This window comes from Onychomys torridus, chromosome 17, assembly GCF_903995425.1.
Source record: "Onychomys torridus chromosome 17, mOncTor1.1, whole genome shotgun sequence".
Classification (NCBI taxonomy): Eukaryota; Metazoa; Chordata; class Mammalia; order Rodentia; family Cricetidae; genus Onychomys; species Onychomys torridus.
Genome location: NC_050459.1, coordinates 19,157,729 through 19,229,085, shown reverse-complemented (window position 1 = coordinate 19,229,085; position 71,357 = coordinate 19,157,729). Strand labels below are relative to the sequence as shown.

General features: G+C 45.7%; 2 protein-coding genes across 2 annotated transcripts in view; both read left to right on the top strand.

The window, feature by feature from the left end:
* Positions 1-3,374, top strand: part of Ido1 (indoleamine 2,3-dioxygenase 1) — a 12,142-nt gene extending 8,768 nt beyond the window's left edge. The window contains exons 7-10 of the mRNA XM_036166766.1: positions 1-67; positions 1,177-1,228; positions 1,617-1,765; positions 2,761-3,374. The exon at positions 1-67 is cut by the window's left edge and continues 51 nt beyond it. Coding sequence (XP_036022659.1) covers positions 1-67; positions 1,177-1,228; positions 1,617-1,765; positions 2,761-3,116 — 624 coding nt within the window. The 3' untranslated portion in view covers positions 3,117-3,374. The remainder of the gene's footprint in view (positions 68-1,176; positions 1,229-1,616; positions 1,766-2,760) is intronic.
* Positions 3,375-18,288: 14,914 nt separating this feature from the next.
* Ido2 (indoleamine 2,3-dioxygenase 2) lies at positions 18,289-65,585 on the top strand. Its single transcript, XM_036209302.1, has 10 exons — positions 18,289-18,387; positions 30,867-30,962; positions 35,568-35,687; positions 42,378-42,496; positions 43,973-43,987; positions 45,261-45,360; positions 46,547-46,664; positions 57,083-57,134; positions 63,872-64,020; positions 65,236-65,585. Exons 1-10 carry the CDS (start codon positions 18,289-18,291, stop codon positions 65,583-65,585), a joined length of 1,218 nt encoding a protein of 405 aa, XP_036065195.1.
* Positions 65,586-71,357: the final 5,772 nt, after the last annotated feature.

The following is a 71,357-nucleotide window of genomic DNA, read 5'->3' as shown; positions in this document are numbered from 1 at the left end:
GGAAAGGCATTGGGTGACATAGCCACCAGTCTGGGGGCTGCCAAGGAATATTTTAAGAGGATGCGTGGTAAGTGTTGTTGGCAGAACACATTCTGGGCTCACAGCCATCTGTGTCTGGTGTCTGAAGCAAAGAGGTGCTTAAAAAAGGAAGCGCAAGGTACCCGTTACTGAGTGTCTGTCTGTCCCTCTCCCCACAGCATCAAGCTTTTGTGCGGTAGATCTCAATAGTTCCTCCTTCCGGAAAGGAAATCTCAAGTCAAAGAGATAAGCTTACGACCCTGGTAGTAAACAAGGAACCCAGAATTCCAAGCGGGGTCTTTTTAACCACAGAGGAACTTCCTTGCCTGACACTAAAATCCACGAAGAAGCCTGTCCAAATGCAAAGGCAACTTAGGTGTTCGAAAACCTAGACTCTGGTCTGAATTAACTCTGCTTCTTCACAAATTCACGATGGGGTAACAGAGAAAAGAATTGTTCCAAAATCCAAGTAGAAAAAGCAGAGACTCTACAAAACCCAGGAAGTGTAAAAAGAGTCCTTTGGGAAGGAAATCTGCCTTCCTGGCTCCATTTAACAAGTGGGGTTTTGTTTGTGAGTTTGAAGCTGCTGCTGATTGCCTGTTGAGGGAGAAAACCTCTTCTAATCAAATGATAATAAGCTTTAGGAAGACCCGTGAATGAGGGCTACCTCGTGTCTGCGTGCATACTTGCGTGTGTGCGTGCGTGCGTGTGTGTGTATGTGTGAGTGTGAGTGTGTGTGTGTGTGTGTGTGTGTGTGTGTGTGTGTGTGTATGCACTGCTGGTGATGGTGCCCAGAGCTCACAGATAGATGCTAAGAAAACACACTACCACTGAGTTACCTGCCCAGGCCTGGTTGGTTTTGCAAGCATCGCATCCACTGTGTCAGGAAGCACATGGAGTGGTTCTGTGCAGTGCTGACAGATGGTGTCTTGTAGATGAGTTAGTCCCTCAGCAGACCCAATATGGGGTACAGGGGAGGCGATGAGTGGATTTTGCCAGGAGAGGAAAGAGAAAAGAGGTGCTTGACCACAGAGACTCTGTAGGTCTGCTTGATGTCTTTATTGTAATCTGAGTTGAAATCCAGATAGTCGTTCACAGTTTGTTGAATTCATTGTCTACCTCTGATGCTGCTTAGTAAATACTTTCATCTTTTCACAGACTTTGTGGATCCAGACCTGTTTTTCAATGTTCTGCGCATATATTTGTCTGGGTATGTAGTCTGAGGCTTGAGTGGGCTTTCTCAATTCATGTAAAGAACAGACTAGATCTTAATTGCTGATCTCTACTATTCTTTGGCTCGAAATAATAATTCCTATGCTCACATCCACACTGCCTAGAAAGCACAGGCTGTGTTCTCTGGTGACTGTTGGCCAGGGAATCCCTGGAACAGGGGTGGGAAAACGACTCAGAGAGAATGAACTGAGGTAGGGTGAGGCAAGATCCACTCAGAAAGCATGTCAAACTGTCTCAGAACTATGTTATTTATTATTTTCATGTATGAAAATGAGTGACAGAGAGTGTGTGGAAGACTTGCCTCTGGCATAAGATTTTCTATCTGACAATTCATTCAAATTGTATTTCCTCTCTTTTTGGCCTAGTTGGAAAGGCAACCCCAAGCTGGCAGAGGGTCTGCTCTATGAGGGGGTCTGGGATACTCCAAAAAAGTTTTCAGGAGGCAGTGCAGGCCAGAGCAGCATCTTTCAGTGCCTCGACATCCTTCTGGGAATAGAGCACAGCAGTGGTGAAGGTAGGCGGAAATGACAACATGTATTTCCTTTTCTACTAACAGGACCGAATCTCAATGCAGGTTAAGGATCCTCCCCAACAGCCTCTCTCCTGAGTGTATCTGGTGCATCAGGGACTCTCACCCCATTTCACAGATGAGCAAAAGCTCACACCCAGGTTCATCATTCTCTGCACTGAATATTGACACACAGCCATAGCCAGCGTTGTATGCACTGAAAATGAGACACATCTGTGAGCAGAAGCTGGGACGCAGGGACCTCAGGGACAGCAAAGGGCTGGCACTGCCCTGGTGTGCAACATCCTGGTGCCTGGCAGCCCAGAGGGAGGCTTGCACCTGAGGACTGCATTTATGAAATGCTTTCTAGGGACTTCAAGGGAAAGAGAGAAAAACCCTCCCATTTTTGTGTTTTCTTAAACTTAGTAAACATAGAAGACTTAAGGTACATGTTTAAAAAGATCGCTTAAACCCTCCGGTTGGGCGCCATGATTGGCTAAGGGCAGATGATACATTCCCTTCCTAGACCAACAGTCTCTCAGAAGGATCCAATATGACAGAAAAGCAAGCAAGCAAGATCCAGCTGTGACACTGCACACCTACACTCCCAGCACTCAGGATGCTGAAGCAGAAGTGTAGCTAAGTCAGAGCCATCCTCAGCCACATGCATAGTGAGATCCTGTCCAGTAGAGCCCAATAAAGCAAGGAGAGAGGAAGTCATGGAGAGGGAGAGTAGAGAAGAAGGGGAGCAAAAGAGGAAGGAGGGCAAAGCAAACAGAGGCCAAATATCTTATTAGGAGTGTGTTATGTATTCTGTCTTCAGGACTGATGGGAATCGTCAGTAATAGCTGTTGCTAGCAGCAAGTAGCAAGCAAGCTGTCTGGGTGGTCTTTCTTCAAATCCCCCCAGTGGCTGTAGATAGTGATCAGGCAGCCTGACTGGCTAGGCCCTCCTTTCTCTCCTCTCTCCCCACCCCCTTATCTGTCTTTATCTTGTTGCAGGCTCTCCTGCACAATTCCTCCAGGAAATGAGAGAGTACATGCCTCCAGCCCACCGCAACTTCCTGTGCTCCTTAGAGTCAGGTCCCTCAGTCCGTGAGTTTGTCATTTCAAGAGGCGATGAAGACCTGCGGAAAGCATATGATCAGTGTGTGAAAGGCCTGGTCTCTCTGAGAAAATTCCACCTTAACATCGTAAGGACATACATTTTGGATCCAGCAAAGAAGCAGCGCGGGGACACTTCCAAGTCAGAAGAATCCTCAAAGGAGGAAAACAGAGGGACCGGGGGTACTGATGTAATGAGTTTCTTGCAGAGTGTAAGGGATACAACTGAGAAAGCCCTTCTGAGTAGTGCTTAGTGTAGCAAGATTGCATTTGATCAGTGCACAGAGGTCTGCATACATCCTGTCATAGCTCGTTAAACTAGACCCACTGAGTAAGAGGATGGAATGATTTACCAAGAAGGCACTATATAGATTTCAAAATCTATCTGTGCATCCCCTGTAGGAGAATAACAAAGGTGAACTAATTAGTAATATTTAAAAATGATATAAGAAATATTATAAGTTATATTGATGATTGGAATATGACAATGAAACCACTAAATAAAAATTATTGCGAAGTTGAATAAATCGTGTGTCCTTTGTAGCTGTGCTTAAAATCCTTCCAAATGACTTTCACTTACCAGGGCTGAGTCTTACACTTGCAAGATGTTACTACTACTACTGCACTTTTCCATTGTTACCTTTTCATTGGTCTGTATTCTCATTATGCAGTAAGCTTAGGATGCCAGACGACGGTTTACCAGTCTTAACAAATATCTCTGGGATGAACAAATGTGGGAAGGCCTTTATCAGGGCTAAGACGAGATCGCTTTTGTGATGGTTTGAATGAGGCATGCCCTCCACCACCACCATAGGTTCACACCGAGCAAGCTGAACACTTGCTCCCTTTGGCAGCTTGGTTTGGGGTGGTTATGGCCTTTAGGGGGTGCATCCTTGCTGTCTGAAGTGGACTTTGAAGGCCTGCAGCCTTGTCTGCTCACAGATCACAATCTCTGTTGTCGTGTGGTTAAATATGTGACCGGGCAGCTTCCTGCTTCAGCTGCCTGCTGCAATGCCATCCCAGCTCTCATGGACACCGTATCTGGAAGCACAAGCCACAATGAACTGTTGCTTATTTGTTGTTGTTGTTCCCATAAATTGCTTCAGGTCATGGTATTTCATCACAGAAACAGAGAAGTTAGAAAAGTTACTAATACATCTTCATAATACTATTTCCCCTTAAAGACTGGGTTACCGGCATTCATACTCTGACATAATTTAATAATGGGATCCTTGATAAGCTAAGAGGACCTGAAATGGGGACACAGTGGCTTGTGCCTGTAATCCCAGCATCCGTGTGGCTGACACAGGAGGACCATGGAAGTTCAAGGCAAGACTGAACTACCTACTGAGTTCCAGGCCAGCCTGTATCAAAACCCACAAAAGTAAGTAAGTATATAAATACAAATTAAAAGCCACCTGAGCCAGATGTAATAGTGCACACCTGCAATCCCAGCATATAGGAGATACTGGAAGGTCAAGGCCAGATGAGCTACCCAGTGAGTGCCAGGCCAGCCTAGGCTACAGAGTGAGACCTTGTTTCGAAAACAAAACTCAAACTCAAACGAGCAAAGCCCAAGTTCTGAGTCAAGCTTTTCTTTTCAAGTTGACAAAGTCAGTGCTCGGAAGGATGAAATAAGCTACTCAGGGCCAACCAACCATGCCCAGTTTCTCAGCTACATTTGTTGTTTCTCTTTTGACTTGGAATGTGTTAGGAAAGCAACTTGCGGATGTGGGAAATGAAAGAATTTCGATGATCTGATGAAATCACAGGAGAGGCCATTGGGAAAGCAGAAACCAAGGATGTAACAGAAGATGGTGACAGTGCATAGTCCTTCCATAATACTGTCACTACTGAATGCTTCACATGGATCAATCCTCCACTCCTCACAATAAAAGGACATTTCCACTTGCCCTGTCCTTAGGGAAAATGACACTTAATACAGTCTAGTACTCCCAAGGCTACGGCAAAGCCAACATCCGAGTCTAGACTTTTCAGACCATTACATCGTAGTGCCCCACTGTGCTGAAAGATTTTCATGAAGAAACTCCGATCCTTTGGGCTTTTGCCAATACTAGGGCTTGCTATGTAGCTCCATGATTTTGTGCCTGCCCACCATATACAAAGCACTGGGATAGTCTCCAATATGCCCTACACAGTAATCAAGTATGGATGCTTAATTGTAAGAGTTCTGCAAAGTCCCCAACTCATATATGATCTTTTTAAAGTATATCCTAGTAACAGAACAGTAAAGGTTAGGAAATGAGGCCTATTTAAGTGCAGAACTATGGTCCAGCAGTTTCAAAATGGGAACTCCGAGGCAAGTTCCTGACCTTGCAAGGCTCCCTGTACTACCAGCAGCGGCACCTCTGCTGTCGGGATCACACCCAGGGAGTTCAGTCTACAGAATGCAGAGATCGGAGCCTGGGAACGTGGTGATGAACATCACACAAGAAGTCAAGGAATTTACATTTGGAAACCTGCAACGTAAGGAACCATTGCTGGTGTCTGCAGAATTTTAATGACCCTGTCAGTGGGATAGATAGGTAAACTGTAACAGCATAGAGAGTCCAACCTAAGGTGAAGCTACATCACCAATTAGAGCATCATTCTGTCTTGGAATTTGAAGAATGAAACATCCTCTAAAATGTAGCTTGACACTTCCTCTACCAGGTGACCTTAGTAGTCTTTTATATTAGGGAAGAACAGAGTCCTAGGAACTAGTATCTTATAATATCTTACAGATTGACTTATTTTCTGTGTTGTTGTGTTTGCCTGTCTAAGTTTTTGTGAATCACATGTACACAAGCGCCCATAGATGCAGAAGAGGGCATTGGATCCCCTGGGACTGATGTTCGGATGCCTGTGAGTGCTAGGAGGCTAACCTGGGTCCTATGCAATAACAATAAGCACTCTTAGCTACTTAGACATCTCTCCAGGCCCATTTTCCTACCCTTAATGTAAACATCAGGATTGCAATCTTTGTAGATGTATTTCCAAGAGGAATGTCATCCAATGCACTGCACTCCAGGTGGAACTCCTAACTGCATTTCCTGGAAAATACAAAGTGCACCTGGAATTGTATTTAATATTTGGTCCTCAGGCTGTAATGCTATAGCTGTTACTAGTTATGACATTACCACTTGATGATGAGCATATCAGTAAGCTGATATTGGCAGGTTATGACACCCTTAATATTCTTTTCTGAATACAGCAAAAACCCAACATGGATAGCAATCACTGGGTTATCAGAAGGACACATTATGAGATGCCATATCTTCATTTACTCTTTACAGGTCAAAATAAACTAAACTTTAAACCCAGAGTATCAGTGAGTTTACTTCATTGAAGGGAAATGTTGGGAAAGCTTCTAAAGAGAGCTCTTCACATGTCAAGGAACAGCAAGATGGCAGCTGTCCAGTACTAACCAAAAGATGGACAGAACATTCTCCTACTAAAGGAATGTCCACTGACCTGCAGCATCAGTAGGTACAGGTATGACAATTAACCAGAAAATTCTCTGGAGGAAATATGAACATGTGTGCAGATCTGTTCAGCTTGGAAGATCTAGCTCTCAACTTAGCTCTTTTACAGAGTACTGGAAATATAGTTGATGGAAAAAAATCACCTTGGTATTCATTTTGAGGTTTGATTTTATGATAGAATCAAAAGAGAAAATTTAATTCCAGTGATTAAAAAATGAGAGTGAAGCCAGGTGGTGGCAGCACAGGACTTTAATCCCAGCACTTGGGAGGCAGAGGCAGGAGGATCTCTGAATTTGAGGCCAGCCTGGTCTACAGAGTTCCAGGACAACCAGCCAGGGCCACACAGAGAAACTCTGTCTCAAAAATAACAAAAAAGTGAGAAATCTTTCACTTTGAAAGGAGAAGATCAAATTAGCAGCTTGGGTGAGGATGAAATATGTGTGTGGTTGTGCAGTTGCTGAGTGCCAGACTAAGATTTTGGTGATGGAAACAGAAGTTCGTACACTTGTCTTCTTGGTCATTGTATGAAAGATTGCTCCATCTCCACCATCATGGAGCAAGAGAAACGTGTAGAATGATCATGAGTGGTCGCCTGACCTTTTGTCATTCTGTAGAGTCTGGCTGCACAGTAGCTTTGGGACACACACCCCTTCAGCAATCCAGACGATTGTCATCCAAAATCAGCCCGACTGCTAACAACCAATTATGTTATTAAAAAAAAAAAATGGTGTTTGAACTCCACATTAAAGAGTAGATCTCAGTTGATCCTGAAGGGAGCATTTTTTTTTCTATCAAGTATAAATTCCACAAAAGGGTGAAATAATGAGATATAGGGAAAACCAGATCTTCCTAGTCCACACCAAACAATAGCTGCAGTATTTTTCTTTGATCCCTTTGGCATTTTCTAAGTCATACCTAGCATTCATTGATTTAATATCTGCATTTAGGCCGGTAGGCTCAATAGGTAGCCTTCTGTTGCCTTAAACTTTATCTAACATATCTTCCTATCTCAGGAATGTTTCCAGAAGGTAATTTTAACATCTGCACTTTAATTACAGAACCAAGCACAGGAAATCTCAGCCCTTGTAATACTCAGAAGGAAAAGAAGTGAGCGATAAACCTTTGCTCTTAAAGCCTCACTACAAAAGCATTGTACACACAGAGCTGTGATGAAAAGTTGTATAGGTTGAAAACATAATTATAGGCTATATTTGTGTTTTTATCCTGTTCCTACGCTTCAGTCACGTTGACTATTGGGTAATTTTTCGTGTCATTGTGACCAAAAAGCTCAAAAGAAACAATTAAACAGAGGGGCTTATTTCACCTCATGATGAAGAGGGCTTGGCGGCAGGAGTTTGAAGCACGTGGTTCTATCACTGAGCAGTTGGGGAGTAGAGAGATCAACACAGAACCAACCACTATGATCCCCCACATCAACTCTCCTAGTGTCCCACTACCTCCATTGAGGCCCCATCATCCAAAGCTTCTATAAGAGTAACACTTGGGGCTGGGCGGTGGTGGCCTTTAATCCCAGCACTTGGGAGGCAGAGGCAGGCAGATCTCTGTGAGTTCAAGGCCAGCCTGGGCTACCAAGTGAGTTCCAGGAAAAAAGTAATACTTGGGGATAGCGCGTATCTAAATTGTGATACTTGGCCTCAGACCTCATAGGTTCATCCTGTCTTGTAATGCAAAACCCATTCAGTTCAACTGCAAACACCCCCATAGTCTTAACAGTAGCAATACTGCTCAAAAGTCCAAATTCTCTTCAGATACTCAAAGAAATCTCTTACCTATGAGCCCCTGTAACATCAAAAACCAAGGTACACATAATGACACCCGGCAAACATTCCAATACCAAATCCTGGAGCTCCATAGATTGCATCTCTTGATTTTGTTCTGGAACTGAGGCTCCTATAAAACAAAATAGTCTGTTATAAAAAAAACAACAACCAAACAATTGCTATTATCTTAATTTCTTTCGTCTACATAATGTGTTTTGTACATCTAAAATCATTAGCAATGAGATGGCTTCCAACTCTGTGGTTCAAACATATACCAGATCTTTAAATTTTATTCATTAAAAACAGATAGGTTAGGTTAATTATATTAGAAGTCCTAATCAAGAAAAAGCTAGCACCTGGTCAAGGGCAGGTGAGTACTTAGAATTACTTTCCAGATCATGATCCAGCACAATGGCTTCAACGTCAGAAATACTTGCGGGTTTCCATGTTTGAAAAACATAAAGTATTTTCAATTCATCCTCCAAGCCCCTCCGTTCAGGCAAAAGAGGACCTCATTTTGTTTGTGCAATTTAAGGAAAGGCAGATGCCAGAATTGCATGTCTTTTGAAGAAAATATCCTTTGGAGAATATTATACTCTGGATCCTTCTCCAAGGGTGAGTGGGGCCTAGGGCTTGATCACATCCGTATAACCCCCTCCCACCTGCTCAAGAGCCATGCTGTGAAGTCATTTTGATTTATCCTGAAAACAAAGGGGGCAATCTTACCAGCAAAATGTCTTCATTACAGTAAAGTATTTGAATCAAATGATCAACTTCAAAATGTAAACAATAGGTAATTTAGATATAAGTGACTCCAGTAGTTAGAAATAAAAAGCTTACAAAGGATGATTAACAGCAGCCTCATAATACAACAGGGTGATGCAGTAGGTGCTGTACAAGGAATCCATTTAGGAAGACATGGGAAGATGGTACAATTGATTCAAGGCAGAGTCTGGGTGAGTAGAGTTATTAGGTGGTCACTGCAATGTGAGTGATGTCCCGTAGTAAATGGCAACCTTCCTGAAGCATGGCAGTAGATTGGAACCAGAGAAACACAAGAGTTATCCAGGCAGAAGTGTTGGGTCATATTATTTTAAGGTGTGTTGCTTTTGTTTATGTTGCATTTGTTTATCTCTGTGAAGCTGTGTCAAGCCTCCCAAAAGAGCCAACAACAGCAACAACACAGAAGGATTAGTATTCACACCAGGACTGATACTCTCCTGCATGTAGATCTGATGGAGAGGTGGCTTCCAGATCAGCTCCAGGTAATTAGTAGGCGCTGGCATGTGCAGGCTCTCATACTTCTCTTTAGGCTCTTTTGTCTTTATATTATTATTTTTCATTTTATTTATTAAGAGATTTTCTATTCATTTTACATACCAACCACAGATTCCCCTGTCCTCCTTCCTCCCACCCCGCAGCCCTCCCCTCCAACCCACCTCCCATTCCCACCTCCTCCAAGGCAAGGTCTCCCATGGGGAGTCAGTAGAGCCTGGTACACTCAGTTGCGGCAGGTCCAAGCTCCTCCTCCCTGACCAAGGCTGCACAAAGTGTCCCACCATAGACACTGGGCTCCAAAAAGCCAGCTCATGCACTAGGGATGGGTCCCATTCACACTGCCTGGGGGACCCCTAAACAGTTCAAGCTAAACAACTGTCCTGCCTATCCAGAGGCCTAGTCCAGGACCATGGGCTCCTCAGCTATTGGTCCACAGTTCATGCGTTTCCACTAGTTTGTTCTTTACATTCTTATACTTCAGAGCAAGAGAATGTAGGTTCATTACTGAGCCCCACCAATCACACCCTGGTTTCTGAGAGACGCCATCTACCAAGATCTGAAATGTGGGAGATTGAAATATGGGAGATGTCTTTGATGCGAAGGGGATGGGGGGGGTCACTTCAGCTTCGATGTGTCACTAAAAACCAAGCCTTCTGAGCCAGGACTTCAGCTAGTGGCTGTGTGTTTTATGTATTGCCCCTGCTTACTTACTTACTGGAAGACATTTAGTAAATGGTGCATGAGCTGAGATCTTTTCTGGAAACCTCTAGTGTGGTGGTTCTCAACCTTCCTAAGGCTGCAAACCTTTCACACGGTTCCTCATGTTGTGGTGACTCCCAACCATAAAATTATTTCATTGCTGCTTCATAACTGTAGTTTTGCTACTGTTGTGAATCATAATGTAAATATCTGATATGCAGGGTATCTGATATGTGACTCCAATGGGCCATAACCCACAGGTTGAAAACTACTACTCTAGAGACTCCCGAGGAAATGTCCATGCAGCAGATGGGAGGTACATGGGCCTGGAGCTAGGGCAGCATAATTGAAGCCCAGCACTGCTGGCTGCCAGGCTAAGGAGGACTGCAGAAGTCTCTGATGAGATCGGGGAGGGGAAAGTCAAGGTTGCACTGTGGAGCTCACAGAGGGTGCCTGAGGATGTGGTCGAGATCCGATGTGCTGTCCTGGTTTTATCTCTTACAGATAACATGGTATTTGTCTTTAATGTGACACATCTGAGCTGCAGTGTCTCTGAATTGGAAGTCTGATACTGTGACTAAGTCAGCTGCACTGGGAATTAAGTGGGTGCTCCGTGGGTGGCGCTGACCATAGGACTTGGCAGAAGAGAAACCAGAGGTTGTTAGATATTAGTTATTGTCAAGGTTAATAGAAAACTGGAGGAAAGGTCTACAGAGACCCATTGAACATGAGAACAAAGAAGCAATTAATAAGGTGGATGAGAACATTCAGTGCTGTTTGGGCCGTTGGTCTCAGGCCATATCAATTCAGAGTTCATCAAATTAGAAACTGAAAGTAAGTGTGTCTGGTGGTCAAGGTTAAACATAGGAATGATGCCCACAATATTCATTTATGAATGTGCTTTCTTCATTTTCTAAATATTCTTTAGTCCATTTCCCAAAGATCCAAATTTGTGCTCTACACAGAATGAAAGCCTTGTTGTGTATGGTACTACTATGATTCATAAGAATGCAGACTATGGAACCCAAGGAGGGATATTTCTACACATAACCAACTAACTTCTGAGAGGTAAACAAAAAAAGACACCAGGCAGTGCTTTTATATAGTTTGGCCCTGGGTTCCCTCCTGCTGGGGAAGTTTCTGGGGCTGGATCTAAAGTGTTTTGTTAAGGAAGGGGTACAAGTCAGTGACAATCATTTGTCTAGCCCATGTGAGGCCCTGGATTTGATCCGCAGCTCTACATAGTAAGGAAATCAAAATTACACGTAAATATGTGAATAAACAAAATAGCGTGTCAATAGACGAGTGCTCTGCATTCTAGGTCTTGGTTATAAAAATGGGAACTCCACAATGAGGATGAGAAATTGCTCAGCTGGAAAGCATTTCTTCAGTGCCAAACACAGGGCATGCTGCTAACTTCCAAAGCAAAGCTGGAGTAGGTGTGGGTTCAGTCCTGAAGAAGGCTGAAGGGAAAGCCCATGTAAACACATTAGTAATAATCAAATCAGGCAGAGCCTGACGGGCGGGATACACAGATAAGCTGCTTACAGAATGTTGATAGGAGAGAACCATGGAAGCATCTATGTTGGGATGCTTCTTAGGAGAGAAGCAGAATTCGGGTATGGCGACAGCCGGGAAGTGTCTCAACAATAGGGAAATGCTGTGGACAAACCGGCAAAGGAAACGAACCAAATTCTGGTTGTTACTGGGGCAGGGCATTGTTTTTTGATGGCTTGAGCACAGCTAGAAGTGGAGACCTTGGAAGCCATGTCCAGTAAGCGTGGGCTTTATTTCACTGAGTGAAATATTCACAGACCTCCAAAGGACGTGGGTCTTGGACCTCCGAGCGACGAAGTCAAGACTGGAGATCAGAAGCGGAGGGTAAAATTGGTGGTCCTGATGAGGGGGCCGTGCCTAATGATACCAAGGGATGGCCAAAGAGTGCCAAGAGCATCTGGGTGTTCAGACACGGTGTGCATGGCGTCAGGAAGTTGCAGCTGGTGTGGTGGGAAAGAAATCAGAAACACAGCCAGAGAGAGAATATGAGGGTAGTGATACTGGCTGCCTCACGCCACTGTTCCTCTCGAGATTTCTCATGTGCTCTGCACACTGTCTCTGGCGAAAATGTTGCTATTCCTGGAGATGTGAAAACAGAGGTTTGGAATTTTAATTTTCCCACCCAAAGACCACACAGACACCAGGACAGATCTCTCCCTGCCTGAGTTTACAGTGGGCAAGTCCTCAGCCAGGAATCTGGGGTGAGTGCTATTACCAGCTCCCCAGGCACCATGTAACGAATCATTTCGCTCCATAAATCTTGGGTTACCCGTATGACACTTTCTAATTTGGTCATCTATCCCATTCTGTCACTTTCAGTTCTTGTGTTTTATGATTAGATGGCTTTATAACGTTTAAGACAGTTCTGAAGAGGGCACAAGGGGAACTAGATGAAGACGACATGGCTAGAATTGTAAAATGATGGTGAATGGAAAATAAATTAAAAAAAAAAAAAAAAAAGGAAGGATGTGACCACTCCTGGGTACAGTGGAGAAGGTTTATCTCAGTTACGAGGAAGAACATAGCCAGAGGCAGGCACATCTGGGACAGTCCAGGGTGCACATGACCCAGAGCTGGGTGAGCCATATGAGGAGAGAGGATAGGAGACCCAGGAGAGTAAAGAGTAGACATAAAAGACCGGTAACTGAAATGGCTGGATTAGACAGGGAAGGGCAGCCCAGACTCTGGACTGGAGAAGTTTAGGGTAGGGAGTTGGGTATAACCGGGACAGAGGGGTGCTGGGAGAACGTGGCAGCCAGGTCTGTTTTTGTGCAGTCAGGCTGTTTGAGGCATACCACCTCCATGAGAGAAGCCTCCACGAGTTAACCCAGCACTGCGTATTGTTTTGTCCATATTTTAGAGAAAGGGAGGAAGAGAGCTATGTGTTGGTAGATTAGTTTCTGGATGAATTCATTGACAACCTTCCAATTTCAGTTCAGAGTCGACTGAGCCAGAGGCCAGGCCTCAGACATTCCCAGTGCAGATCTAGGACATGGAAATCACTATCCTGGGCTCTACTTCAAAGGGAATTCAGTACCAAAGCACCTATGACAGCCAGCCTGGCTCCCTGATCCAGGGAACGGAGCAGCAGTTTGGAAGCCGAGGCACCACAGGTGTAGCCATCTTGGCTCACGGACGCTGAGCAGGTGAGTCAAAGGACACACATGCTTCCGTTTACTGATCTGTGAAAACGAAGTGTCAGAACTGACTTCAGGAGTAAAAGCATCCATCTTTTTCTGTTTTTCTCTCTGTACGTAGGGTATGCATGTGTATGTGTTCATGCATGTCAGCCCATGTGTGGGTGCTCACGCGTGCACGTGGAGGCCCAAGTAATGTCAGGAATTACCCCTCACGGCTTTTTCCACTCTAGTCCCTGAGGTAGAGTCTCCCAGTCAAACCCACAGCTTGCCAATATGGCTGGTCTTCCCGGGCAGCTTGCTCTGGAGGTCCTCTGTCTCTTTGAATTCCAGGCAGGCCACCGCACACACCCCACATTTTTTTTTGTGGGTTTCTGGGGATCTAAACTCAGGTCCTCATGTGTGTGCAGCAAAGGCTCTAACCACTGGACAATCTTCTCAGCCCCATCGGTAATTTTCATTTAAAACTGTAATAGCTGGAGCGGTCAAAATGGCTCCATGAATGGAAATGTTGGTTACCAACCTCAAGGACCCAAGTTCAGTTCCCAGCACCCACGTTGTAGAAGTAAGCCAACTTTTTCAATTTGTCCACCTGTGACCTGTAACCAGCCTGCTGGAAATAAACATTTTCTTTTTCTTTTTCTTTCTTTCTTTTTTTTTTTTTTTTTTTTTAGCTGAGGATCGAACCCAGGGCCTTGCGGTTGCTAGGCAAGTGCTCTACCACTGAGCTAAATCCCCAACCCTGGAAATAAACATTTTCTGAAGGGACATTTGTGTCTGTCTCCTGGCTCTCCCCTCTCTCCTCACATGGCCCACCCAGCTCAGCCTGTAGGAATGCTGAAACCATGGATCCCGAGAAACTAGAAATCCCCCACCACCCCCAGGAATCTCATGCCCGGAGAAGGAAAATGCTAAAGCCTGGCCCATGGAGGGGACCTTCTCTCCCAGGAGTAGATTTTAAGCAGCGAGGACACTTAGAAGCCAAACTGAAGCCCAGACAACGATGGATCAAGGGTGGACGGGACCAAACCTTGACCAAGACTGCTTACATGTGCATTTCTCTAGCTTTCCATTTCACTTCTTGTCTCACCTCAGGACCCTAATAATAGTTTTGAGGGGAGTCACTGGAGCTCATTGTCCCTCTGCCCAGTGTGGCCACATTGAATGCATCTCCTTCTTTATGTTCTCTTACTATTAATTTGTTGTATAATGGGCCTCTTTAGTTTGAATATCCTGACCTGAGGGCAGAGATGGTGGCCACAGTTTGTGACCACAAGGCACGTGTTCTATGGCACACACACACACACACACACACACACACACACACACGTTAAAAAATTTAATTATATTAGTTATATGAGACAGCAGGTTTCATTAGGAGATGTAAAAATCACTGCTCTTAATGGTAGGCCTCTCAGGCAGGTGTTCTGCACTAAATTACAACTCAGCGCAATGGTGCATTCTGGAAAGTTAAGTAACATGAAGTTAGGTACAATTACTATATGCTAATTAAAAATGAAAATATGGTAAAATACAGTGTGTGCTGGCTGCTCTTGTGTCAACTTGACACAAACTAGAGCAATCTGAAAGGAGGGAGCTCAATTGAGAAAATGCCTCCTTAAGGTCTGGCTGTAGGGCATTTTTTAAATTAGTGATTGATGGGGGAGAGCCCAGCTCATGGTGGGTGGTGCCACCCCTCTGCTGGCAGCCCTGGGTTCTATAAGAAATCAGGCTGAGCAAGCCATGGGACACAAGCCAGTAAGCAGCTCCCCTCCATGACCTCTGCATCAGTTCCTGACTCCATGGGTCTGGCCCTGTTTGAGTTCCTGTCCTGACTTCCTTTGATGATGAACATGATATGGAAGAGTACGCCAAATAAACTCTTTCCTCCCCAACTTGCTTTTTGGTCATGGTGTTTTGTCGCAGCAATAGAAACCCTGAGACAAAAGGGCATTAAATCCAGTTATCTGTTCAGGCTATTTCAAACTCTCTGGTATAGTTAAGAACATATGGATCCCGGTTTGTTTTGTCCTCTTCTTGTGTTAGGGGTACCTGAAGAGAAAAACTCCCAGGAGGCCTGAGTAAGTTAAATAAGATGAATGAAGCAGCCCCTAATCATCAGTTAGTCCCAGCTTTTAAGGACAAAAAAAGAAAAAGAAAAAAAAAGTGACCGTCAGGTCCCAAAGAAACTCAGGACAAATGGCTAATTGTGGTGACTATTAGCAGATGCAAATATGCTAATTGTGGTACCTATCAGCATATACACATTTTCAAGTACCTGTTACAGGGTATCCTTGGCTCCTCTCACCCGACTCCGCCCCCCACCCTAAACCTCTCCAGCCCCGGGGCTTCCCTTCCCCCAGATTCTGATTCCTATAAAAACCTGCCATTTGGGCCAAGTGATTTTGGTCCTCGCGGTCCTACACTCCTGTCTTGGCCTTCTCTCCTCTTCCTCTCTTGATCCCCCACCCCCCTCTAATGGCCTGGTTTAATCTGGACCCTTCCGGATGCCTCTGGCCGTTCTCTCCCTCATATCTACAATAAAGCGTTCTTCTCAACCATCCCTTGGAGGGGGCCTGTTCTCATTTCCCATCTGCAGCAAGCAAGCATTGTTTTCAGACATGGGGAGATGACAGTGACATGGCAGGCCCTTAGCCTTCAGCACAGGGCCACATTCTATAGGAACCTGTGGCTGGTCCAGAGACCAGTTTACCAAAGGAAGTTAGGGCTGCTCTAAGAGAACAGAGGCCAGTGTTTACCCAAGACACCTTTAGTAGTTAAACTACTCTGAGGAGCACTTCCGTGAGATGGCAGAAGTATAACGCAGTAGCCTACCACACTTGTTGATTGTTTTTATTTCAGTTATTATTTTACATGCCTATTTGTTTTCTAATTAGAGAGAAAGAGAGGGTGTGATTTGGGTAGATGGGGAAGTGGGGAGGATTTGGGAGGAGTTAGGGGACAGGAAACCATAATCAGAATAGACTATATAAAAAAAAAAACTATAGAAAATTTTCTAGAATTTAAAAAAAAAAGAAGCAGAATTTAAAAACAAACATTTAAAAAATATATGACTCGTCTTTTAATGAGATCAAAGATGTGAAGAAGTACTCAGTGCCACCTGTGTGTACAAACTGAAGCAGGACCTGGGATCGCTCTCCCAAACCAACGCCTTCCTAAGGTGCCAGTGTGAGGATTCTGTGTTTGCACAACTCGGGGGTCTCAGCTGGCGCCTTGTTACGTCATCAGCGGGCGACGGCGCCCCAGCCCAAAGCCGGAAGTGCGCCCCACACTCTCTCTCTTGGTCTCTTGTCTTTCTCTCTCTGTGTCTGTTGTGCCCTCGGTCCCTCTCCACGCTCTCTCTTTCTCTGCATCTCTCTGTCCTACCCCCTCTTCTCTCTAATAAAGCCCAGTCTAACTCTGGTAACCGTGGCTTGTGACTCCCGCCGCCCACCCTCCCAGCACCGCGGTATCCGATCTAGCGCCAGCCACCAGCGCCGCTTACCCTTTGATCCAGTACACTGTTGGGATCCTCCTCCTGCCTCTGCCCTCCGCCAATGCGATTTCTCCTCTTCAAGGTTTACTCTGGAACAGGAGCAATGGTGTTCCCCTAACTGGTTATCCAATGTTTTCGGGTCCAAAGGAAACCCCAGTTCCCCAAACCCCCAAAGACAGTCCAAATATTCCCAAAATGAGTTCAACCTGGAGTATAGGAGGGTTTCCTGGAGGTTCGATACAAGCCAGCATTCCTCAGGAACTTGTGACACGGGTTCCCCTCTACCCAAAGGAGTCATTCCCCTTACCTCTGGCAGAAGGGGCGAATGGCTCCATTGATACATATCTGTGACTGCTGGCCTCCAGGCTCCCTCAAGATCACAAGGACCGGTTACAGATCTCAGAGTCCACACTGGCATCCTAGCCCCTCTCACCTCCTCCTCTACCCTAAGCCCCCTCCAGCTCACTGGCTTCCCACCCCGCAGCAGCTTGCTCGTCTTCCCTATAATGTGGCTGTTCTCACTATTCTCTGCTCCCGACATTCTCACTGTGCTCTTTCTCTATTCTCTGTCCGCTGCTGGTCTCCCCTCCCTCCCAGATGGCCCTGGCCATGTCCAGTCTGCTGACTACGGTCAGTCTACTTTTTCTCTCTGATCTGGAGTCTTTCAGAGGCCTCTGGATATTTTCTCTCTCTCATATCTACAAAACAAACGAACTCTAATGGAGCGGTCATGTTAGCGATTTTTTTTTTTTTTTTTTACTGTAACTCCCTTGCATACAACCCAAGTGGTCAGCCCTGAATTCTTAATTCATACAAGTAACCCTAAGCAGACTGAGAAGGTTCTATTTGTATATTTATGAATATATATATATATATGTAACAACAACAAAGAAAAGGAGGCCGCCAATGTGAGAGGAAGCAAGGGAGAGACGAGGGAGAAGTTGGAAGGAGGAAAGGAAAGGGGGAAATTATATTATTATATTTTAATTTCAATAAATGCGTACATTTTTAAAAAGAAATGTAGTACTTTCAAATAAATATAAGTAATGATAAAAAAAAGCCAATAAGACTGACTCCTTGTTTAGCAATTTTGGTAAGTGGTCAGAATTCCTCAGGAACCGGTGTTGGGTGTGGATCTGGGCATCCACAACTGAGAGTCAAGTTCATCTGGGCCCTTCCCAGAGTTCAGCTCGTTGTCCCTGGGTTTAAAAGAAACTTCCTCATATTTTATGAATAAGAAGGAAAAAGGGGGAAGCTCTTCGAGCCAGTTTGTTTGCTGATGTGTTTTAATTCCAGTCTTCACTGTTTACTTGGCTTTGTCTCAGAACAGATTAGTGGCCATCCTGGAATTCAACCTCTGGGCAAGGTTCTTCTCTGCTGCTGAAGCACCACACAACTGAACTCCCTCAAAGGCGACAGCTGGGAAGCTCCCTGAACCTGGGCACTTTTTCTACAGAGTCATTGTCTTCAGTACAGATACCTCAAGCAAAAATATGGAGCCTCAAAGGCCGAGTTTGAAGCCGGTGGCATCCTTGTCTTTGGGACGGTATCACATTTCTGAGGAGTATGGCTTTCTTCTTCAGAATCCTCTGGTAAGGATTGTCTTGTCCCAGCTGGCCCAAGTATCTTGATTATTTGAGTTTACTTTATGGGGGTTATTGTAAGGGTCAGGATAACACAAAGTCATCAGCCAGAGGAAGAGGCTGGAGATTCAGGAGACAGGAGAGGCAGCTGCTGCAGAGAACAGCACAAACATCAGCAATGTTCCTCTGCTGATCCCTTAAACATATGGTAGTGAGGCCCGAATAATCAGAAGCAGAACTTCTGTCAGAGAGAAGAGGCTCTCCAGAGACATGATATAAGGACAAGTAGGGCTCTGTACCAACAGCAAAGTGCTGCGGTCATGCATTCTACCACAAGGTGTAACACAGACTAACGGAACTGCCCCACTCCACCATAGATACACTCTGCTTTGGAGACAAGTTTGCCATGCATCCCAGCAGAGAAACCCCTAAGCAGACACAATGTGCTCTGAGTTGGTACAAATAAGTTTATCTTACTTGCTGGTGGCAGCAGAGACAATGGGGGACCTTCGGTGTTTTCGGAGCTGATCCAAAGATTAGATGGTATCGGGAATTTCTGAGATGAGGAAGGAACTCTGGAAAACAAGGAGTCCCAGCTCTCAAGGCTACTGCACCGGCTCCTATTTGCCAATTAAAGCCAGTCTGTATCAGGCCTGCTGGCATTAAACGTAGTTCTGAGCTTGGAAGATGTGTCCAGGCGAGGTGCTAGGGGCAAAGCCAATGAATGCTCTTGGCATCTTTTAAAAATTGATGGTAAATGCGCAGAAAGGCTGCTCAGTTAAAAGTCTAGGGATCTGATATGGCAACCATTGTAATTGCTAATCAGCACCAACATCCTGCCTCCACCTAGTTCCTCTCTTACTTATGATTAAAACTACCAGGAGCTCAAATGCCTATTGCTGTGAGACTTGCCTTTGCTCTGATTTGAAACAGTGTATCGCTATATAGCCCAGGCTGGCCACTTGCCTGGCTTCCTCAAGGCTGGGATCATCAATGAGCTTCTACACTTGATCTTTTAATGTTCTCTACAGAAAACTGTCAGCTGTGACATCTGTCCCGCATCTGCAAGCTGGCCGGGTGGAAGGGTATTCAGTAGAACAAGGGCCTGGACCTTTTGGCCAGATCTCACAGGCCAAATCAAGCCTTGCCTTCCTGCAGCTCTCTCTGGAACAGAGTTTAAAAAAAAAAAAAAAGCCGTCTGTATTCCGACACGATAGTTTTCAATTTCCGGTTCTTAGTTCCTCCAGGCTCCTTGTCACACAGATTACGCTAAACTAAAGCACCTGACATGACTTCCTGAGGCCCCAACAGGTTATTAAAAGTTGGATTTCTTTTTTGTTCTGGGAATTAATTTGAGAGTCCTCAGGGGATTTCCTGAGGGAGGGACTCTGAAGGCCATTTCCTAAAAAGGCTGTGCGCCACCAGCCACCATCTCTCTCTCTCTCTCTCTCTCTCTCTCTCTCTCTCTCTCTCTCTCTCTGTATTTGGAAAGCAGGAAGATCATAAGTTCCAGGCCAGTCTGGACTACATAGCTACACCCTATGACCCTGGCTCAAAACAGAAACAAAAGAAAAAGCTCAACCAACCAAAGGGCCACATAACATACTCCACTGTGTGTGCCTGGCTCCATTCTGGAATATTCCCATCCTTCCAAGTTCATGGGAGAGGAAGGACTAATGAGACATGCCTTTGGCATCACTAATCATGTGGCCTGGGTTTGGAAAGATAACACTGCCTTTGGGGAAACATCAGGTCAGAGGTTTCTATCTCTTTCCTCTTTATAAATATTGGGACCAGATAAGACGCACAATAGCAACATCAAGTTCTCCTTCCATTTGCTAGAAAGGATCTATGTTGTGGTTTGGAGGATGGAGACCCCTTAAAAGAAATCCCCTGACCTGCTCACACAGAAAATAAAAATTCCCCGTTCCACCCAGTCACACACTTATGAGCCAGCTCTTTCAGTATGATTCTGTGTTTCTGTTTTAATTTTCTTTCATTCGTGTGAGGGTTTTAAACACCTTTTCTGGTAAAGGAGGAGGAAGGAACTTTGATTAGAATCAGGCCCTGGCTGACCCAAAGGGCAAGACACTCAGTTCAGCCTCACTGGACAAATAGTGTCGCAACACATTGGTCGCTGGTTGGGAAAGAGTAGTGGGTGGGAGCCAGCCCACTCTCCAGGGCATAGCCAAGACCTGTGGTCTTTCAGGTGGTTGGTCCTTAGGTTCCTTACACTAAATCCTTATCAGAAAGTCTCTCTAAAGAAAACATAGTTGGCTAATGAATGAGAAGGTGTTCTGGCTTTGGGGCGGGAGACTGGCTACGTTTTACATATCCTATCTGGATATTTCTATAAATAAAGATTTCCAATTTCCAGGGTCTCTGTGGAAAATTGCTCCTCACATCTATAAAAATACCATAAGAATTCCTTGATAAGATATCTGTTCTCTGTGCTTGTCAGGGAGAACAGCAAAATACCTTTGCAGACTCACAAGGAAATCAGTTTGCAGGAGAGGAGTCACAGGAGGAGGTCGCCAGAGGCGGGGCTGCAGCAGAGCTGAGACCAGCAATGCCAGGCTCTGGAAACTGATTTAACAGCCTTCATGATCAACACAATGTGACCGCTATTTGAGACATTTCCTCACACAGCACTTAGGGCAGGGCTGGTTGGAGCAGTGGTTCCTGAGTGGTGTGTTGAAACCTTTAGGAGATATTTAAACAACCCAAATGCTGAGCCCCACCCTGTTTATTCAGACTCTAGGCTCCGGGGCTATAGCGCTGGACTGCTGACTAGGAGAACAAGGAGCTAGCCCAGCCAGCTAGGAAGGTGCCACGCCAACAAAACCTCCTCAAAGGGCTGGAAAGTAGTTTAAGGGCAAAGATAAAGGAAGGTAGATACATTGATAAGATAAGATGGCCACTGCATGGTTTTGTTAAGGGGACATTTTTTGTTGTTGTTGTACATAGGAGAGAGAGAGAGAGAACAGCCAGAGGCATTGGCAAGAGTCTAGAGCAAAGAGAGAAAGGAGTGAATGTGGTCAGCAGACTGGACACGGCCAGGGCTATCTGGGAGAGGGGGCCCAGCAGAGGCCAGAGGATAGGGACAGCACAGAGAAGCAGGAGTAGAGCAGAGCTGAAGTGGTGGTGGTGGTCGGGGGATAATGTAGCAAGAACAGCAGGGGCATAGGGAGAATGAGTAGCTGGGGGAGGGAGCTGAGGCAAGGGGAGGGGTGGGAAGGGCTAAGGCACTTTGAAATGTATTAACAGGTACTTGTCATACTGAAGGTGCCTGGTGCCACAGGTAGCCATATGTCCCTTCTGCCAGAGATAAGGGAAGGCTCCTTCAGGTAGAGGGGAACCAGTTACACAAGTTCCCGAGGAATGCTGGCTTTTATCTAAGTACCAGAAATCCTTCTGCAGTCCAGGTTGAGTCTATTTCTGGATATTTGGACTGCCTTTTGGTGTCTGGGGAATTGGAGTTGCCTTTGGACTTGAGAGTCAGAAGACACTGTACATGTACCACTGGGGTAGACTGAATGATGGGGCAGGAATGGTCATGAGGATGCCGTCCAGGAAAACAAACCTGTACCTTCTCCTTCAGAAGACATGCTAATTAGGCTCTTGGTTGAAGCATTGGGCCATGGCTGGTTAGAAGAAAGGGTAGAAAATTAGTTGCCACAGAAGGCTGTATGTTTCAGACAAGACAGAAAAGAAGAATTCTAACATTGCCCTGAAATGTGAGGTCATCATGGATGGCCTCTGGGGCACATCTGACTAGGCAGAATAGGTACTTGAAACACAGTGAATCCACTGTAGATATAGAGACAAGGAGGCCAGATTGCATAATGGTTAACATTGACCAAGATTGGAAAATGCATATGGAAATAAAGGAGAATATAATTATCACAGTATGGAGGGTTTTTTTAAGAATATTTTTTAAACTTTATTTTATGTGCATTGGTGTGAGAGTGTCTGATCCCCTGGAACTGGAATTACAGACAGTTGTGAGCTGCCATGTGGGTGCTGGGAATTGAACCCGGATCCTCTTAACCACTGGGCCATCTCTCCAGCCCCAAAGTATGGAGTTTTTGTGCCAGTATTAAGAAACTAAAAGGATTGTAGACAATGGGGAAACAAGAAGTCAGGCCTGAGTGGAAAAAAAAAAAGATTGAAAGAAAGAAAGGAAGGAAGGAAGGAAGAAAGAAAGAAAGAAAGAAAGAAAGAAAAGAAAGAAAGAAAGAAGGAAAGAAAGAAAGAAGGAAAGAAAAGAAAGAAAGGAGAAATAAAAAAGAAAAGGACATGACTACTCCTACGTATGGTAGAGGAGAAAGTTTACTGTAGATAAAGGGAGAACATAGGTAGAGGCAGAGACATCTAGGAGAGTCAGGAGTGAGTGGACACAATCCTGAGCCCTGTGAGGAGCGGGGGAGGAGGGAGGCGAAGAGCAAAGGAACCAGGTACAGTAGCCAGGAGGCCCAAAAGAGAGAATTGGTAAGCAAAATGGCTGAATTATATAGGGAAGGGTGTTTAGGAAAGGCAGCCCAGCCTCTGGCTGGAGAATTTAGGGTAGGGGGCGGGGCATGCCAGCCAGGAGGGCCCTTTAACAGGTAAGGACTGAGGGATGCTAGGGGAAGCTGGGAGCCAGGTCCTCTTTGATATGTTAAATAGGCACCTTGGCCATTTGTCCCAGGTTTGAAACCTAACAGTATTATGCTTTCTTATAGTATATAAAATACTATGATAACGAGATCACATGGTCCTAAGCCTGGAACCAACGTTTCTTCTTTTGCCAATTGAACTTACCGTCACTACAATACTGTTAGCCCTCCGCAAAGAGCCATTGGCAGTGAACTTGACTCTGTCTCCACCATCATTTCCCTGAACTGTTACCTCCCAGCCCATTTCATTTTCCCTACCCTTGCCTAGCTACAAGATACTCTGGGTACAAGCGGAGTGACTCACAGAGAGGGTGCTCTAGTCTGTTGTTTGGTTTCTGTGACAAAACACCAACCCAAAGCAGTTTTGGGAGCAATGGTTTATTTGGCTTCTGAGTCCCCATCGCAATAGATGATTGAGGGATGTCAGGTCTGGAACTCAAGCAGGTCTCTGGATGCAGGAACTGTTGTGGAACCTGAAAGGGTGCTACTCCTCGGCTTTCTCTAGTGTTCAGCTATCCTGTTATGCCTTCCAGGACCACCTGCCCAGGGGTTGGCACCGCCCCCAGTGGGGTGGACCGTCCTAGGTTCATCACTAACAATAAAATGCCCCACAGACTTGCCTACCCGGCCACTCTGATCAAATTGGCCCAAACTAACCAGCACAGATGGTGGGCATGGTAGCATGTATATTTAATCCCAGCACTCAGGAGACAGAGGCAGGTAGATCTTTGTGAGTTTAAGACCAGCCTGGTCTATATAGTGAGTTCCATGCCAGCCAGGGCTATATAGTAAAACCTTGCCTCAAAAAAATATAATAATAATAATAATAATAATAATAATAATAATAATAAAAAGAAAGAAATTAGGAAATTATAACACCATGCTTGTGGGTATAATGCTTTATAAGACATTTGGTTGTATGCTAGCCTGGCAAACATTATGCCAGTATCCTTTCTCTAAACAATAACACTCGTGAGCTCTTTGAATCAAGTTAACTGTCTTGGTTATTCAGTACTAATGATTTAAGTGTATTCTTGGCACACATTTTATATTGTACATAGAACTGTGTAAAGGTCTTTTTCTTTTTAAAAGTTTACTTTGAATGATAAATAAACATAAAATGGGACATTGATTGCTATAAAGAGAAATGTGAGCCTGTCATGGTATACAACTAAAATCCCAGCACTCTGGAGGGTAAGGCAAGAGGCCGTGTCTCCAAAACCAAAAATGAAAGAGAAGGAAAGGGTGAGAAGAGAGAGAGAGAGAGAATGGCCAAAGACTTCATTATCTCTGCTCACCCCACTTCCAGAAAAAGGAACGGAAGGAAGAAAAGGTCTGTTTTGTTTCACAGTTCAAGGGTACATACGTCTATCAGGAGGGAAATCATGGTGGCCTGAGCTTGAGGTATCTGGCCATGTTGCAGCCACAGGCAAGAAGCAGAGAGAGCTGAAAGCTAGCTCTTAGTTACCTCTCCCTTTTATAGTCTAGGACCCCAGCCTGTAGAGTGGTACCACCCACAGTTAAGGCAGGTCTTCACCCCAGTTCATCTAATCTAGATAACCTCTCACAAGCGTGCCGTGAAGCTTGTCTCCCCAGTGATTCCAGACCCCGTCAAATTGACAGTCAGTATTAACTGCTTGACTTTCTATGTTTCATAGATCATGGGGATCATGGAACAGAAGTCCCATAACACAAACACAGATGGATTAAAGATAAGCATCAGTAAGAAGATTCAAAACAATGTACAGAGATGGCTTTGGGAAGAGAGGGATTTTCTAAGCATGATGTTAGCTCAGGGAAATGAATGAAATATTGGTCTGTTTGACTCTCCCATTAGGAATACTGTTTAAAATACACACAACATCCAGTGACTGACTATGTAGCAGTGCACACTTGTAATCACCAGCTAGGAGGCTGAAGCAGGGGAATTCCCATGAATTTGAGGACCCTCTAAATGGGATACATATTAGGTTTCAGTCTAGCCCAGACTACACAGTGATATTTTGTTTCAAAACAAAAGAAAGAAAAAAATACAATTACTTAAATCTTGGGAAAAGAGTTTTAAACTTGCAGAAATCTAAAATTTAAAAATAAGAATAGTAACAAATTGATAATGATCTGTGTGCTGCATAGGTCATATAACATACTAGGAAAAACACAAATCACACAGAACCTTCCAAGTGTTGTTATTCTAAATGGGAGGGTAAGAACTGGATTCTTTTACTGTCTACTTTACAGAGTTTCTGCTTTTTAAAAACCTGGTTAGCAGTTTTGACCCAAAGACCTTATTCTTTACTTCCTTAGGAACTGGGAAGCCATTAACAAGACTGAACAGCAGCTGAGTAGCAAAGACTTATCTTTGACTAAGAATGGGAGCCGTGGGAGGTAAACCCACAAGCTAACTTCATGCTCTGTTAATGGTTACAGGCATAGGATCAAAGCGACTGGGGCTGGGGAGTTAGGCTAATACACAGGAGGCATTGTACTGAGACATAGTCAAGTATTTTCTGAGACTAGATGGAGATTTCCCAGGAATTCCATCATCATCTTTTCAATTCTTTTTAAAAAGTTTGCTTACTGTGTGTGTGTGTGTGTGTGTGTGTGTGTGTGTGTGAGAGAGAGAGAGAGAGAGAGAGAGAGAGAGAGAGAGAGAGAGAGAGAGAGAGAGAGAGAGAGAGAGAGAGAGAGAGAGAGACAGAGAGAGACAGAGAGAGAGAGAGAGACAGAGAGAGACAGAGAGAGACAGAGAGACAGAGATAGAGACAGAAACAGACAGAGAGACAGAAGCAGAGAGAGAGAGGAAGAAAGGGAAGGAGGAAGGAAGGAGACAGAAAGAGACAGACAGACAGACAGACAGACAGACACACACACACAGACACACACACACACACACACACACTAACTCAGAATGAATGCCGACACCACAGCGTGCTTCTGTCTCAGGAACTGGTTCTCTCCTTCCACCTTGTGGGATTCGGGATGAGCTCAGGTCATCAGTACTACCTGTGGGGACGTCTGTCTAGCCTTCTTTTCCTATCTTTTATGGCTCTTTCTGGTCACTCCCCTAGCAACTGTTAACTGTGGTGTTACTGAGGGTGTCATGGAGCATGCGATGTAGCATTTATTATAATGAAGTTAGAGATGTTTAGTAGTTACTCTGACCCTTTATCTGAGACCTAACTAGTCTTTTTTTTTGAGCTGAGGACCGAACCCAGGGCCTTGTGCTTGCTAGGCAAGTGCTCTACCACTGAGCTAAATCCCCAACCCTAGATCTAACTAGTCTTGATCAACCTACCTGAAGAGCCACCTGGTTTACGAAAGGAAAGTAAATTAGAGCTGGGCAGAAGTTCTCTGGGTCGGCTATAGTACTGATGCTTCTCTCCTGCCCTTTGTACTCAAAGTGTTCTTTTTCTTTTTTGTTTGTTTATTTGGGTTTTCAATTATTATTATTTATTATTATTTGTTGTTGTTGTTGTTGCACATGCTAGGCAGGTGCTTTTCAATGAGCTAACACTTCCCATCATGCCCAGCTTCATATAGCTGTTAGGTCTGAGTCAGGGGCTAACCAGACCACACTCTATGTCATCTTACAGGTAGTAGCAGGCTCCGTTGTGGGGAATTTGTAGGTGTCCGGCAAGCTTCCAGGGCCCCTCTGGACTTCAGAAAATGCCAAATCCCAGAGTCCCCAAAGCTCTCTCTCTTCCTCTCTCCACACCATTCACAGTTGCTTCTAGGCTCCCTGATGCTAGGCAGAGATAGATGTGAAGAAACAACCTGTCGGAATTTGTAAGACAAATTCCCTAGACAGCCAGACTTGAGAGGAATGACCGGCGTCTAAGAACTTAGAGACCTCAGACATCAGACAACAAAGGGCGAAGGCACATCCCTCAGGGGAAGAAAAAGATTAATCAGTTAATTAAATGCATGTGGCAGGTAGGGTATGAACTGACGTCAAGGAAGATGTCTGCCATCTAACGAGAATCTTGCCTGCTGCCCTTGTCGCTAATGCTGCAACATGAAATCTCGCAATGGAGAGTGACTAACACAAGTCTGTGCTTTCTTCTAGTGGAAAGGCTGGCGGGCAAAACGCATTTTAAATGAGTTGTGGTGCTGTATGAGAGGAATGTTTAAAAATCTCCTGGGTAAGAATTGGAGAGGCCAGGGAGCCTAGCAACACTCATGGCTGAGGTATGGTCCCCTTTAAACAGGTTGTAAAATCCCTTTCAAGCCCTTCTTCCCCATCGGGATTACTTGCCAGGCTTGGTCCCTGACAGTGGTTGCAAACGCAGGCTGAGTCAGCATTAGCTGGTGGGTGACTGACTGCAGGGCGCCCACAGAGTGTTGGCTTCAGTATGTCTGGGGTGAGGGCCAAGCGGCTGCGGGTTGATCAGTTCCCAAGGGATCCAGGCACTGTGGCCACTGACCACACTTGGACAGCTCTGTGGTTGTGTTGATTTGTTGAGTTTTATAGGAGTCCAAACACCAGACGTTGGAAATGAAGAAGGGCAACATTCCTCTGGGATCTAATGGGAAAAATTAGACTCTACTCTAGAGTTTCAATATTAAGAAATAAACGATTTAAGATGCCATAAGCTAGGAAGGCAGAATCCAGTCAGGCTTAATTTAACTCTAAGTGGGGGATTCCTTCTTTAGGTACCAAAGAAGAAAAGGTATGGGTGGTGATTAGTGACAGCTTTTCTTCCATCCTGCCCACTCAGGGGGGCTTCTGAGTCTTCGTGACTTCACATGTGTGGTTTTGTCTTTCAAAGTAAACAGGAGATATGCTAGTCTGCCATTTCAGTTGCTATGTCCAAATCTGTTCTGAAATGTACGAATTACACCAATGAGCTGAAATAAGTTGCCAGTTCACAGATAAACCAGCATAAATCTATCTATCTTTCAATCTCTCTATCACTATCTATCATCTATCACTTATCATCTACCTACCCTCTATCTGCTACCATCTGTCATCTGTCTGTCTATCTATCTATCTATCTATCTATCTATCTATCTATCTATCTATCATTGACCTATATCTATCATCTATCTACAATCTATCTATGTCTGTCTATCTATCTATCTATCTATCTATCTATCTATCTATCTATCTATCATCTATCTACATCTATCTACTATCTATCTATCTATCTATCTATCGTCCATCTATCTATTTATCTATCTATCTCTCTGTCAACATCTCTATCTCTATCATCTATTTATCTCTATCACCTCTCTTCTATCTCTCTGCCATCTACTCCTGCCCCTCCCTCCAGTGCTAAGGATGAGAGTCAAGGCTCACAGTACCAGGCAAGTGCTCTACCTTCTCTTGCTGCCAAATGTCTATCAGTTTCAACTCAGCTCTCTTCAGTTCTGCACCTGTAGCTGTCTTCGTGCAGACGATGACACCATCAATGATTCCCGTCCAGGACAAAGGCTGGGTGGAGTTGGGTAGGGGGTGAGTGGAGCAACATAGACTCTGCCTCCCAGAAGTAGGCAGGGCCGTGAGACCTATGACTGAGTCTGATGCAGATCTTCCCCAGCAGCACCGCCATCTGTCTGGAGCTACGGCCACCCTTCCTGATGCAGCTTGATTCAAGGCTTCCAGTTTGCAAATACTTCAGCGTCAAAGAAAGGAAAGAAAAGACTAATTGAAGTCCAAACATTTCAGAGTTTGTGGCAAGGTGTTGGAAATACTGGGGTTGTGGGTTAAGCAGGAGTTGTGAGCCCAGAATCCTGGGAGATGCTGATGTTCATGAGAAAAGCCTCCCCTTCTCCCCCACCAACACACAAGTGATATGTGGCTCTCATGTTGATCGCTACTTCTTCAAATGTGGACTGTCAAACTTCCTGGCTTATCAGTTTCCTTCCATGTTGTCGCATTGTTCAGGGTCTTAGCATAATGCTTACCCTTCTCTATTCTGTCTTCTTGATCAACTTCACTTCAGGGAGCTGAGAAACTGGGTCCGTAGGATGCCAAGCCTCCAGCCCCTGCTTCTGCTTCTGCCAGGATACATCTCCCTCCTTCATCCCTGTAACATACATCTCCCTCCTTCATCCCTCCAGGATGCACCCCCCTTCTTCATCATCCCTCCAGGATGCATCCCCCTTCTTCATCATCCCTCCAGGATGCATCCCCCTTCTTCATCATCCCTCCAGGATGCATCTCCCTCCTTCATCTTCCCAGGATGCATCTCCCTCCAGCTCCTTCTCCCCTTCTGCATGCCCTGCTGCCCTGAGCACACCCTCTCTTCCTTCCCCTTGCTCCTATTACAGCAGCAGACTGTGAACTGCTCACTGCACTTATTTCTAGAAGACTTCTGTGAAAGCAAGCACCTTTTCACTAATAACTCCCCTAAAAAGTCCATCCACTTATTCCTGCACTTCCCTAGCACAGGAGTATTTGAACTCAGTTTCCAAGACCCTGACCTCAATGTCTACAACAACAACAATAACAACAAAACCTAGAGAATCTAGCATGCATTTCCTTGCCTTGCTTTGTGGCTAAGGGGTAGCCCCACTTTAACTCTATATTGATGCCGTTGATTTTCTGATTATTGCCTTTCATAAAATCCTCTTAAGTTTTGACTTCCCTGTGGTCTTTCTGGATGGCTCATTGAATTTCTAGAACTTGCTTTTTATCTGTGCCGATGGAGTCCATGACTGTATCTGCCTTGTAAATACTCCCCCGTGTGCTAACCTAGACTTGCTTCTTGTTTCAGTTCTCATCAGCTTCAGAAAGGCCGACCACACCCTCTGGTTTCCCTTTTAGTGACTTTCTTTCTGAACCGCACACTTCTTGGTACATAGCGTTAGTTTCTACAGATGTAAGCCCGATCCATTGAGAACCAGCTCTTTGTCTACTCTGCTTTCTATTCACATTTCCTTTCTGTGTTCTCACCTGTTACACAGTCACTCAATTCATAAACATGGTCATGATCTTCATCCCACTTCTCTGTAACTCAGAGGCCATACTTGAATTTAGACAACCCGTTCACTGAAAAGCCACTGGGCCCCACCCAGGTTTGGCAAACATTTTCTGAAATGCCAAATAAACTTTCTTTGGATAGCATGCATCTTTCTGCTGCAGTTTTTCAGGTCTACTGCTAGCTTGCAAAAGCTGTCATAGACAAATGGGAGTGAATGGATTTCAGTATAAATTGATTCTTAGACATTGATGTAGCTGAACCGCGTGGCTCAATCTCAGCTATGCTGGAAGCCACAAGAAGAGGATCATAAGGTCAGTGGCAGCCTGAGCAATTCACAGAGACTGTCTCAAAATAATAATAATAATAATAATAATAATAATAATAATAATAATAATAAGACTGTAGACTTGAGGGCTTATATCTACAACCCAGTACCTGGGAGGCTGAGGCAGAGAATTGTGAGTTCAAGGTCAGCCTGGGCTACATAGCAAAGCTCTGTCTCAAAAGACTACAAATACAAAAATAAAAATGAAGATTAAAAAAAAAAGTCACACTTGGACTTCGAAACCAGGCCCATTTTCATGTTTCACTCCCATAGCAGGCGAGAGAGTTAACCACATCCATTCTCGGTAGAGTGCCGAGCTCACAGACACACACCAGCAGGAAGCATGGGATTTACATCAGGGCCCATTTGCCTGCACTTTCCGTTCCTTTGCTATATGATATGAGGAGCACAAGCTCTGTGTGCTAGTCACCTGCGCGTCTGCAGGGTTAGTCTAGCCTGAGGCCAGGCTTGTAGTGAGCTCTGTTTGCACACCTGGGCTGACCTGAATTTGGAAGAGAATTCCAAAGCTGCTTCCCAGGGAGATCTGAACTACTGAGCTGTTTTCTATTTGAAATGCAGAAAGAACTTCCTGATCACTACAGGCCTTGGATGGAAATCTCCAACAAGCTTCCTCACTTAATTGAGAGCCACCAGCTCCAGGCCCAAGTCTACAAGGTACATTGTTTTGTTCTTCTCTTCACACCCGTCGCCAGCCACCCTTCTTCCATCTTCGTAGACCTTGTCTGCTCAGCTTTGTGGGAGCCAGACCGTTGACCTGGACACAGGGACTGATCATTGCCGTGAGATTGTCATCAAATCTGTCTTCCCAGGCTTGCACAAAACAACCCCCACAACGTATCAAGTTCTCATCATGTGTTTGTGTAAAAATGATTATAGATGAGAATTGAGAATAAAGTAAGGGAAAATGAGGAAGACAGGCATGGAAATTCTCAGGGAGCTTGTCCCAAACATGGTGGGTGGTCTGCTACCTTTGAGTGGGTTAGCTTGGCCTTACTGTGTCATATATTAGCTGAATAATAAGTGTTTCTGATTGATAAACACAAGGTCAGCCATGGCTCTGGAGAAGTAATGAAATCCATAAACATCACGTTAAAATTTGCATGCATGTAAGTATATGAGGTACATCTGTGGCAGAGTAAACAATTTCCCTCAAAAAGAAATACAGAAGAGTTTGACTTCTTGATCCTGGGAAACCTGGAGCCACGCCCCTCCAGAAGGCATACTAGGAAAACATGCTTTGATTCAGGAATTTCATAGTAAGCATGAAACTTTGAGAGAGCCTCATAATCTCACTTCCTTCTTTGAGAAATGGAGGAAGCCCTCATCTCATTGTTGTGAACGTTAATGGCCTTTGTCAGGACCCTGTCACAGTTCCTGCCATAGAACAACACCCAATATCTGTATATTACTTCCCTTTCCGGCTCCATCTGTCAGACAAAAGCCGCAGGATTTCAGAGACACAAGAAGGCACTCCACCTTCCAGGACCTTCTTGCTGACTTTTAATGTCTAATTATGAATTGATTTAAAAACACTCATCGAATGGCCCTGACAAGATATCCAGAAATCAGGACAGGCAGCAGGCCCCAGTAACACCCTAGATAAATCCCCTCCCCCTAAAACCCCCATTCAGGCTCAAGGTTGAAACTGAACCGTGTAAGAAAGTGCAACCCAAAGAGTTATTTTAGTTTATTTTTGCACAAAACTCATGCAAAGTCTGCCTGGGAAAGGGCTCACAGAGGTGGTTTGTACACACTGTTGAAACACTATACTAATAAACACATCAAAGGAAAAAAAAATAAGGTGGAGAACAAGAAAAAAAAAAAAAAAGAACTAATGTTGATCTATGTCCCCTGGAAAAACACCTACAGTGAGCATATTACCCTGAATCAAGTTGTGGGTTTGAAGAACGTACATGCTGTTCCCTAAAACTCCTCACAAGATGTTTCACCCTCAAAGGGAAAGTCTCATACATGCTTCTCTCTCTAGCTGAAATCTGGAATCCACAAACATGTTAGATGTGCGTGGGCAGGGAAGGTGAAGGGCCAGTCAGGAGAGGGTCTCTCATTGTGATGAAACCCACAAACCAATGCTTCTGTTTTCGCCCACCCTCTTTTATACTGACTAGCTAGTTACTAGCCAGGATGCAGTGGGACAAACAGTTAGGACAGTTCTGTGTGACAAGCAAGGTGAAGATATCAAATATGCATAAAAAATGAAAAATGAATACACAAGGCCATTTCATGAAGCCATTTTAATAGCAATAGTGAATAAAAGAGAAAAGATGAGTAGGATGAAAGGTGACCCCCCCGGACCTCCATTAATAAACATACTTGTTAAATCAATAAAAATGAACAGCTAGTAAGTGGCCACGTAGGCATGTGTCCATGTCTCTGCCACTCTATACATCTTGCCCTATAGTTTACGGAGCAACAGAAAGTGTATGGGAGTATATGTATGCAGAATTATTGAACATCTACTTCGTGTGAATGTGTGCTTAACATCCATACATATGTAAATGATAGAAATAGAGATATACATTTTTACCTTCTGAGAGGGTCTTAACATGTTGCCTGGGCTGGCTTCAAATTTGAGGTCTTCCTGTCTCAGCCTCCAGAATGCTAGAAGTGTAGGTGTGTCAGCATAAAGACTCATATTCCATTCTGTATAAAAACAAATATCCTGTCTTGTGCATATTCATCTTGCTAGACTTTGTATCAAAGTATGCTTTTCTTTTTTTAAAGATTTATTTATTTATTTTATTATGTATACAGAAGAGGGTACCAGATCTCATTACAGATGGTTGTGAGCCACCATGTGGGTGCTGGGAATTGAACTCAGGACCTCTGGAAGAGCCGTTGGTGCTCTTAACCTCTGAGCCATCTCTCCAGCCCAAAGTATACTTTTCAATAAGTTCAGGAAGTGCTGCATACAAAGTACCTCATGTGCGTCAGAAATACTCAGTGCCCCAGTGTAGGAGTAAGCAGGGTGGCAGAGCTGGTTTAGAGAGCCCCTGAATATTTGCCAAGTTCTGAGAAAAGAATATTGAGATTAAATTTGCCAGGTTAAATACATAATCAAACAACATCCTATAATATTTGGTTAAATACACAATCCAATAATGTCCTTAGGGAGTCAGTGTACTCACAACATCAGCGTTATATTTTTCACTCAGTTGAAATAATTTGCAGCTCAAAAGCATAATTAACACACAGCCTCAGACACTGGGCCGGCACGCTACATTTCTAATGTCAGTTTCTATCCCTGGTGTGGTACGGATTCCAAAGAGGCCATTTTCTGATTATAAAGTATGTGTATTCGCTTGTATGTGCCTGACATTGTACAGCCGATTTCAATTACTTTGTAAGTTTAAAAAGGTGTTTTTTAAAGAGATACCATTGTTTCTTACAGAGAGTTCGGTTGGACAGTTAGAGCTGTAAATAAGGCAAGTGAAAGGCAGCCTTTCTTCAGGATCAGGTTTGCACCAGCAAACCCATGTGGAGCTGAAGAAGCAGCCTTTCCAACAAGCAAATGCTAGGGAAAGAAGTAATGTGTGTGTGTGTGTGTGTGTGTGTGTGTGTGTGTGTGTGTGTCCGCAAATGTGACAATGACACCCAATTCTTTGTGTTCTAAACCAAAGCAGAGCTGAACTTGAAAAAGAAAATGAACTATGGGAAATTCCAGAATGTGTGGCCAGTGCTTTCGGCTCGGGAAGATAAGGGGTGTATAGGGTTCTCCTTAACCACCTGCCGCTGTTTGTATAGGCCAAGTGATTAACTACAAAGATAATTATTTTATTTTTCAGCCCCTATAGTTGCTTTTTTAATCATCCGTGTGTTTAGAAGGCGGGGCCAGCAAGCCTGAAATGTTGAGAAAACCTTCTTCCGGTGGACCTTGATCCTTATACTTAGGCTGTCCCTTAGGTGTCCTTCAATGCTGGAGATGTGGCCAAGGACAAAGCGAGAAGGCACAGAATAGATTTTCAAGAGTTTGAAAGACTTCTATACTGATTACCTATTAAAATACACAATACATTGACTCAACAAAGTACATTATGAAGACTAATTTTAGTTCTTTTTGATTTTTAAAAACTGCGGCGACTGGAAACTTTCAAACAAAACCTGTGGCTCGTTATTCAAAGTGAGCAGGGCTGTGGTCAGTCCACAGAACCGCCTCATTTCTTCCTGATTCTGTGACCCTAGCAAATGCCTCTGAGACAGTTTGGCTGCTGCATGGGGCCTTCAGAGTCCTAATTCAGACACTGCTTTTTTAAATGAAGCCTCGCGGATTGCGTACCAGGTTTATTTCCTTTGCCAGCCTCTGCGCCACCGCAGTTGCAGGCAGACTCTGCCCCCTAGCGGCGGGAGGAGGAAGGGCTCTGCGCCCCCTCTGCTCGCACGGTCCAGCCCAGCCCTAGCAAGCCGGTGTCCCCAGCAGCTCCAAGTGGCGCCTGCCCTCCGAGGCGCCTGTGGAGCAAAGGCAGCGATGCGGGGGAGTGCCAAAGGGATGAGCGATGAGCCGGTGGCAGCCGGGCAGGACAGGGAAGCTGGTCACCAGAAGCTGTGGTTTCCCATGGGACGAGGTGGGGACGGAGCTGGGTGGAAAGCCCCGCCACCTCATCTTGCTGGGTTGTGGTGGTTTACGAGGGCTCGTGCGAGCCTTATACCCAGCTGAGCCCTGGTTTTGTAGGGAGTTTACATCCCTAATCCACTGGATCTTGCTTTTTTTGTTGTTGTTGTTGTTGTTTTGTTTTTTGAGACAGGGTTTCTCTGTGTAGTTTTGGTGCTTGTCCTGGATCTCACTCTGTAGACCAGGCTGGCCTCGAACTCAGAGATCCGCCTGGCTCTGAGTGCTGGGATTAAAGGCATATGCGCCACCGCCGCCTGGCTTGGACCTTGCTCTTTTTAAAGCTGCTACAAGGTTACAGGGTTTGAAAAGCTAGGGGCCAGTAGATATGATGCGGCCAGTATGGGGGACCAGTTATCTCAGCCTCGATGCTTACTCTGCTGGGACCCCCAAAGCAACAGATGAAGACCAGAGCCTGGGCACAAACTGGGTACAGCCTGGATGCTGGACCCCAAGACATTGCACCTCCCACACTGCATCGCTTTAAGAGCTGGGTTAAGTGGGTGTGCACGAAGCCACTTAGATGTCTGGTGAAAGCCAAACAGCGTTCTAAGTCACCCTCAAGTCACGGGACCCCTGTCTTAGTCCCCCACCCTTCAGTTTTTCAGCCGCTGATCTTAACATCTCTTCAACAGATGCCCCTCCTGGACTGCAGGTTCCTGAAGGGGTACCGGGAGCAACGCCTGGCACACCTAGTACTGGCCGCTATCACCATGGGATTCGTCTGGCAAGAAGGAGAGACCCAACCCCAAAAGGTGAGAGGCGAGGAGAGGCCTATCAGGTGATCCCTGAGTCCCTGTACCAAGAATCAAGCCACCAGCCCCAGGTTCCACTGCTCAGTCTCCAAAAATCAGAAGGCAGGGAAAGAGTTAGGACTTTTTCCCCCTGCTACAGAGCTGATTTTCTTTTAGACCAATGGCCAGTTCCAAAGGCTCTTGACACCCTCCATTCCAAAAATGTGTGACAAACTTCCTTAGATCCCAGGAACTCATAAAACACCTTGAAGAATTTTGTATTTCTAAAGACATCAGTTATCTTGTGTCGCGCCCGCCTCGACCAGCAAGGAAGACGCGACACCGGGATCCTTCTCATCACAGTTTAATTAGACCTTTGATTAGTTGCATTGTGTCTCTCTCGCTGGGGCAAGCCTCTCCCAGCACCTAAGTAGGGCTGGGCTGCCAACCCCAGGCAGCCACGTGGGCACTGTCCACAGGTTCACGCATATGCCAGCAACACACGAATCCAGCCACAGCCAAATAAGGAGCTGTTTACCCTAAAGAGTGTTTGCCATCGGGAAGGCAGAGGGTAGAAGCCAGAGCCATCTTTAGGGTGCGGCTACACGCGGCTCTCTACAGTTTCCCCCTTTTTGTTTTACAAAGCAACAGGCAAGAGTAGAGGTCTGATCTCTGCTAAAATGGAACATGTACTAATGTTTGTCCAGGCGTCGTCCACCCAGAGAACACTAGACCCGTCTGATACCCTTTTCACAGAGGTGGGAGTTAGGGTACCAACCCACATGCAATCAGACTTGCTCTTCTTGAGGTCAGCATATCATAACCTCAAGTGCAGTGCGCAGGCCTCGCATCCTGTGCCTAAATATCTTTTAAAGTAGCCAACCAGGCTTGGGGAGACTGTCCTGCATCAAAGGCTTGGACAATCATGGCTGCATGGCGACGCTGTGAGATCCTAATGCGACAAATGCACCACAAGCATACTAGGGAGGTGAGCACCAGTAAACCTACTAGGGCTCCTATTCCCGCCCACTCCTTCATGTGATCCATGGCTGTAGCAATCCAGGAAGACAATCCCTCCACCAGTCCGGTATCCACTCGAGTCGAATTCACCGTGACAATAGCCACTCTCAGCTGGTCCATCAGGTTATCAAACTCTCTGGTCCAATTGCCTAAAAGATAACTAGACAACTTTTTAGATAAATCTGCAGCATAACAATTGGAAGCATCCAAATTCAAAAAATTCAGAGTGAATAATACAAGAGAAAGTCTGTACTTAGGGGTATGGCCATAGCCTATTCCCCCTTTTTGTTTTTGAAGCAACTCCTTCAAGGAGCGATGAGCACACTCCACTATGCCTTGACCTTGTGGATTATATGGTAGGCCATGTACAAGTTGCACATTCATCTGTTGACAGAAGGAAGCGAACTTCTGTCCGGTATATGCAGGATCATTGTCTGTCTTTAACTGTTGAGGCTTACCCCATGCTGCCCAAGCTTCTAAGCAATGAGCAATGACATGAGAGGCTTTTTCTCCTGCCATTGGGGTGGCATGAATGATTCCAGAACAGGTATCAACAGATACATGTACATATTTGACACGTCCAAATTCAGCGATGTGTGTAACATCCATTTGCCATATTTTTAGGGGGAGCAAACTGCGAGGGTTAACTCCTAAGCTAGAAGGATGATGAAAAATGACACGTTGGGAACAATCTAGTACCACCTTTCGTGCATCTGCACGTGAGATAGAAAATTTTTGTTGTAATATCCTTGCATTAACATGAAATTCTTTGTGGAAAGCATGTGCTCGTTGTATGGCAGAAGCCACAAACATCCATTCCTGTCTAGTACACTGATCCACTATATCATTGCCTTCAGCCAATGGACCTGGCAGACTGGTATGTGCACGGATGTGTTGCACAAAAAAGGGATTTTTACGTTGCCAGATCAGTTTCTGTAATTGGCCAAACAATGAGCTAACCGGGCTAGAAGATTTGATGGGCCCTGCACATTCAAGGCTTTTTAAAGCATTAACAACATAACTAGAATCTGACACTAAATTAAAAGCAAATGGACAAGCCTTGAAAACTTCAAGAACTATTGAAAGCTCCACCTGTTGAGGTGCACCTGGCAAGAATTGATGATTTACAGGTTCATTAGAATCCACCATATAAGCACCACAGCCTGTCTTAGACCCATCTGTAAATATAACACTTGTTTCTGGAATGGGCTTTGAAGCAGTTACTTTAGGGAAAACTACAGGATGTTCTTTAAAGAAAGTTAATAGTGGATGTTTAGGATAATGGCAATCTATGTGTCCTGGATAGGTACAACGCAGTATTGCCCAATCATCTATGGCAGCACATAATACCTTGACTTGAGTAGAATCATAAGGAACAACTAGCGTTTGTGGTGATGTCCCAAAATATTGTAAACATTGCTGAATACCCTGTTGTGCAAGTAATGCCACAGCAATAGGATAATACTCAATTGATTTTGCAGTTGAGATTTTAGTATAAATCCATAACAAGGGTCCTTTTTGCCATAAAATTCCCGTAGGTTGTAACTGGGTAGGCAGAATGCACAGGGTAATATCATCATTATTTTGTACTCTTTGAAGAAACGCTCTTTGTAGTCTATCTTCTAATTTTGTTAAGGCTTCTCGGGCTGCATTGGTTAATTGCCTCGGTGAATCCAAGGCTGCATCTCCAATTAAAATATCATATAATGGTTTTAACTCATAATTGGCCATTCCTAAACTTCCTCTTATCCAATTTATATCTCCTAATAATTTTTGAAAATCATTCATTGTGCAAAGATGATCCTTCCTTAACTCTACCTTTCGTGGCATGATATGATGTTTAGTTATTTTAGAGCCAAGATAATGGACAACTTTGCTCTGTTGCACCTTCTCAGGGGCAATACAGAGTCCCTTTTGCTTTAGCAGTTCTACAAGTGAGCTATATGCTTCTTGAAGAATGCTCTCTTCCTTAGCTGCTAACAGTATATCATCCATATAATGGAGGCATTTCAAGCCTGGAAAACGTGCTCTCAAAGGTTCTAAAGCAGTAGCTACAAATAATTGACACATTGTAGGACTGTTGGCCATGCCTTGTGGCAATACAACCCACTGATATCTTTTATCAGGTTCCTCATGATTAGTGGACGGTAAAGTGAAAGCTGTCTTTGCTATTCAGTGGAATGGAAAAGAAGCAGTCCTTAATATCTACCACAATAATAGGCCAATTTTCAGGCAAGGCTGACAGCAATGGAAGACCACGCTGTACAGGTCCCATAATTCTCATTTGCTCATTTATAGCTCTAAGATCATGTAACAATCTCCATTTTCCTGATTTCTTCTTGATGACAAATATGGGTGTATTCCAGGGAGAAAGAGAGGGTTTAATGTGCCCTTTCTCCAATTGCTCTTTCACTAACTGATATGCAGCATGTAATTTCTCAGAGGAGAGTGGCCACTGAGGAACCCAAACTGGCTCCTCCATTACCCAGCATATGGAAATGCCCTCCTCAGTGGCCCCTAGGAAAAACCCAACCCTTGTTTGGGTTTCCGAGGTACTGTTTGTATTGGCTCCTTTTTGCCTTGTAAAAATTTTCCCAGGCCAAAATCAGGATGACACCCCATGTTTTTCATAATATTTTTAGATTCTTTGGAGTATTCATTACTTAACTGAAAGCCCATGGATTTCATAAGATCCCTCCCCCAGAGGTACACTGGAAGCTCAAGGACATAGGGTTGTATAACCCCAGAGTGACCTTCGGAATCTTGCCAATTTAACAAATTTGCACTAACATTTGGAACACTGGCATAACCCAGTCCCTGCAATGTTTGTGAGGAAGCCTGTATAGGCCAACCTCAAGGCCAATCTTTGCTAGCTATGATACTGTGATCTGCACCTGCGTTCTGCTCCAGTATCCAAATCTAGGTCTCTTCCCAATTTCTCCCAGGAAGGCACTGTGAGACTTCCTGAATTTGCAAACCAAGGAACAATTACATCACACTGTTGCAAAAATCGCTCTAAGGTGTGTTTTTTTTTTTTCAATTTCTTAGAGAGAAGCAGCTCGTTAAGAGCCAAAAAAATTGGGTGCGAGGAGGAAGCGCCCATGTTAGTATACTTTTTTTTTTTTCCCTCAATTTGAGAAGTTTCTCAGAGGTTTCTCAGAGCCTCTGCAGAATTGCTCCAGCCCTCCGGTTTCCCTATTTGTTTTGTCTAATTACCCGTCCGCTTTTATCACGGCTCTAGAATTACCCGTCTGCTTTTATCGCAGCTCTGCTATCCCACTCTCCCTTCTACAGGTGAGCGTTACCCACTTTTGTCGCGGATCCCCAGTTTTTTCTGAGGACTTACCGGTATACCGCCTGACTGTGATAAGTTCTGAATCCGGAGAGAGCCGTAGTAATTGTCCCCATACGTTCGTTCCCCCCCCCCCCCCCCACCCCGTACAAGGCCACCACTTGTCGCGCCCGCCTCGACCAGCAAGGAAGACGCGATACCGGGATCCTTCTCATTACAGTTTAATCAGACCTTTGATTAGTTGCATTGTGTCTCTCTCTTGGGGCAAGCCTCTCCCAGCACCTAAGTAGGGCTGGGCTGCCAACCCCAGGCAGCCACGTGGGCACTGTCCACAGGTTCACGCATATGCCTGCAACACACGAATCCAGCCACAGCCAAATAAGGAGCTGTTTACCCTAAAGAGTGTTTGCCATCGGGAAGGCAGAGGGTAGAAGCCAGAGCCATCTTTAGGGTGCGGCTACACGTGGCTCTCTACAATCTTGATTTTCATGATCACTGTGTTGTACAGACATCTGGGGAGCTGTCCCAAGCTCAAGGTCAACTCCTTTGCCCTGAGAAGCCTGAGGAGAGTGGGAAGGCCAGAGCACATGATTCCACTGAAGTAGATGGGTTTTGCCCAGGACACATAGAGATGAGATCACCTCCTTATTTCCTTAATACTGCTTTCTGCCCAGCCTGCTGCTGCTGTTCATTTAGATCAATTCTTCATCTAAGTCTGTAGGACTTTCAAGTTTCAATTTGTTCCTTAGGGCATGCAAGCCATGTTCTCTACCCATGGAGGAAACTAACATTACCTTTCATTTTCTTTCTTTTTAAAAAATCTTTTAATTTTATTTAATTCTCATTCTCTCTCTCTCTCTCTCTCTCTCTCTCTCTCTCTCTCTGTTGAGTCAAGGTCTTACAAAGTAGCCCCAAACAGACTAAGACTCACTCTCTAGTCCCAATTGTTCTCGAATTTGTGAACCCTTTACCTCAGCCTTCCAAGAGCTGGAGTTACAGCCGTGCGTGGGCCACTCTGTCCAGTTATGAGTTCCTCCTCTGTGTTATGTTTGCTGAGAGCACTGGGATCGATTCCAGGGCCTGTGCGTGCTCCGTTAATACTTCACCATTCAACAGGAACTCCAACTATTTCCTCTTCCCTCTTCCTACGTTTCTCTTTCCCAGAAAGCAAGGTATTGCTCTTATTCCAGAGCTACCCAGTTTCGTGAGAGGCCTGAGTTCTGCTTTGCCTGACCCATCTCATCTCTCATCCAACATGTAAACACTTGAGACTGGGAAGAAAGGACGGCCCGGCGCTCCTTCACATTCTAACATGATAGCGTATTGTGTCTCATTTTCAGAACTGAAGTGTCTAATGTCTGATGTTGGAAAGTTTAGAACCTACGCCAGTGACAGTGTAATGAGTTCCCTTGCGATATGCTGTCCTGAATTATGAGGAGGGCTAGAGAAGGGAGGAGGGAAGCAATGTCCAGCCCCCAAGGTCACACCAGCCCCCCCAGCTGAGTGACTACCTCACACCTTCCCTATCCTCCCCACCCCCACCATCTGCAGAAGCTTGCTACAGAGTTCCACACTCTGCAAACTCTGCAATGGTCCCCTACCTACAACACACGTCTTTCCCAGCTTTGAGGAAGAAAGAATGGCAGCCGCAGATCTCCCTTCAACTGTCTTCAGTCCTAGGCTGGGGAGACGCTCAGTGGGGCAATCACTTCCAAGCAGACCTGACACTGGAGCTAGGGTCCCCAGAACCTTACAGGAAAGCTTGTGTAGGCAGCAGTGAACAAGGGAGCGTGTCTCAAACAAGGTGGAAGATGAGGATAACTACTTGAAATTGTCCACTGACTCCTCACACTCAACTTGGCATGAGTGTGCCTACATTCACCTCTCTGTCTCTCTGTCCATGTCTGTCTGTCTGTGTCTCTCTGTCTCTTATTCTCTTTCTTTCTGTCTCTCTCTCATACACACACACCTCTATTTTTATCTATGTGCATCTACATCTCTGTTTCCATTTCTGCATCATGTGATCAATGCCTGTATCTCTCTGTGTGTATATATCTTATATCTTACATATTATTTATAATCTATTATCTAACTATAGAGCAATTTACATTGCTTGTTCTTAGTCCTCAATTTACACTAAACATTTTGGTGACACTTTTGTTTGTACAGGTTTCAGAGGTTCTATGCTTTGTGTGTACAGTATCCTCCATTTCTGAGGCTCTTCAATGTGTTCTCATAAACAGTATTCCCACTGGGTTTCTCCCAGGAAGCATGTATAGGGTACTGGTGTGGACCACTCAGGGAAGTCAAGCTTGGTCTCTGGATCCCTTATCACAGCCAGCCATGGTGATTTCCTCTGCTAACAGAATATACTAACTGCCTGGATTCCTGTCCTAAAGGTGCTGCCCAGAACTCTTGCCATTCCTTTGGTTGAAGTCTCCAGGAGCTTGGGGCTCCCCCCGATCCTGGTCCACTCTGATCTGGTGCTGACAAACTGGACCAAAAGGAACCCAGAAGGGTAAGGAGGGAGAGGATTCTTCCGATATCAGTGGACTGAGATTCGGGCATGGGAAGACCCGGAGCTTTAACTGCTCTCACAAAAAAGGCTCAGGGGCTTAGGGCTGTTGGATAGGGAGCCGTGCATTCACGGTCATCGTTTGCTTCACAGTTCTGAGGAAAGAGTGAACACACACATTTAAACCCCAGACCTTTCTTCTTTGTGGGCTCTAAGTACATTGGCCCCAGATGCTTTTCCGTGTTGGTTCCACTTCGCATCTGGATTTCTCAACTTCAGCCTCCTCCATAATCACACTGTGCTGTTTTTTTCTCAGCACACATTTGGTGTACGAGCCCTTCTGCCCTCCACTCCAGTCAGGTTAGGACTGGGTGTCAGGGAGGAGTGAGCAATATGGTTATGAATGAATGATTCTAGGTGTGTGGGATTCTGATCTGTGCCGTCCATCCCACCTAGCTTACACCATCTCACAGTTGAGCTGGGCATAGAAGCATTTGTCTACTGACTTTTGCACAAACAACAAATCCGTGGAAATGTCATTTTCACACTCAAATTTGCTTCGGGTTGTAGACCCAAGGCAACATTTACTTTTGTGATAAATTAAAACCACAAAGGAGAAATCGAGGCTGCGTATAAAGAGACCTTTCTTGGCACGGTGGTTGTAGGGAGCCATGGCTTGATCTTTGATCAACTAGACAGTAATAAAATCTTGGTAAGCATGGAAAGCTATTGAATCTAGCTTAGAATTGGGGTGGGTGAGATAATACATATATGTGCATGGATGATTGTGGGGACTACATTGTGTTGACTAAGCTGGGTTTCTGATCCAAGGCAAAAGGAGACAGGACATTTAAAGGGAGAATGTGTCTGCTGGGGTGAGAAAGCCCCCCCCCCCAAAAAAAAAAACCGGCAAGGGAGGTGCTGGACCCTGAGATGTAGGTGCAGGCCTGGGGCTCACCTGCCATCATCCTTTTGGGTGAACGTGATCCTGACATCTTTTAAGATGTCAACACAGAGCTTGGTGCTTTGCAGAAATGAAAGAAATAGAGAGGAAACACTCCCAAAGCAACTCAGTATTGAGGCAGAACAGGACATGATGGGTGTCCAAGAGAATTCCAGAACAGCAGGGGAAGCCCGGTGAGGGGGCAGACGCTGATCTAAGGCAAGCCGAGAGCTGTAACAGGTGGGTAGGGTTAGAGTCACTGACATGGGGATTGTGGGGAAGAGAAGCATGAAGGAATGTGTGCCTGCACAGACACAGGGCACTGGCACTGCGAGCTGAGGTCCAGGTCACACTGTCACTCAGTGGCTCACTGTCCAATCATAACCCGTGCGTGGTGTTGTAGGCATGCGCTGATGTGTGTCTATGAGTATGTGAGTCTGGGTAACTCCAAGGATGATTTCTGGTTCCTAACTGAGTTGTTCTTTTCTTTTCTTTTCCTTTCTCTTTGTCATTGCCAATAACTGAAATGTGACCAGACCATGGGAAATCAGGTAAGCGTCCCGTCAGAACCCCTGTTCCCTTTAAAGGCTATGATAAAACTAGAAGGGAACATGTCAAGCTCTGTGGACAGCAGCACAGCATCGGCCATCTAAGAACTCACGAAAATGCCAAGGAATGTGCTACAGACTCAATAGTCCCAGCGTTAGCTCTGAGGGAGGCAACCTTGGAGGGGCGAGGGGATTAATTTTTCTTAACCACATGTCCCTGTCTATCTACAGTAAAAAGTGCCGTATCATAAAACAATGAACTGTGACTCTGTGATGGAGCCTAGCAGTCTCACAGAGATTTCTCATCTCTGTCTGACTACAAAGGCCAGATGCAGGCAGGCAACGGTGACAGGAGGGTCCCCTTGAAAACCCTTGTCATCTGGTGGACTGGGGGGCCCTTGCGGGTAGGTCTGCTCTACAGTCAGAGGCTTCGCCTTCCCTGAGGAGCAAAGCTGGCCTCTCTGTGGAGAGTGTAGGTGGGAGGTGCAGACATCATTCCCCAAGCAAACACACCTCTGCTGGACAGATAGCAAATGGCAATGCCTGACTCCCAACTGCTTTGATGTTGTGAGGTTCAAGTCTTGGCTTCCCTCGTGCTTGCTAGAGATAAACCAGATGCATGGTGTTTACTTCTTCGGATTTGTTGATCGGATCAGCTTTGAATCTGATGGGAGATGTCAGGCTGATTAGAAATGACCCCTCTTGACAGTCTTCCAGCCTCAGCTCTGTGGCAGCTTTTCGTTCTAGATTAGGACTCTAGCCAGGCACAGAGGCATGTACCCATAATCTTCACACCTGGCAGGCGGGGGCAGGACGATTGTGAATTTGAGGACAATATGCAATACATGGTGAGACCCTCCCTACTTCACAAACAAAAAACACGAAAAGGAAAAAGGGGGGGCAGAGGAGGGTTAGGTTCAGTTCTTAAACTATGCTGGATCTGGCCAAGAGCAATCGTTTATATGCCCCTAGACAAGAAGATAAGCTGCCTCACTTCCCTGAGCCACAGTTTCAGTTCTGTAAAAGGGAACATAGGATTCACTTTGACCACTCTAGCTCTAAGACTCCTTAGCTTTACACAAGAATGATGGGGTCCCAAAGGACCAGAAACCTCTTGCTAAGAACTCTCCAACATGGTAGGTTCCCATGACTCTTCCGCTGGGCCAAAGGTCAATGATGCTCTAGGCCACGGTAAACACCCAGGGTCTTCAGGTCAGGGCAACTTGGCTCTAACGGACATGCTTTCCTTTTTTTCCTGGTGGCCTCTTTCTCCCAGTAACCTGGAAACCATCGTCTCTTTCCCCGGGGGAGAGAGCCTGCGGGCCTTCATACTGGTGACGGTTTTGGTGGAGAAGGCAGCGGTGCCTGGCATTAAGGTATCTTCTTGCTTCACAGCCCCCCCCCCATCTTCAGTCACACACTCACTCTGTCCCCTCCCTGTGGTGGGTTTCTCCATATGGACAGACACAGGCCTTCTACTTGGTTAAGTAGGAAGGAAGAGATCAGAGTTCTAGTCTCTGGCGTCAGCACCCGTTTAGCCTGGAGTGGACCGTTCTTCCGTCTACACGCAGGTATCACGTGCAAGGTGCAATGGGACCCACTGTGCTAGCTGTCACAGTTCATGGCCTGGCAGAAGCTAGAGTCACATAGGTTAAAAAGAAAAACGCTGTTCTATGAAAAGACAGATAAAAGCACACCTATGCTCGAAGGACCAAACAAACTTTCCTACAGAAATGTCAGCTGAGTTAAGATCTGAGGGTGTGTGTGTGTGTGTGTGTGTGTGTGTGTGTGTGTGTGTGTGTGTGTGTGAATTTCTTGCAACTCTGCAGAGATAGAAGAAATGGTCTCTTCCAGATAGCAGGCATCATTGAGGTCACCCAGGTGACCCAGCCCCCATTTCCTTCAGGACTCACAGCTTCTAGCAGGGCAGGGTATGAGACAATTGACAATACAGCAGAAACATTCATCTCTCACCCTTATCTCTAGATTAAGATGGATTATGGCTTCAGTGAATGCCTGCTGTTCCATAGAGTGTCCAGCCCTGATGTAATTACTGCAGAATCTTCCACTCTCAAAAGTGAAAGCAGGAGCCGGAGTGTAGCTCCGTGGTCAAGCAGGAACTTAGCCTGTGTGAGCCCTGGGGTCCAGGCACATGCGCACAGTGTTGTGAAATCCCGTAGTCACTTTAGTCCTCATCCATTAGTCTCGTCCTCTGGAAGATTCAGCAGCTGATGGTAGTTCATCAGTCTACCTGAGGAGATCAGTCTAAGACAAGGAGGGCTTCCAGGCTGATGGAGCCGAGAAACTGGGGAGTCTTCGGGACCTTTCCGATGTTACATGGGAGCTCTACAGGGAGGTTGTCCCAGCTTGGGGAGGCCAGAGTAGAAACGACCATGATATGGGAAACCCAAACGGAATGAGAAAATATTAGCGTTGAGGGCCTCGATGGTATAGCTTATGCTCCAGCGCTATGCCAGTGGTACGGGCTGCTCCCCGGGGATCTGCCTGCTCTTTCGATTTTAACAGAAAGTAGTGAACTGAGAAAGTGCATCTCACTCCTAGGCCCTGGTTCAGGGAGTGGAGGCCGTTCTGCAACACAGCCAGGACATCCTGCTCCAGGCCCTGCAGCAGGTGAGGCTCTCCATCCAGGACATCACCAGAACCTTGGCCCAAATGCATGGTAAGAAGCCAGGGGCCTGGACCTGGGTGGGGCCCTAAGTGGATGATGGTGCAGCTCTCCACAAGATGGCGCTCGTGTTCTATCTTTGTTTAGCACGAACCAAACCAACCAGAGAATGATTTTTTTTTTTTCTTCAGGTGATTGAAAATTTTTGCAGAATTGTTTCATATATTTTCCTGTGCTTGGGGGGGGGGTAGTTTGCCTTCCTCAGGGTCCAGGCTGAGCTTTTGTAGAAGCCTGGGAGATTGGGTGGGTCACAAGGGGAATCTTGGTTGTGTTTCAGCTTCCGTGGTTAGCCTGCTGGGAGCAGGGCTGTCGGTGGAGGTATCCGTAAGTCCCTCTGGATTCATTTGCTTCTCCTTTCTGTGGGTTCTGAGAGACCTGGACCTGGCTTTAGAATTCTGTGATCAGTGCTGGCAGGAGCCGAAGGAAGGAGTCACTGGGGTCTCCTTCCCTGATGGCTAACTCTGGTTCTGGAGGTGTAAAACGATCCTCATAACACAGAAATCTATCAAGTGTGCTTGCTGGGTGTTTAAGGCAGGTTCGATGGAGGAGTGTGGTCCCTTTGTGTGAGAAACAAGGTCAAACACACTTTCCCCCCGAGTCTTGATTTCATGTAAGAAAGATTCTGGGCAGTAATGTCCACAGGGCACAAGGTGAGAAGGAGAAGGTGTAATGTTGTCACCTTATACTGAACAAACGTGGTCATCCCAGGCTCTGTGATGTCCCCTGGAGGTCACAGGATTACGTATTTCCCGTCCACTTCCTCTTTCCTTGGATGTAACCTCAAAGCTCTCATGGATGTATCATTTCATTTCCCCAAATACACGCACAGCAGCTTTGCCAAGACAGCCTGGGTCGTTCCTCTTACTGGAGTAGTTGGGAAGGTTCTGAGGCTCTCCAGTGAGTCACACTGTGTGCACCATAGTTGCACTGTAGTGTCCAACACAAGTTTCCCTAATGCCAGTTTTTGACTATGTTACAAGCCCAGAAAGACCTTCACGATCCCCTGAAAGAGTCCTGAGGATCTGGGGAGCTCCCAGATGTACCCTTTGTGCCCCATTTGATCCCAAGGCAAGTTTCCCAATGCAATGAGTTTTTCAAGGTTCTATGACTAGCTGTATCCACATACATGGGGAAGGAGAGAACTGTGACTCCACACTTTGCAAAGATGGCTACAGCATCCTCCATTCCATCCCATGATCCCCTCACAGTGCGGGCAGGCACTCCTTTCATCTCAGGAATGTCCCGGCCTCTGACATTGCTCCAACCAAAAGAGCAGTGAGGAGAACAGGAAAGCCAGAAATGGCCAGCGAGTTCCCATCTTGAGTGCTGAGACACCACGTGAAACCCAATGGTCCTAACGTTAGCAAACATCCTGGGTTTACTCTTTCCCTAGGCACATCCTTCCTTCCCAAGCGGTCAGGTCCATAAAAATGCCTTTTGCAGACATCAAAGTCCCACTGCACTGCAAGCCAAGTCCCCAGGCCTTTGCCCAGCTTAACATAGTTGTTGTACACACTGCTCACAAACAGCTAAAACAATAAAACTAGACTGCTGTTTTCATAATCCAACTCCCCATGAGGCCACCACAGTACTAAACACATCAGCCACGGTCATCTGCTGCCACTTGCCTCTGTTTGGCACTGTGTACCCGTGTGACTGTCTTTGGAGGGATGTCTTACCTATAGGGCCCACCTGGGTGGGAGTTTTGGGATCTGCTGGACAGCCAAAATATTTTCAGGGTACAAGTATTTAAACCGCTTCCAGACATAATTCTGTCGCTTGTTAGCAGGTTGTGCCCCTAAGAGTCAATTCCCCCTTAGGAAGTTCAAGGTATGTATTTCTCTCCAGAAAGTTATTTCTTGTCCTTCCTCCGGAGTCAACAGAAGGTCTGGCTTCAGTCTGACTTGCTTAACAATTTTTTAGGCGCTGGGGAGATGCTCACATGTAAAGCAATGCTGTGTAGCATAAGGATTTGAGTCTCTGTGGTAGTTTGAATGTAACTCTTCCCCATAAGCTCATGGGGGGCGTCACTAGTAGGAGGCGTGGCTTTGTTGGAGGAAGTGTGTCACTGAGGGGGTGGGCTTTGAGGTCTTGCATTTGCTCAAACCATGCTCAGTGCCTTGGACTACTTCCTGTTGCCTGCCCATCAAGATGTAGGACTCTCAGCTCCTTCTCCAGCACCATGTCGGCCTGCAGGCCACCATATTGATGATAATGGACTAAACCTCTGAAACTGTAAGCCAGGCCCAATTAAATGTTTTTCCTTTATAAGAGTTGCCGTGGTCACGGCATCTCTTCACAGCAATAGAAACCCTAACTAACACAGTCTCCATTCCCAGTACCCAAGCAAACATCTGGGAGTGCGGTTCACACCTGTAATCCTAGTGCTGAGGACGGGGAACTGGAGGATCCTGGAGCTCATGGCAGCCAGTGTAGTAGAATCAGTGAGCTGTACTCTCAGTGAGAGACTCTGTCTCAAAGGGTTGTGTGTGTGGTGGTGGGGGGGGAGATACCCAACACTGACCTGTGGCCTCCACACATTATGCACACACAGGCATCCACACACAGAGGTAGACTTTTTCTTTTAATAGGAGTGAGAAATCAAATGTTCCCCTCTGATAGTGTTTAAAGATGCCCTCCGAGGAGGGAGGCAGGGTGGGGCTGGACTGTGAGCCTTTGCTGCCTGGCTCTTCGGATTTGATCATCTAATTTTGTCAAAGAACTTTTCAGTTTTGGTTTGTGAGCTTACCCCAAGTTGCTTTTGGTCAGGGTCACAGCAAGGATAACAATACGCATACCCAGGCAGTTCTCAGTGCACTGAAGAGTTTTAGTTTTAACAGACGACTTCTAAGGGGGATAATGTATCAAACTACCTAAAATATGCCAGCAGTAGGTTTTTGTTTTGTTTTCTGCCTTGCTGGGGATGGCGTGCAGGCCCTTGAGCATGCTCAGTAGGGACTCACCCAGTGGCCCTCATCCCCAGCATCCACAGTTAGCTTTGATTTGGCCACGAATTCGCAACCCTCCACGCCCTGCTCTCTCCTGCACATATTTATTTACCCCACTCTGGTTTGCTTTCTCCGGCTGTCAGAAGACCCTTGTTCAAAAGCAGCTTGGGGAGGAAAGGGGTTATTTGGCTTATACTTCCAGGTCACAGGTCGTTACTGAGGGAAGTCGACAGAAACCACAAAAAACACACCTTACTACCTCGTTCTTATGGTTACTCTCAGCTACCTTTCTCCTACAGGCCAGGTCACATCAGTTAGTAATCAAGAAATAACCCACCGCACCCCTGCCATGGGCCCACAGGCCAGTCTGTTGGGGGAAATATCCCAGCTGAGACTCTTTCAGATAGCTCAGAGCTATGTCAGGACAACAGCTGAAGCTAACCAGGAGAGCCCTTTAGGATTTCTTTAAGACGTATCTGCTGATAGATTAGAAGATGCCAAGCTCTGTTGCCTGAAAACTGCCTCTTTCCTCTCCAGGATTGGAATAATATTTCATAGCACTCAAATCTTTGCAGGCAGAGCATGTCTGTACATGCTCTTCTGACTCCAGTGTTTGAGGCCTGAGCTGTGGTTGCTCTGTCTTCTCCCCCCTGGCTGCTTGTATCGACTTCATTGGTATTTCTTGATTCTTATTTTTCCACTCATTCTTAATGGTTGTCATGTATCTTGTGTATTTGATTTTTTTTTGGAACCATGCCATGCTGATTATTCATAAAATATCACCTGTAAGCCAGCCCTCAAGAAAGAGGAAGAGAATGTTTGTACTCCATTCTTTCTGGTTCCTGGAGATGCTAAACTACATCAAGTCAATTTGGAAACTGAGGCCCAAGGACCAATCAGGCAGTTGCATTTGGACTGAACATCTGCATCATACAACCCCAACTTTCCAGGGACGGATTATTTTAATTTTGCTTTGTTCTGTATCAAGGTCACTTTCATTTTGTTGCATGTGGCAAGCTGAGCAAGCTGGGGCTGCTTCACACTGAAGGTGGAGGCATCGGCACTGGCATATGCCAAGTTAATGCCAGAGGGCACAGGGTGAAATTTACCCCTCAACTAAGCCCAAGGCCTTCCTCTGGCCGCATCACCCAGAGCCAAAGCCTGTCAGGATTGGCAAGTGTGTTCTCCACAGAACTACCTTCCTGTTTGGTTTTGTATTTTCCTGGTGGTTCCTGGACTCCTTCATGGCTCTTTGGCTACTTTCTGGTCGCCTCCCTTCCTTCCTTCCTTCCTTCCTTCCTTCCTTCCTTCTTTCCTTCCTTCCTTCTTTCCTTCCTTTCTTCCTTTCCTTCTTTCTTTCTTTGTTTCTCTTTGTCTGTCTGCCTGCCTTCCTTCCTTCCTTCCTTCCTTCCTTCCTTCCTTCCTTCCTTCCTTCCTTCCTTTCCTCCCTCCCTGCCTCCCTCCCTCCCTCCCTCCCTTACTTTAGCAAGAACCCCTTCACTGTTTTTCAGTGACCAGAGGCAACAACACTCTACCACCACACTTAACTGGAGTTGCTTTCTTGAATACTGTTTACATTGGTTCCTTGGATTGACGCCATCATGTCTCTTGCCTGGCGTCAGTAGCATCCTTCCAAACCTCCTCCTTCACCGGTGTCACCTGCTCTGATTCATGGACCACAGTGGCGCAAGGAAGGTTTTACAGCCCAGTCAGACTGAAGCCCTTCTCTTCTTAGATTCTTAGCAGGTGCTGGCTAGCCCTCTACAGTGACTTCTAACCACAGGAGGCACATGGATGCCTTACATACAGTAGGGTGGCTGCTAACTACACGTGCTAAAAATAAGATTTGTTTAGTCTTTAGAAGTATGGCCACAGGACTGTTCATGAGCTCTAACCTAAGAAATTTACCAGTAAAAAGGCAGGTTAGACATATAGTTGCCCATATTTTATTCTAAAGTTATTATTCTTTCATATTAAGTTCTTAATTCCTGTTATCATCTGTGGTGGAATTGTGTTCCTCAAAATATTGTGCACCCTAATAAACTTATCTGGGGTCAGAGAACAGAACAGCCACTAGATATAGAGGCCAGAAAATGGTGGCACACACATGCCTTTAATCCTAGCATTGCAGAGGCAGAGATCCACATGGATCTCTGTGAGTTCAAAGCCACACTGGAAACAGCCGGGCATGGTGTTTAATCCCAGGAAGTGATGGCAGAAAGCAGAAAGGTATAAAAGGTGTGAAGACCAGAAACTGGAGCTGGTTAAGCTTTTAGGCTTTTGAGCAACAAATAGTTCAGCTGAGATTCATTCTGGATGAAGACTCAGAGGCTTCCAGTCTGAGGAAACAGGATCAGCTGAGGAATTGGCAAGGTGAGGAAGCTGTGGCTTGTTCTGCTTCTCTGATCTTTTAGCATTCACCCCAATACCCAGCTCCAGGTTTGTTTTTATTAATAAGACCTTTTAAGATTCGTGCTACAATCATCTGTATATACTGTGAGATGGGAAATGAATTCAGTTCCCTCCTGTGTCAACACCGTCTCTCATTAGATTTTCTTATAGGAACAGGTTTGCGGTGGGGTCTCTCTGCTCTGTTCCCCTCTGGACTTTTCTTCCTCTGGTCCCAGCACCTTCAGATTCTTCATTCTTTCAGGAACATTTTCCTCCCTGGTTTTCTCCTTTATCAGGAGCCCATCCCTTGTCTCTCGTGTGAACTGTAGAATCACCCTAGCAGGTACCACAAGAACCAACCAACAAACAACCCTCTGTTGGGGACTTGGCTCAAGCTTATCTAAGATGCATTGTGATATTATATCCAGCTTCTGTCTTGGAAGGAAAGCAGGTGGAGAGGTAAGAAGCAGCATAAAATATAAGGCAGCGTTTCCTGATGACCCTTCTAAATCATCTGTCGCAATTGCTGGGTAGTCTTTGTCTGCCGCATGCTTGAGATAGCTCCCGGGGCAGGGACTCCTCCCTCAGTTCCTGTCTTCATTCGGCATCGAGTTTCCCTATGTGTGAACATGTATGAGTCTGTGTTTTCATGCACATGTTTACTTGAGTTTCTTTCAAGGTAAGGCATACTAATATGCCCATATTCTGCTTTATTAATCATTATTTGCGATTTTTGTGTTTAGCAAAGGTATCTTTTTATTTCATTATCTCTCCACTGTTCATTTCTAACTAATGGAATGAAACCAGTATTTGAACATTAACTTGGAATCTAACACTTTGGTAAACATTGTCAGGTTATCTGGTGTCTGTGGGGAAATCCTGCTGAGAAGTATGCTTAGGTTCATCATTAATTCTTTTTTTTTTTACTTATTGAAAATAGTTTTTTCCTCCTCACACAATCTATCCTGATTACAGTTTCCCCTCCCTCTTCTCCTCCCAATTCTCCTCGGCCCTCCCTCCCATCCAGATCTTTCCCCTTCTGTGTCTCATTAGAAAACAAACAGGCTTCTATGGGGTAATAATAACATAAAACAAAAACTATCAGATTGGATGGAGTTGGACAAGACAGACAGATGGGAAAGAACCTGAGAAAAGGCACAAAATCAAATATAGATGCAGAGAACAACTAGTCACATGCTCAGGAACACCATAAAAACACTAAACTGGGAATCAGTATACACACAAAGGACCTGTAGGGTAAAAAAGAGAAGGAGGATGAAGAGGAGGAGGAGGAGGAGGAGGAGGAGGAGGAGGAGGAGGAGGAGAAGAAGAAGCAGCAGCAAATGTGTGTGTGTGTGTGTGTGTGTGTGTGTGTGTGTGTGTGTGTGTGTGTCCTGGCTAGTTTTATTTTGACATATGCTAAAGTGAGAACAGGGATCCTCAATTAAGAAAACGTCTCCATAAGATCTGACTGCAGGCAAGCCTGTAGGGCATTTCCTTAATTAGTGATTGATGGGAGAGGGCCCCACCCATTGTGGGTGGGGCCATCCCTGTCCTGGTGATCCTAGGTTCTATAAGAAAGCAGGCTGAGCAAGCCATGAGGAGCAAACTAGTAAGCAGCACCCCTGCATGGCCTCTGCATCAGTTCCTGCCTCCAGGTTCCTGCCCTGTTTGAGTTCCTGTCCTGACTTCCTGCAACTCCCTTAGAGAAAACTAAGTTTTCATTTGTAAGTGGTTATCAATTGGAGATAACCTTTGGGTTAGGGATGGGGACGTATGTACACTTCTCCTTTAGGACCCCATCTGGTGCAGAGTCATGCAGGTCCTGTGCATGTTGCCTCAGTCTGTGTGAGTTCACATGTGTCAATCCTACTGATTTAGAAGGTCTTGTTTCCTTGGTGTCCTCCATCCCCTGTGGCTCTTACCCTCTTTCTGCCTCCTCTTCCATGGGTTGTTCTGAGCCCTGAGAAGAGGGATTTGATGGAGACATCAAAATCCATTTAGGGCTGAATGTTCCAAGGTCTTTCACTCTTTGCATGATGTCTGGCCATGGGTCTCTGTATTTGTTCCTATTTGCTGCAGAAGGAAGCTTCTCTGATGATGGCTGAGCAAGGCACTGATCTATGAGTACAGCAGCATGTCATTAGTTATTTTCTTGCTAAGATTTTGTTTTTATTTTTTAGACCAGTATTATTTGGTTTTTCCCTAGGTCCCTGGACTATATAATTTTAGGTTCTTGGTTACCCAAGCAATATTGGTTATGGGTTCCTTTTGTGGAGTGGGCCTTGAGTCAAATCAGATATTGGTTAGTTGTACCCACAAACTTTGTGCCATGATTGTAGTACCGTATCTTGCAGGCAGGACACATTGTAGATGAAGTGGATTGTGGCTGGCTTGTTTATGGCTCTCCTTTGGTAGAGCATAGAGTGCCTCCCTGTACCAAAGAAGCTGGCACATAGGCACCAGCTTGACTTCTCCATGTTCACTGAGTTGTATAGGTGTTATCTTCAGCAATGGGGGACTTGTCAGTTTATGGAGAGCAGCCTGTAGTTTTGGCAACAACCTGGGTTGTTTGGGGGTTCCCATGGGACCCCTTTGGTCAACAACTCAATTAACCTAATCAGTGTACCGGAGGCTTTATTTGATGACAAGAGATGTCCACTTGGGGCTCTGTGTCCTCCATTATTTGGTGATTTTATTTAGATCACCTTCATATATGTCTATATTTTAGGAAGCTTCTAAACTTATTAGGCTTCTAAACTACCCCTCAAATGGCCCTTGATAACTGTCTCTTCCTGTATTCCCTCTCTCACCCTCCTTTTCCCTCCCCATCCTCACTTGATTCTCCTGTTCTAGCCCCCTTCCCCCATCCATCTTTAACTGACTATTCCATTTAGTCCCCTGCTCTGTAGCTAATCTATGGTTCTACTGATTGTAGCTTTATTACCATTATTTATCAGCTAATATCCACATATAAGTGAATTCAAACTATATTTATCTTTCTGGGTCTGGGTTACCTCACCCAGGATGATTGTTTTCTAGTTCTATCCATTTACCTGTGAATTTCATCATTTCAGTTTTTTTTAACAGCTGAGTAATATTCCATTGCACAAATGCACCACATTTCCTTTATTCACTCATTTGTTGACATCTGAGTTCTTTCCAATTTCTGGCTATTATGAATAGAGCAACAATAAACATAGTTAAGCAAGTGTCCTTGTGGTAGGATGAAGTGTCCTTTAGGTGTATACCCAAGAGTGGTATAGCTGGATCTTAAAGTCAATCAATATGTGATTTAATGCTTACTAGTGTTTCTTTTATGAATGTGGGTGTCCTTGTGTTTGATATACAGATGTTAAGAATTGCAATGTCCTCATGGTGGATTTTTTTCCTTCAAGTATGTAGTATCCTTCCCCATCTCTTCCGATTAGCTTTGGTTTGAAGTTTATTTTGTCAGATATTAAAATGGCCACAGCAGCTTTCTTCTTAGGCCCATTTGGTTAGAATATCTTTTTCTACCCCTTTACACTTAGGTGATGTCTATCCTTGATGCTAAGGTGTGTTTCTTGGATGCAGCCGAAGAATTGATCCTGCTTTTGCATCCATTCCGTCAGTCAGTGTCTTTTTATTGGGGAATTGAGACCTTTGGTCTTGAGAGTAATCAATAGGTGGAGTTTGATTCCTGTTATTTTGTTGTGGTGGTTGTGGTTGTGGTGATGATGGTGGTGGTGATGGTGTGTGTGTGTGTGTGTGTGTGTGTGTGTGTGTGTGTCCCCTCTTTTGATTTGCTGAACTGGAGTTACTTACTCCATGTGTTTTCTTGGGTGTGGTTAACCTCTTAAGGCTGGAATTTTCCTTCTAGCCCCTTTTGTAGAGCTGGATTTGCAGATAGATATTGCTTACGTTTGGTTTCATCATGGAAAGTCCTACTCTTCCCATCTACTCATCATTAATTCTTACAACAGTTCTTTCTTCCCTCTGGCTAGGAGCTCTAACCCAGTACCAAATGGAAGTACTGATCCTTCTTTCATGAACCACTTTTAAAATGTCCACTGAATAGATTTTACATTTCCATGTAAAACCTGTTGTATCTATCCCAATGATCACTTGGCTTTCCCTTTAATACGTAAGGTGTATAAAATAGCAATTCATTACACAGCATTACTTCTTCTGCAAGGAGCTGTATATATACTTAACAGTATGGATGAGAGAGAACAGCAGTACCCAGGAGAGGTCCCAGACAACAATCTAGCACATGGGACATAGTCACACTTGAGAAGAGAGAGTATGACCCCACAGAGGAGTGTCTCAAAACACGGAGGCTGTGCCATCCCAGGTCTTGCAGGCTCCAGAGAAAATGGACAGGGAGAAGGGACAAAGAATTGGACTCCATGTGTGATAAGAGAAGAGGGAAAGTGATCAGAAGGGTGTGTTATTAGTTAGACGTTATCAAAAGATGTTTCTTTTTCTCTCAGAAACAAAGAAATGTAAGAGAAATGTGGACTAGTTTCCAGAAGGCAGAGGACCTCACTAATGTAGTGAGATCAGCCTTTCAAAGCAGATCAAAGATGTTTGGAATTTATATAGCCACGATGGCCATACAGAACGGAATCCATCCTCCCCAAGCATGGCTTCCCATGCTGGCCAATGTAGCTTAGGGCTAATAGCCTTGTTGACCTGCAGTGACAACCCCTGGGAAGCCCTCAGCTGACACAGGAACTTCTGGATGTTGGTCATCTGCTTTTCCTTTCTTAGCTTACCATATTCTCTAACACATCATGTCTATTTAAAAGATTACTTTTAAAAAGGATAGTCTTAATCTCTTAGTGGTGGTGGTGAAGTGCAAAGCTCAAATACCGAAAACAGAGGAGGCCGGCATAAGGAGTGGATTAACAGCCCTGTGAGGGCCCATGCCCTCTGCAAAGGAACATTCCATCTGTGCTTGTTGCTTCCATTCTGGGCTCTGCATAGATCAGATAGGGGTAGGGGAGCCCCAGGAAAGCAGAAGGGTCCAGGCACCTGTGGCCAATTGCAGTTTGCCTGTGGTAAAGTTCACATTTGATTGTTTTCCAGATTATGTAGACCCAGACATATTTTATACGGTCATCCGGCTCTTCCTCTCTGGGTAAGTACAGTCCAGTTGGTTCCCTGCCTGAGAGCGCTCTCTACAGTTTCCCAAAGTGGTGTGAGGATAGACAGACAGACACTTCCTAAAGTAAGGAATATAGCAAGTGACCAAAGCCGACAAAGTCACCACCTGGGTCCACTCTAGGAGGACGGACCCCACGCACCATTAGAAGGGAACAGGCTCTAAGCCTGCATACTTACCTGCACAAGATTGTCATTAGCCACTGGACTGGAGCCTTGGATCCCCTTAGAAGCCCAACTTGATGTCAGGGACAGAAAATTGAAAGATAGGAGTAAAGAGAAGAGTGGGGAGGGGAAGAAGAGGAGGAGGAGAAGGAGGAGGAGGAGGGAGAGAGTGAAAGGGGTAGAGTTGAGGAAGGCCAGAAAGAAGTAGTCACATTTTCCTCCTTTGCCCTTTGACCCTTATGAGGGCATAGCATCCAGGGACCCGTCGCCAAACTAGGGTCCAGGTCTTCACTTGACTGAACCATCGCTGCCCTGCTCTTAGAGTCCCTGGCCTTCAGAGTTGTAGGGATACAGTTTGGTTGTTTTGCTGTGTGATAGCAGAAATAGTCCAAGGCCCTTGCTAGGGCATTCTTCATTGATTCTCGGTAACCTTGTTTTTGTCTCATGGCTATATGATGCCTTACCTCTTTGTCTGTCTGTCTGTCTCTTTCTGTCTCCCTTCCCTTTCCCTCTTCTCTCTCTCTCTCTCTCTCTACACACACACACACACACACACACACACACACACACACACACACACACACACTCCTATTGAGCACATTTCTTCTTCCAGTTATTCCTACCTTGACATACCTTAATCAGATTGCCATCCAATCCACCAACTACCAGAGTTGAGTCACTTTTGAGTGCTTGTGTCTTGTTGACTTGGAGGGGCATAGGATGCTATTGAGAGAAAGACTCTAAGCCGTGCCTGGACTCTCCCAGAGACAGACCAAATGGTGAATCTATTATTGCCATGTCCCATTGGAGACAAACGAAATGGATGCATATATAATACACTTCCTTTAATTTAGAGAGCTGTGGGACACTTTAAGTGGGGGGGGGTCTGGCTTGGGTGGTGAATCCTATTGCAGGCAGTAAAAATTAGAAACAAGATATTTCCAGAGAGTAATACAGAGGTAAATGAGCTACAGCGGCATACAGTGTGGGTTCTAACCAGCCCCAAAGGCCGCGTGTTGAAGGCTTGGCTGCCAGCCTATGGCGCTAATGAGAAGTTATGGAAGCATAGGAGGTAGACACTCCTGGAGGAAAACTATGCCCTTGAAGGGCTTGGGAGACCCCAGCGTTCAGATCCCCAGCCTTGTTCTTCCATAGGCCTCTTTCTTAATGAGACCCTACAACAAGTGTATCCAGTCAGTGAGTCAGGCCTCCCAGGCTTTTTCCTGGTGTGAAGCCCCTGTCAGCTCTCTGAAATACCTGCGTGTTCCCTCAGTTTTGTGGGCCCAAAGCCCAGGCAAGCCCAGAGTGCTTTCTGTTAGGGTCTCTGGAGGCTGAAGTCAAGGGAGTTGGAGGGCTGGACTCTCATTATGGGGTTGTAGAGACAAAATCTCACTATGTAGCCCAAGCGGGTCTTGAACTTGTGTTTTCTTTACTTAGCCTCCTTTGCGCTGGGGTTATGGATATACATTCACCAACACGCCTAGGCCACGGTGGCTTTAGCTGAGAGTGTGAGCAAAACCTTGCTTCCCAACTCAGTTAGTGCAAGCAGATCAAGGTTTTGCTTTGGTGTGTGTGTGTGTGTGTGTGTGTGTGTGTGTATAGATGATATCTGGGCTGCTAGAGGCCTCCTATGTTGTGCCCCCCCCCCCCACCAATTGTGTCTTCTGACACAGTGGCAGCACTTGGAATTTTTCTAGAACTACACATCTTCCTAACTTCTCCCTTGACCACCAGCCAGGGGAAGCTTCCCTTAAAAGGGCTCATGTGGTTGGGTTCAGTATAGTTGGATGAGTCAGGGAAATTCCCACATGCAGGCTGAACTGATCAGCAACCTTCATTACATCCTAACAGTCCTTCTGCCTCGCCACATAATACATCACAGTGACGGGAACATCTCATCGTATTAAGTGTCCTAGGAATTCAGTTGGTAATCTTGGGGGACTAATTTTAGATTTCTCCCCACCAGGGTCTTTCAAAGGAATAAATTCTACTTCCTCTTTTGTCACAGGCATGACAGGAACCAGAAGGGAACGTGGTTTTTGTCAAAATAAGTTCTGGGTAGTGACACTTTTTACTCTGGTGTCTACATAGAGCCTGTCTTCTTCGCCTATCCCTGAGACCGTTTCCTGTGCGGCTAAGTGGCCGGACCAAATCCTAAGTGTAGCTATAGTTTCAAAACATCTGCATCGTTGAGAACTTCCATTAGTCTTGTCTCTAAAATGTCAGTTTCCCCACTCTGCATCTGTCTTGCTTCCCGTCCGTGGTTTCTCATTTGCTTCTTAAAATGCACTTTTTTAAGGAGAGGATTTCATGTGGAAATGAGATGCGTCCCTTCAGTTCCCAGCCCATCACAGTTCCCTGGAAGGCCAGGCACTCCTCTGGGGGAGGGGGGGAAATGTCACTTCATTTTTCTTGTCTCCTTCAACTTCCCCTTTCCTGGGGATTGCTAGAAATAACACCAGAAGGGCTAAAAATAACCTTACCATAGAGACCGGAAATGAAAACAGCCCCATCCCTTCACAAACAGCAGCCCGGCCTCTGAGTGTCTGTGAGAGATGCTCACCTGCTTGTGAGATGGTTGCTGTGGAGTGTGACAGGTTCTCTGTCATCCACCCGCCCGCCTGCAGTGATTGGCATGGCTGGCTTTGGAGCTGAATGGACCCATCCTGGTGCATTGCCTGCCTCTGCCATGTCTGATCGTTCTCTTAGTCTAGCTGGGCTTTTTCAAGTACTTGGCTTGAGTCTTCTGGCTGTGACATACTTGAAGGGGGAACTCCTGCACTAGGTGGGGGTGGGGGCTCCCTCCCAGACCCTGATTAAGCACAACCCACACCCAAACACCTATTTTCACAGAGAGCTCCTTTCTTAAGCAGGGAAGGAAAGTTCAAGTGGCTGCTTCTGACTCAGGGAGAAAACAGCAGCAAATGACCTTGCAGGTGTGATTTTAAGAGGAGAAGGAGGAGAGGTCTGTGTTAGAATAGACTAGGGTGTGTGCTAAAGGAGATTGGGGATGAGGGAGAAGGGGAAGGGGACCAGGGAATAGGGAATAGGGGAAGGGGTATCTGTCCCAGAGGACAAAGGACTGCCTGCCTCTGGATAGAGAAGAGACAGAAGTGGCCCACGGGCAAATGGCCATTTATAAAGGGAAAGGGGGAAGCCTTGTATTAGGATGAGGTGTTTAATTTTGATCGGGCATGTTAATTAGGTGAGCCAAAGGGGGCTTCTGATTGCTGGACTTCAATACTTTGATAGCTGGGCCTTGGTAGTCAGCCTCAGGAGGAGGGATTGGCCAAATAAGAGAACAGACCTTGAGGGCTAGCTTCAGGAATGTAATCTAAAGGATTTTAGCCAGAGAGAATGGGAGAGAAGGGCAAGGCCTGCCAGAGCCTGCTTGCCACACTTGAGCTAGCCAGAGTCCCTTCAATACTGACTTGAGGAATGCTCATTTTCCATTCATTCATTAAGTACATACACAGTCAGGACTTACCACATTCCAGACACTGTTGTATGTGCTGGAAATAGGAGTAAAGAAGAGCAGCTATGAGGTCCTTGTGGAACTTGTGATTTCAGGATGGAGAGAAGATTGGTGCTGAGTAAACAAACCTAGTCAAAGCAAACACCCTACAGTATATGTTATGTTACCACCCACAGCTGCATGGGGCAATGCCAGGTAGGATTTGGGTCCTAGGGAGGGACTGCTAGGTGTGGTGGGTCAGGAATCTTGTTTATTGGGATCTAGAAACACCACATCCCAGGTGACATGGGATTGCATGGACAACAGAGCAGGCCATGTGGATTCCTGCTCCAAGCAAAGGGATCAATTGCTATGACCTCTAGGAGGGAGCGGACATGAAGAACAGGGTCAGATGTGCAGGAGGGTGAGAAGGATGCCAGTCATTGTGGGGGCTAGACAGCTTGGGTAGAGCCGGTTTCCGTTTGTAGTGGCACAGTCCGAGGATAACTACTGATCTGCTTGGGGCTTCAGGTTGTCAATCCACCCTCTGAGTGGGGCGGGATGGTGGAGAACAAGGTTGGAAAGAAGGCATTCAGAGGTGGACCAAAAGGGGAAGAAGCTGAGCTGGAGATGAGTCTCAATCATCTTGAAGATGAGGGAAGAGTTGGAGTGGATACATCCCGTGGGTCCTTGTGCAGTGGACCACAGAGAAATGGGAGCGTGTGTGTGCACATGGCTGCTCTATACACAGATGTGCGGGTGTGGACCAGGTCCGTTATCCCCACAGTGGTCAGGCCGTTTCTTCTTCATAAAGTGTTGCTCTCCATTTCACTAGCCCCGAACGTGGATATTCTTTGAGCTGTTCATAGACCCCTCTGAAGCCCATTCACCTCCCAGAACAGGTTCAGGAAGCAGGTTTCCCTGTAAACTAGGGAACTGGAGGCTCAGAAAGGCTTGTCCACTGTGGCTGAGAGATGACAGCGGCAGGGGGAATTCTCACTCTCCTGGGTTGCTAGAACAATAAGTGGCTGGTGCTTACTGGATGTTTAATCTGTTCCAGGCAATAGTACTTGAGTTAGTTCTTACAATGACCAATAAGATAAATATGAATGTCAGTGCAAAACACAGCTCTTACTCCAAAGGAATATGAGTTAGTTTACTCATAACCCGGCCAAACATGAGTGCCTAGAAACACAGATTCAAGTTGTCCCCAAATAATGTGCTCCAGTGCGGAAATGAATGGACTAGTTTTTGTACTTCAAAGACAAAAGAAAGTTACCAACAAGGGATTTTGTGGGTACACTGATGGGGACCTCAGATAGGCAAGTTATAGCAAACAAGGACAGCTCTATACATGGTCACATATAGATGGCATGTGATGGCGCTTTCAGCTGTGGGGTTGTAGTAACTTGTTGTCTGTTAAGTCAACACATTCCAAAGAGTCATAGAGATATTGGGTCAGACAGGAGGGAGTTAAAGATAGCCCAGTATTATTTGGCTCTGGATTGTCAACATTCCAACTCTCCATGACCAGTCAGTCAATTAGCCTTATAGAATATTTAACCCAGGCATGCCTCCCCTGCCCAGGGACTTCAGTTCATACTAATTCTTCTCAGATGAGGAAGCCAAGGCTCTGAGAAGTTAAATGTGATAAGCCAGGCCAGACAACTAGCGCAGCAAAGTTGAGCTTAAATTCTGTATCTTCCCAGAATAGAGACCTTGTCCCACAGCCTTTGGGGTCCCCCCTTTTTGTGTATCCCCCTTCTGCTTCCTGTGCTGCACCCCCTTCCTGAATATGGCTGCTCCAGTTGATGACCATGGAAATTCCTGGGGCAGTTGACCCCAAACAGCCACCAAATGGGTCAACCTGGCTCCTTGCTGCATTTGCAACCCCAGAGCACAGTTTCAAGAGGTTCAGCATGCAGGCAGGGGAGTCAGGCTGTGGTTGTGGAATATATAGGGTCCACATGTCCCTTCTTTGAACACAATGTCTTAGAATGACAAGGAGCAGAGACCTCAGTATACACCTGCTACTTACCCTGTTACCAAGGGGATGCTTTGTTCGTTTGCAAAAGAGGAAAACACGCTTCTTGGTGGAGGCAGAGTGTGATAAAGTTCTTAGGAAAAGGACTACAGACATGCAACTTTGGAATGCAAGTTGAGTGGGTCAGGTCCTGTTATCCTGGTATGTCCAGTCTGGGAACTGAGCTCAGGACTTTGTCACTTTAGGAAAGAAGGTAAAACTTGCCTAGCCTCATCTACTGCCAAGTGACCAAGATGAGAAAGTGAGTGTGTATGCGTTTGTAAAGGGTAGGCACCACAGGTGCCAGCGGGATGTGCTTCAGGTAACAGTCAAGACTAGGAAAAGTCATGGAGGGTAAATATAAGAGAGAGAGGTGGACAGAGATGGACTTATGGAGAGGAGAGAGGGGAAAGGAGAGGCGTGTGGGCAGGGGCCCCAGGCTTTGTCCTTGCAGCCACCTGTAGGTTTGGTGCCCACAACCTTGGTTATATTGCTGCTCTTGTTAGCCAGGCTTGTTATCAATGCCTTCTGGCACAAACCCAAACAGTTTGATAACAGTTCTCATGGAGAATTAAAGCCAATCCACCCGTGTCACGCTATGAACGTTTCTAAGTGTTTCGGGGGTCACCAGTTGAGTGTTTGTGTGTGCTTGTGTGTAATGGGGAAGCGTGTTGGTGGGGTAGCTATAGAGTTTGAGACTAGCAGAGGAAGCGGAGACTTGTTCAGAGCCTCTTAATTGTTCTGTTGGTGGCGCTGATGTCACAGATGCATGTGTATGACGGAGCTGTTTAAATCACTGCAGTGGGACCAGTGAGGAAGATTCCCGTCCTCGCCTCCCTGGAGGAATCCTTTTAATGGGGCAGAGAAGGGCTCCAATACCATGGCATGGTGTGAAGCTGGAGTCAAGCTAACACCTCCTGGGATACTCTGGCAGGATTCACTCTCTGTTCCTCAAAGACCATTAATGCCATGCCCACTTCCTCGCTGCCTCAGGGTTCACGGCAGAGAAGACACTGTTCCCTGGAGCATCCTTCTCCACTCTTTCTCTCTCTCTTTTTTGACTCCTGCCTAGGTGGAAGGACAACCCAGCCATGCCCGTGGGGCTGGTCTATGAGGGTGTGGCCACAGAACCTCTGAGGTACTCGGGAGGAAGCGCAGCCCAGAGCTCTGTGCTTCAGGCCTTCGATGAGTTCCTGGGCATTCGGCATTGCAAGGGCAATGGTAAGCAACCGTACCATCTCATCTGTCCTTTCAAGGGCAGAACTAGGCAAAATAGGGAGGCATTTTTACCGACTTATAAAACCAGGTGTAAATGAAAATGTCCTGAAGTTTATTCCTGCCTAAATGCCCAGACAACTCTGTGCATGTTAGTCAGTATCAGGGCATCAGACCTCATCAGGATCTGGGGTTTGTTTCCAAGTTTTAAAACATAGCTGTGACCTGGACTGTTCATTGTCCTGTGGGCTTGGGTCCCTAATCTGAAAATTCAAAGGCTGGGACTTTGTGTGGCCCTGTCTGAAGCAGCCAGTGATGGAGCACTTCCCATGAAATGGTCTAGCCTCCTGACGAATGCATGTGGACCAGAAGAGGGAGCCCATCACTTTGAAGCCTTTGAAAATAGTTACTGCTTTGCCTGCCAGCATAGAGCTATGCCCTTAATAGGCACCAAAAAAAAAAAAAAAAAAAAAAAAAAAAGGATTTCATGCTACCAAACTTTAACTTGGATCAGAACCAAAAGGCATTGAAATTCTGCACAAGCCGGTTCTCTGGTACCAACAGGGCTGTTCCTGGATTTCAGCATTTGATGTTAGTTATTGACTCTCTATAAACAAAACAAAAACAAAATAGCAACAACAAGAAACAAAAACAAACAAATAAAAACCCCACCTTAGTTAAAGGTGTAATGATTTTTCTAGTAAACACTTGAGCTTTTGGTATTTTGGCTTTGATCCAGAGAAGGTCTTTACTAAAATACCTGTTTCCTAATATCTTCTCTATGTACTTGGTAACTTCGGTTACCCTGGCTCCACCCCCCCCCCCTCCACCCCCTGGAAGAAGCATCTAGCGAACAGAATCCACCAGGGTGTTTCACCAGTCAGTGTAAGAGACTATGTGCATGCTTGTAGACAAGCCTCATAGCCCTTAGCGGGAAACGTCATGTTATTCATGTTCGGCTTGGGATGCATCCACACTGGCGAGTAAGATTCCTGTCCAACTTTATTATCTGAGAAATGCTTGCTTCTTCTTCTTGTCTGCATCTCCTTGTCAACATCCAGAAATGTACATTTGAGCATTTGGCAGCTATAACAACAGGCCGACTAGGCTGAGTGAGAACTCTATCAAACGTTTCTGGTCCCACCATGTCTGGAGCAGCAGACAAAGGCTCCTGAACGTCACCCTTGAGCTAAGGTGTTACTCTGGGCTGTTTCTTTTTAGCAGGCTTTCTGCACAGAATGAGAGACTACATGCCTCCTTCCCATAAGGCCTTCCTGGAGGACCTCCATTCAGCTCCTTCACTGAGGGACTATGTACTGACCTCTGGTGCTGGGTGCTGCCTGATGGCCTATAACCAGTGTGTGGAGGCGCTGGTCGAGCTGCGCAGTTACCACATCAACGTGGTGGCACGATACATCATCTCCGCTGCTGCCAAGGCCAGGAGCAGGATGCCGAGCCATCTCTCACCTCATGCCACGGAGGACAGGGGCACTGGGGGCACTGCAGTGCTGAGCTTCCTGAAGAGCGTCAGGGAGAAGACCTTGGAGGCCATCCTGCATCCTTGTGCTTAGCAGTTCACATCCTGCACCCTTGTGCTTAGCAGTTCACATCCTGCATCCTTGTGCTTAGCAGTTCACATCCTGCATCCTTATGCTTAGGCCCTGTGGGAGTCAGAGCCAGGACCAGGGCTCTGCCTGAATCCAAGCGTATTTTTGCTCCAAGAACACCATGATCTTTACTCATAAACTGTGGTTCCCATTTACACCCCAGCCCCAGCCACTTTGTTTGCTAGAAACCTTTCTGCCCTGCCCAATCCCCCTGCCTCACAGCAGAGAGCTGAAGCCATGTCTCCATTTGGTGGGCAAGTCCTAGATAGCCAAACTCAACTGAAATAGAATCAAGTTGCCTTTGGGTGTATCACCTCATCTTTTCCTCCCCTCGACCTCTTTCCTCCTCCCCCTCCCTGTCCCCTCCCTCTCTTATCCCCCTCCACTATCTCCTTTCTTGTCCTCTCTTGTCTACTCCCCTTTCCTCTCCTCCCTCGAAACAGGATCGAACTATGCACCCTAGATCAGCATCCAACTAGAACCTGTGATCCCCCTGCCTCAACCTTCTGAAGGTATACATATGTGCCAAATCTTACAGGCTTCGTTCATCTCTTTTCTTTTGCCCTCCTGGAGATGACATCTAAGGTTGTGCATATATCAGGTAGCTGCTCCACCACTGAGCTACAGTCCCAGCGCTCTGTGTTTGGATTTTGAAAGAAAGTCTTAGGAGTTGCTTGGGCTGGTACTGGGCTGTTTAGCCCAGGCTAGCCTTAGTGTTTGAGTAGCTGGGATGTATAGGAATGAGCCCCTGCTTCTGCTGCTGCCAATGACAGCAATGATGATGGATGCCTCCTCCTCTTCCTCTTGGTTTATTTTTGGTTTTTGTTCTGAGACAGGGTCTTACTATGTTCTAGCTCAGGTTGCCATTGACTCAAGACAATCCTCCCATCTCAGCCTCCCCAGCGCCCTGAAGCAGGAGCTACCACAGCTGGCTGTAGATTGTACTCCTGTACAGAGATTTGGGAGGGACCTTCCAGGACCTGAGGCAGCCTTCTCCTCCATGCCCACGCTGAATTCATCACTGGGGTTAAACGCTCCAGTGGAGATATGTGGTGCTGAGCAAAGAAACCAGAAGTCACCAGCATGGGGACCTCAGCTACTGATCTGGAACTGATGTGTCTTCCCTACTTGGCGTATTCATGGCCAATTCTATTTTAACTCTCTGCTCTATTTTTAGGTCAATGTTTTTCTTTTTCCTAGTGACACTGGAATGTGTATTTGAAAAATGTTTTAATTGACCCTTTGAAAGTAAGTGAGCCGCATAGGAATAAATAGTAAGTCCACACGTTTCAGATAAAAATAAATGTAGCTTTTATTTTCCAAGTTTTTAGCTCAAAGTCTTATTCTACCTGGTTGCAGAAAACTCGGATCTCACCAATTTAAAGTCAATTCCATTAATTAGGGTTTCCCGCTTTTCCAATGTGTATGTGTACACACACCACACCTGCGTCAGACTTTTGTTCCATGGTCCTGCCTAGGAGAAGAGCATTGGTGAGGACCATTTGATCATTGCCCAACCTCTTCCAAATGTTTGTCCCCTGTATGGATCTGAGTCAGGTGGACTTAGCAACCCAGTTCATCCTATCTAAAAAGCCTTTCCATCCCCCCAGTCCTGCTGTTCCATAGTTCCTGTGACCATAGGATGAGTGAGACTGACTTAGAGTCTCTACTTTCCAGTACCTGGGGGAGAGAAAAGGCTAGCTCCAAAAGAGAGCCCAAGCCAGGTCCTACACCAAGGCATTGGGGCTCTTCCTGTCTCATATCCTCTGGGATCCATCTGGCAAAGACTGGAGGTAGACATGGCTAGGGACTTGTCAGAGACCCAGTGTCGGGAGGTAGACATGGCTAGGCTAAGGACTTGTCAGAGACCCAGTGTCGGGGGGTAGACATGGCTAGGCTAAGGACTTCTCTAAGACTCCTCTGTCACCGCTGTTGCTGTTCTTCTTTCTGGCGTGTAGGGTTCCATCCAGAGCCTCAGTCCAAAGGCTGAGCTTATGATGTCTCAAAAGAGCCGTTCCTCTCCACCGGACATCCTTGTCTCCTGCTGAAATCTCTTTTGCAGCACCACCATAAAGGCGCAGATCTCGCATTTTCTCTGGGATGAATCATGTGTGCTGTGGGTCCAGGAAGTATCTGAGATAGAGAAGTTAGCTCCATACCCTACCCCTTGACCCCTTGCTGTTCTCAAAGAGTGGGGCCTCCAAGATAAGACCTGGCTTCCAGTTCTGTGGTTCTCATTTCTGAAACAATGTGGTTTTCAATCAGTCCCTTAAAGAAACTCATCTGTGGTTTCTTGCTTGTTATGAAATGAAGATATCAAGTCTGCGGGTGGATATAAAGGTAGGGATAGAGTCTGGGACAAGGTGTGTTGTGAAGTGGGGGGCTCAGGTGCATTTCTTGGGTGCGTTCCTCGTTGGGTGTGTTGGAGGTAGAAAATGGCAAAAGTGTGGCTTGACATGGCTGAAAAGCCTGAATTATCTCCAGCTTGAGGCACTCATCATGGTAGACACTGTGTGTGTGCGTGCGCGCGCCTACTTGTCTGTATGTGAGCCATGTTAGTGCAGGTGACTACAGAGGCCAGGAGAGGACATTAGATCCCCTGGAACTGGAGTTCAGGTGGTTGTGATGAGGGTGGTGGGCACCAAACTGGGTCCTCTGCAAGAGTAGCAAGTGCTCTTAACTGCTGAGCTATCTGTCCATCCCCACCCCCACCCCCAGATTTTATTTATTATTATTTTTAAGTCCTTACAGTTATGTGGTCAACACTGGGGCATTGAGCATGCTAGGCAAATGCTGAGTTGCCTCCCAGCTCTGAGCAGAGCATCTTTTAACCAATGTATACACTTTGTGATCTGAGCAGGCTGTGAAGGATGAACCCTCATCTTCGGAGACAAGGCTAGGCCTTGAAGGTCAAAACTGTGTGCACAAGGCCCTCTTAGCCCAAGTTGCTCCTGTGACCAATGCAGTACACAAGGAACACTGGTTCCTTACAAGGTTGTGTCTATGCACAGCTGGAGTTAGCTTTGGTTAATTTTAAGAGGAGTAGCAAAGATGCAATGTGATTTTAATAACCAGACAACAAAACCATTAAAGCAATAAAGCTAGGTAGTATGATGGTGCTTACAGCTCCAGTCCACCTTGACTCCCAAGCTAGCTCTGAGTTGGTGTTTAAGAGGAACACAGCTCTCTCAGCTTTCAAAGTACCAAGTCAAGGCAACAAGTCCAAATCCCATGGACCGATTCTTCTCTGGCTCCTTTGAAAATTGTCATCCATTCATGCTGGGTGATGGTGGCGCACAACTTTAATCCCAACACTCGGGAGGCAGAGGCAGGCAGATCTCTGTGAGTTCAAGGCCAGCTTGGCCTATAGAGTGAGTTCCTGGACAATCGAGGCTACACAGGGAAACCCTTGTCTTGGAAAACAAAACAAACAAACAAACAAACAAACAAACAAAAACAAAAAAAAAAAGGAAAGAAAGAAAATTGTCCTTTATTGTTTCCAAATAAGCATTAAAGTGAAGCCCCTCCAGGAAGAAAAAGGGAAAGGAAAGAGAGACAAGAATCAAGACTAACTCCAGCTGTGCATGGACACAACCTCCTAGAGAGCAGTGTCTTCCTGTGTCCTGCATTGGTGACGGGCTAAGAGAACCTGTGTTCACAGTTTTGACCCTTGGGGCCTAGCCCTGTCTGCACAGATGAGGGTTCATCTTCACCAGCATCCTCAGAACACAGAGGAGGAAGGAAGTGGGAGAGGGAAGGGAGGAGACAAGAAGAAGGAAGGAAAAAAGGGGCATTTCAGGATTATAGTCCAGATCTGATTTCATTTTTAGATCTTGGATAAAATGTTCGGTACTTACCAGCCAATCGTTGCTTCCAGAACCACAAACCCACCCCGACTGCTGCCCTGCCTGTTTTCCCGCACAGATGTTGTCTTTGCTTTGGCGATGGGGGAGAGGCTTGTATTCCTCTGCTCATTTAATAGTAAACTTAATAAAGAAGTCGGCTTTTACTGCTTTCGGAGACAGAGTCGCCAGTTAGCGGCGCCAGTTTAGCATCTGCTTCCTACGAACATTAAAAACTGATTTCTTGAGTGTAAGCAGCATGAAAAAAATAAATGATTTTTTTCAAAGTCATTTGCTTTATAAACTCACAAATCTTTGGGGCCGCGTGCCTCTGTGCAGAGCTAGCATCCCAACCCCATCGCATACTTACCTTTAATTGTTCAAACGGCTTTGTTCTCGCTTTCAGATAGGTACCTGTGGGCAGTGTTACTATGCTTCTGGAAAGCTCCTGCAGGAGCCTGAATACGTCAATGGCCCCCTGGGCTGCAGTCCTCTCACTGGGCCACACTGCCTTGTAACTGTGATGTGTGTGTAGAATTTGCATGCCAACCTACCTTTGTACTCTGACCCCAAGCCTAGCCAACATTAGAGACGGGAAATGGCTTTTGATTGTGCCGGCAGTCTTGGGCCAGAGACTTTCCCTTAGAACTGCCAACATTTTAAAGCCAATGGGGCACACGATCTTCCCAGCCAAAGTATTCTAAAATGATTTACTATTCTATTTATTCTAAAATTTATTACTATGCAATACCTGTTGTTTTATCATTATTTTAAATACACAAATACTTTTATTTTAATCTCATCTGTCAATTAACATTGACAGTTGGAATTCACAGTGTGACTAATCAAAGATACAAATAAGATACATATGTACATGCTGGCTGGCATTTTAGTTATTTAAATAGCTAAACAAGGAAGAGTATAGGAAATGTAATCACGGCATTCATGGCATGAATGATAAAATTCATTGTGTCTCAACACAGCCCAGCAGTGAACCCACTCTCAGAGTGAAGGCTGGTTATACCGGGCCACCACGCAGAGGTGGCGAATTTTAGTCACCTTTCCCAGAGAACAATGCATGGGCTACTGCTCGGAACCACAGGTCATTGGTGCCAGCATCACTGCTCAGGTAGGGAAGGTGACAAGGACCGTGCATGGATAATGCATGCCAGATCCACTGGTCACCTTTAGCCCTGTTTGGGACCCTAGACTCTTTCTTTAATCCTTTGCTGCAAAGACTTAGCACATTAGCATGCTGACAAACTGAAACTTCTGTTGCTCAAACCAAGACAGACCCAACAAACTGGCATAGACACCCCAATTGTGCGAAGAGCCCATGTTACCCCATATTCCACCAGCTTCTAGATCGTGCTATAGAGTGTGGAAGATGGGAATTCTTAGAAGAATGGTCTCAAGACAGCTCCTGGAGTTTATAGTCTATCTCCTGGGTTTGTTCCCGACTGTGCAATTGGTATTGATCCAGTGAGTGTGGCAGGAGATGCTCCTTTTAAGGGTGAAGATAGAGCTTAGCCAATGATGGAAGATGCCTATATGGGCAATGAGGCAGCCCCTGCACGTGCACAACAGAGCAGAGCTGTGTGGAGAAGGATGCTGAGCCAGAGACTGACTGTGTCTGTGTCTCCTGCTCTACATGACATCCTAGGAAGTCTGAAAAACACAATGCAGAACAGAGGACTTGCATATGCCAGGGAGTGTTCTGCCGTTGAACCACACAGCCTTGCCCAAAGAACGTCTTCCGTCTTATTCCCTTTGTCACCTTTCCTGTTGTTTTGTGTTGATGAAGATCACAAACCCAGAGAGAGGTGGCTCAGTGGCTCAGAGTGCTTGCTCTGCAAGCATGATGACCTGGGTTCAAGTCTCAAGCACTCATAAA

What these genes read in the sequence shown, in the direction of transcription:
- Ido2 (XM_036209302.1), top strand. Translation starts at nt 18,289, where the DNA reads ATGGAGCCTCAAAGGCCGAGTTTGAAGCCGGTGGCATCCTTGTCTTTG. An exon ending in TTCTTCTTCAGAATCCTCTG is followed by an intron (nt 18,388 to 30,866) that starts GTAAGGATTGTC and finishes TTTGAAATGCAG; the next exon opens with AAAGAACTTCCTGATCACTA. An exon ending in ATCCGGCTCTTCCTCTCTGG is followed by an intron (nt 57,135 to 63,871) that starts GTAAGTACAGTC and finishes ACTCCTGCCTAG; the next exon opens with GTGGAAGGACAACCCAGCCA.